Source organism: Aythya fuligula, chromosome 2 (genome assembly GCF_009819795.1).
Source record: "Aythya fuligula isolate bAytFul2 chromosome 2, bAytFul2.pri, whole genome shotgun sequence".
Taxonomy (NCBI): domain Eukaryota; kingdom Metazoa; phylum Chordata; class Aves; order Anseriformes; family Anatidae; genus Aythya; species Aythya fuligula.
The window spans coordinates 34,350,690-34,422,778 of record NC_045560.1 but is presented as its reverse complement, the minus strand read 5'-3'; the positions used below and the strand labels follow the sequence as shown (position 1 = coordinate 34,422,778).

General features: G+C 41.2%; 1 protein-coding gene across 1 annotated transcript; it reads right to left on the bottom strand.

The window, feature by feature from the left end:
- Positions 1-32,368: 32,368 nt before the first annotated feature.
- NPY (neuropeptide Y) lies at positions 32,369-40,603 on the bottom strand. Its single transcript, XM_032182379.1, has 3 exons — positions 40,416-40,603; positions 35,554-35,634; positions 32,369-32,525 (listed from the first exon to the last, which is right to left on the bottom strand). Exons 1-3 carry the CDS (start codon positions 40,601-40,603, stop codon positions 32,501-32,503), a joined length of 294 nt encoding a protein of 97 aa, XP_032038270.1. The 3' UTR covers positions 32,369-32,500.
- Between the last annotated feature and the right edge of the window lie 31,486 nt (positions 40,604-72,089).

Genomic DNA, 72,089 nt, shown 5'->3' with positions numbered 1-72,089 from the left:
TCTGTTATTGCCCCACTAGAGGGTGCTTTAGCAATATAAATCCTGAATACTTGATTTAATACTTAATAGTCATCATACTAGAAAACTGCTTTGCATATTGAAGACAGCTAATTTTTTTAACACTCTGAAACACTTTGCAATGATGGATCCAAGATGCTGCATTTGTGCATGTGTGTTAAGCATGTAAATAACATCCATAAATAGAAAATATTGTTAGGGGTTGCTTCCTGAAAACAGCCTAGAAGTTCCTGAAAGTTCCCCTAGCAAGGAGCTGAAGAAGGCTTCACACTATGTCTTTCAATATTAGACATCCTGCAAAGTAATCTCTTTATTTTATTTTATTTTATTTTATTTTATTTTATTTTATTTTATTTTATTTTATTTTATTTTATTTTATTTTATTTTATTTTATTTTTTCTTTTCTGTTTGATGGTATCTGGTATTTGGATCACCTCTCCATAACTACATGTAAGAGTCAGTCTGTGTTTGTTCAAACTGTTTGAGTTGCTGTTGATAGGATTTGCAGGGTTGTTAACTTTTGTGATTTCACTGTGAGTATCCAGATACAAAGAGGTTTGCTTTTGTTACCATTTTTAAAGTACAACTTTTATGGCAAAGTGTTTACTTAGAAGTGCTAATGCTCCCTGGTGCCAAAAATGATGAAAACCCAGTCGTTTTGAAACCACCAGCAAAATCCTTTTGAACACCTGTGGAGCTTCACTGAAAGCCTTAAACTACAACACTAAGTCTTCAGACTATGAAGGTAAATACAAGTAAGCCCCATCCTGGTAAGTGTCCCGAAGATCCTGGATGCACAAGATCAGAAGGAGAACGTTCTCCTTTAGCTTTTGTCACAGGGGTGGTTGCAGACATCACAGAAAATCTTTCATGCTATGAAAACAATGTGACGGGTAACAGAGATGGGTTTTTGCTGATGCTGTTTCACCCAAGCTCTTTTACTTACCATTATCTTCTCTGATGCTTGAACTCAGCAGTGACTTGATATTTATCATCGAGTAAATATGGCAAGTCGTGGCTGAGAGGGGTTGTTCAGGTTCGATCTACTGTAGCTTTTGAAATGCATGACAGCAAGGTAATAAACCTGTAGGCAGTTTTACTGTAAGCTACAAATCTGTCATTTAGCTCCATGAGCAAAGAATTCTTCTACTGCCACACTGTCATCCTGGGTTCAACGGAAAGAAGCCAACTAAATCCAGCCTGGCTTTGGGAGAAAGTTGTGAAAGGTTGTTCGGAATTAAATATATACACATATATATATATATATATATATATATGAGAGCAGTGGTGGATTGAGTTAAAGGAGTAGGATCCTTATCTTCACTTCTTATTCATCAGCTGTGGTTGAGTTTCAGCGCATCAAAATGATACCAGGGAAAAGTCCACCTGGTACATCTGCTTTCATCCAGCTGTCCTGGAAACTAAACTAGTTGTGATCCTGATTGTTATCTAAGATCATCCCTGAATCCATTTCAGACACACACACACATACACACACACACAAAATGTCTCTCCTGAGCTAAGCCTCAGATAGTCCCTATTTTTTCTTGAAAACTCTTCCTTGTGTGGTAACAACTTGTCGCTCTCCGTCAGTAGCCCACAGTTAAGCCCTGAGACACTGGTTCAAGGCAGGAGGAGCCTGGTGAAAAAGGGAAGGCAAAGGGCAATGTGAGGGGGTTCACAACTACTACAAATGGAAAGAGAGAAACTGGCACAGTAAAAGGATGAGTTTCACAGAAGTAAAAACCTATTGTAGGTAAGTAATATCCTGCTGGATGCCTTGGAGGGAAATAAGCTTGCAGGATTTGGCATTTCCTTGAGGAAGCTATGTGAAGGGCAGAAGCATAAAACTCCCTCCTCGCACAGGAAGGCTGTGAGGCATGGTCACAGACCAGCATCACCATCCACAAGCTCTCCTGCCATCTTGAGAAGTAATGAAGGAAGCTCCCCAAACCTCGTGTTATTATGGGCATATATAAAGGGTAATTGTGCAGGGATGCAGGTAGAAAAGCTCTGGAGCAAAACAAGGCACAGCTCCCCCCAGACACTGGTAAACAGGATGTACTAATGCTTTAGTAACATGGAAATGACTAAGGCAAGAGTCGTCCAGACCTGTAATGGAGCAGGAAAATTATCTACTGATTATACTGCGAGAAGTATCATCAGTTGTCACTAAAAGGGCCACCTGGGATCAGGTAGTCAATGCAGCTAACATCAGCAGCTGAAAACAAGCACTCAGGTGATAGCAGGGAACAGGCAGAGTTCGCACAAGTCAGAGGCTCTTGGAGCCAGTGGCTCAGAAACACCCAGCAGCATTCTGGGCTCTGGCCACGAGTTTCAGGTGAGGGGGCACTGCTTAAGCCTGTGTAGGCATTTACAGCACCCTGCAAGCTCCCTCCCCCTTCCAACCTTCAGCTCTGAGCTTGCTGTCATGTTCCCAGGAAAGAAAAGGCTGCTTTTCAGCCCAGACACAGTCCCCAGTCCAGCTCCCAGCTCGGCCGTGCCCAGTGGAGCAGAGATGATGGGGCAGGAGCTGACAGATGAGGCTGCAGGCTCTGCCTGGCAGTCACCTTCCAGACCCATGCTGGAGGCTCTGCAGAACCTGGATAGCAACTGAGATTTCACACAAGAGGAGGGTTAATGCTATGGCTTTCTCATAAAAGGGGAGAAAAAGAGGGGCAAGGTAACAAGCTGTGTGGATTGGAGAGAGGGTCCCCGTGACATGGCTTTAGTACCCTCACTGTCAATACCCTGTCTTCACTGGCCTATGTAACAGACTCTCAAGCAAGTGAGCGAAATGTGTACTAGTAGACAGGGAGCTATTGGTGGTATCTAAGTGGCTGGGGAACCCGTACTCAGACCGTAGCAATCAATAGCTCACAAACGGAAGGATGTATCAAGTGAGGTCTGTCCTCAATCTAGTATTATTCAATATTTTCATTAATGACTTGTATGATGAATTAACAAGCATACCTTATTAAATTTTCAAGCAACACCAGTGCTGGAAAGGCTACAAGCACGATGGAGGACAGAACTAGAATTTAAAACATTCTAGATAAATTAGGAAAATGGCCTGAAAGTAATAGGCCAAAATTCAATAAGGACATGCAAAGTTCTACATTTATTTCTCCAGATGTAGGATGGAAAATGCCTGGCTAGGCAGCAGTACTGCAGAAGAGCATTGAGCTTTTCAGTGAATCACAAACCCATCGTGAGTCAACAATATCACATGGCTGTGAAACAGGCAAACAGCATCCTGTTGTACCTGAGCAAGGGTTCTGCCTCTGAGCCAGATGAAGAAATTTCTGTCTGCAAGTGGCATTAGTAAGGGTCCAGTTTTGGACAGCATTAGCCATGGCTATGTCATAGTGGTCAGCTGGAGAGGGACTGACGAGAACTGTGAGGGTAAAAAGTCTAGAAAGTGTGACCTACGTTATGAGAAAAGAGTGAAGAAAATGAGGCTGGTTAGTCCAGGGAAGGCAAGGATGAAGAGAAATGACGCCAGTTCAAAGATTAGTATGACTACCATAAAAAGAATATAAGTAAATTAGTTTGCGTGTCCCCTCTGAAAAAGGCAAGTAATAATGAGTTGAAATAAAAGAAATTTAGAATGGATACAAGCAAAAACAGTGAGGCAGGCAAAGCCTTGAACAGGGTGCTTACTGACGATGTAGACTCTCTATCTTTAGACATTTTGAAGGACGATTTAGACACTCACCTACCAAGAATGAACCAAGTCTGCGTCATGTTGTCTGGGGTAAGAGAATGCTCTCTTGCTCTTAAGAAAACCTGGCAAGCTCAGGTATCAAAGAGTTTTGGCCAGTGGTATGGAAGTTTTCTATGAAGGATTTTTGACATAGCTGGAACTGGTCAGAAATCTTTCTGCAAAACAACATTCATCACAAGCATAAGGAAAAATACATCATTCTGCTCACATCATCACCTGAAGTATATTTAATAAAGGAAGCCTCCCACATCGCAGTAACTTAGACCTGGAAGATGACTGCAGCTGTTTCTTTCCTCCAGCCTGACAATGGTGGGATCCTCACACGCTTTCCCATGACCCTACTTCTCTGTATACTCTGAGCAAGCAGACAAGGACAATCCTGCTTGCTGATGTGCCAGACGTTTCTGTCAAATTATTTATTCCTGTGTTTATACCACCAATACTGGCATGACCTGGACTACCATTTCTGATGGACTCTGGTACAACCTGAGCTATCTTCATTTCTCTGTTACATTCAACTGCAGGCGGCAGCATCCAGAGCCCTTCCTTTGTTTAAGTACATGTAACTCTTGCCAGGGAACATATTTGGGTGATCACAGTGCCCATGCACTCTCCCTGGCAGCTGTGTAACCCCACTGCTTGCACAGGTATGCAACTCTGAAATCGGCATTTTTGTAAACACTTCATTTCAGACTGCTTAACCAAGGTAGAAAAGCCAGCCTGGTATTTCTGAGCTGTGCAAAGCTCCAGAGAGTTCATAGTAAGAAACAATAAATAAGGTCACCTCTTTGTACAGGGTTCGTCAACAGCCTTTTTGGATGTCCCTGCTGACCACTGCACAGGGGTAAGCTGCAGGCAGGTACAGATGTGCTGTGCACATGCAATCAATTACAGCATGGACTTGTAGCATTTCTTAAAATACCCTACTGACTTGGTGAGCTCTCACAGTCAAGGAGAAGGGGGGAGGTAAATGGAAGGGCAGCAACTTCTTAACGTGTTGGAGAAGCTCAGCCTGCCTCTCATCTTGGGAAGCTGCTTGTTGATAACTGAGCAAGGGTCACTTCCCAGGGTAGGTCCAGAGAAAAGAAAAGTCAAATAAATATTTTCATTAAAGGTGTAAGCCTCTCTTTCCCCTAGGCTGCTCATCCTGTTTGAGCAAAGGATGGTAGAGCAGCCACATTTTGCAACCAGGTTGTAATTTCCCACACATAATTACTTATCATGACACCGTATGTCTTGTCTTGTGAATGAAAACAGGAATAATTCTACCTGATGTTATTTCATCTGATCAAAAGATTAACTCCCTGCCATTATTGATCTTATTTCCCATCAGCTGATTTTCTTATTAAACTGATTCTATTTTAAAACATTCACTTAAGACATCTGCCTTATAGAAGTCAAGAAACTACACTGGGCAAACTCTGCCAACATCACAAAGTCCAATAACTTCCAAAATCAGGGACATGACCATGTTAGTTCATTTTTACATGCTCATGTTCATGCTCAACATGATACAGCATTTATTTACAATGTCACATCCTATCCTGTCCATGGTACTCCTTGATGATTTATTGCCCTGAATGGACAGTGATCAATTAATCAGAAATTTTATTTTGTCTCAGTCAATATGTGGCCTCAAGCACATGTGTCAGATCCCAAAGGGAATACAGATTTGTTAATTTTCTCAAGGGTTCTCTATGATTGCCATCCTCTTAGGGCTCAAGACACTGGAAGATTTAGGTGCCAAAAGTGTCCTGAAAGGTTGACTGTAAGTGATGAAATTACCACATCTTAAAGCCTTATTTCCTGTCAGCTGAGCCACAGTACTGCCTGTTTTCTCCTGGCCTAAATAATTTCTTACACAAATAGATTATCTTCTAATTCACTTTATTACACAGGGCAGCTGAAGTAGCCAGCTCATCCGTGGGAAGTTCTTGACATAAAGCAACTCAGTCATATGTGACAGGGTCAGCTTTGCCAGGGACCTGGTGATAGAAAGGGCTGCAAACAACTTGACATGGGCCTTTGTGTGATGGGATCAAGGGATTCGGGGTGCCTGGAGCAGACCTAAGGGTGCTGTGGTTTGTACAGCAGCCTCTCTGAGGGCAGCTAGAAGGGAGTAGATGAAATATCCCTGGAGTCTGAGATGCTGTGGGGCAAGTAGGAGAGAAGGAGAGCAGTTCCTTTTAGCCCCTTTTGTCAATTACAGCAGGAATTAATTTGAAAGAGACCCAGGCATTTTAGAATGGGGAATCCCCCTCTGTCAATGTCCTTTATTACTTCTGCAATCACTCCCAACCACAACAGACTGTGGCCTCATCTTTACTGGCAGGACTGGATGTGCTGTGATTAGGTTCAGTCACACCTGAATATGACAACCCCTTAATGAAAAAATAAATAAATCATTGCATTCATTAGAGAAACCTCACTACAATGCTGCTTTGCTCTGGATATGGTTTAAATCTATATATTGTAACCCCACACTGAGATGTTTGTGGATCATGGGAGCCTACTGGTGTATAGTTGGACCAGGGCAGCATTATGCATAGATTATAAATACATTGATTACATCAGGGACCTTGAATATGCACCCTACAAACAGAAAGGGATATAACAGTTTTTCACTGTTGCACACTATGAGTTTGCACACTGTGAGTGCAGCTTTTTAACATGCAAAGGGGTGGAATTAATACAACATTTTGTTTGATAAATTGTGGAATAGCATTGTAATATTTAAGCTATTGGTGGCAGTATTTTATAGGGGTATATAAGTCATGACCACTACTGAAGTGTGAAGAAAACAACATATGTCATTATTTTACCTTTCGTGTAAAGAAAAAAAAAAAAAAAGAGCCAATTGTTTAGCCTAATTGCTGTATTTGGTTGTGATTTCTATGCCTGTCAGATAGCAGTTAGTGGGACTATTAAAGTGCATTAGCTCTCTGCTGGTGTTTAATGACAAACAGACATGGTCCATATTCATCAAGCAATTATTTATATCACGACCTTTTATAGAGCTGTGAATTACCCTTAGGACTTTTGCAGTGACTGATATTTCTAATAAACTGTTAATTTTGCTCCATGAATTGTTCATATTTTTAAGCTGAGAAACTAAAAACTGTGAAATTAAACCTCCAGTGCAAGCTGTGAAAATGGGATCCAGGAGATTAGGACACAGTTTCAGGTCACTCTAATGTAATAAAAGTGCATCATTACAGCAGAAATTAAAGGTAGCTTGCAGATATTAATATCTATACAATAGACTTTTATGAGAATGAATGCGCGTGACCTGCCAAGGTAAAGAATGTGCACACATTTCTTCAGTGCTACCACCGGGACAGGCTCGGAGATTGCCTCTGCACCAGCCTTCTCCTCAGACCTCCAGCTGCAGTGGCTCTGTCACACACCTTTGCCCCTCACCGTTGCTCTGTCAGCTCCTTGCCCTCTGGATATTGCTGACACACACACTCCAAAGACTCCTTGTGTTATCCACACGTTCCTGCCATGAATCAAAAGTAAAAGGAAACCACGGGGGCCAGGCCATGTGCTTCTCGGTAAGGCTGAATGTCCTCCGATGGAGATGGTGTCCCACAGAGGAGCACACGTTCAGATACATCTGGCTCCTGTCACTGCATGCACATCCCAAATCAGAAATTTTGGCTTTGCTCAGTTCTGCCAAGGGGCTTGATTTTATAAGGTAGTTCACAAACTAATGTTGCAGATGGGCATCTGGCGAGCTTATCATGAGGGCCTTGGAGCTTAATTTCCCACAATAAGACAACTAAATGCTTTAAGAAAAAAACTTGTCCTTAAATGACCGTGAGTGGCTTTGCCTCTTTTTTCAGAGGTGACAGAGGCTCTGTAGACTCCACCACCAGCCTGCAGAGAGACATCTCCTTCCACCTGGGTTTCCCTGACTGCCAGCAAGAGCCTCAAAACTACTGGCTGCCATGAAGTGCCACTGATGTCTAAGCCCCAAATGCAGTGGGGACCAAGCCACAAAGGAGCCCAAGTGCTATGGAGACAAAAAAACTCTGTTTTTTAATGCTGGAGCCACAGAGGAGACGGATGCTGACTGTCACAGTCATGCTAGGTGGCACTCCCTAACATATTTCTATATTTCTTCCCAAACACAATTTTCTGCCTGCACAGGATTGGATAATATACTAATATAATTAGAAATTGAGTACTTATTATTTGGGCAAAAGCATTAGAATAGATCTTCTGGTAATAAATACTAACATTCCTCTAACAGGAAACAAAACCAGAAGAACAAGAAAATTCTTCTCCAGGACTAACATACCCATGGCTATATTCCAGTTCAAAACAACTTTTTTTCAGGAACAACTCCTGAAAATAGAGTTCTGCATAGAAACACTGATTTTACCGTTTTGAACAAGAACATTATCATTCATGTTTCTCATGAATGTTTTATGTCTTGACAATTTTCTGTTCCTCGGCAATGTATACCACCAGAAAGCTTACCTCATTATGTGCTTTCTAAATGGATTTTCCTCTTCTTCTCAGTGCAGTATTGCTTCATAGCATGTGACTGAGTTAGTAAAATACATTAAAATTTGATGCAGGGCATTAAAATGTAGTTTATATTCATTCAGCAGAAACTCCTTTCTTTGTTACCTGTTGCCTTGTCGCTATTGAAATTTCAAGCTAGGAATATGCAGCATTTGAACAGCTACAGGGCACCAGGGCTTCCTGTGTGCTGAGCTGAGATAAAAGCTATTTAATTAATTTTGAAGCCTATGACTCCTTTCGACAATACCCTCTGATTCCCAGAAGATACAATATGCAGAAGGGCTCCTATTTTATCTTGTTTGGTGGCACCCAGCATCCTGTGAAAGGATGGAAGATCATGCCTCACCATACCATGCAAAGGCTGAGTGCATTTTGTCTATATTCATTAATTAACCTTCAGGAAGAAAGGTAGCTGATGCAGTTCCCTTTCCTAATCCATCCACTCCAGCTCATCCAATGATTTCAAACTAGCATTTATTGGTGAGATACTGGCAGAGTTAGCTCTGACTACCTCGTTGCTAGTAACATGTAATCCTGAAAATAATGATTCAGAATTTGTTTTTTTTTTCTTTTTTTCTTCTAATTCATCCACCAAGAAAAAAATAGAGTAACAATAAATACTGTAAAACAAGGCTGTTATGTTTTCCATCTGCCCACAGAGAAAAGTAAAAATTGTGTCTTTTTTTTTTCCCCATAAAACTACTGGTGTACAATCCTGCAATATCTCACAATCTAATTGTGTTTCAAATCCTGTCTCCCAAGAAAGTACCAACAAGAGCTTACAAGAGAGTATAGAATAGAGCATATTTCTGTCAAAAAGAAAAATCCTAATATGCTGTGGTGATTCTAGTTTTGGGAAAGAAATTGAACAATTACAGTACATGCAGTTTTGGTGGTGAGTAGCTGAAAAAGATTAATACTTTTGCCTTACAGTTAATGGAGTGGTATACTCCACTTACTTAAGAATACATTAATACTATTGACAGCAATTGTTTTGCGATTGCTCCTTGAAACAAGGGATGAAGTGACAAAGAGGGAAAAGATTTCTCAATTTGAAACAACTCAAGTGGATGAGGAAGAAACATTTTGCAACTTCAGCTACTGAGGCTATTAATAAGTAGCAGAGGCTCCATAGTCTTCCTACCGGCATTTTTCAAACCACAAACAATATAGATGTTTGTGGCACAAATCCGAATGTATGTCTACCTAGAGCAATACGACTTTCTAAGAAATGTCATTTATTTATTTATTTAGGCAGTTGCCATTTATTTTTTGCAGCAATTAATGAGCTAGCAGATAAGATGTTCATTTAGCCGAACACTGCTGGCTGCTTCTCTGCAGAGGGGCAGAGACTTCACATGTTTATGCTTGCTGCTTGCTATCTAAGGGCCACACTGACAATCAGCTGCAATCACAGCAGGAAATAGCTTGCTTTCAAAGCAACAGCGGCTGTTATGTAACACAGTGTCTTCCAGATAATTCAGCAGTAGAATTATGTTTTCTCTGGCATGGATTGTCGTATACGTGCTTAGTTCTGTTTCACAGCCTCAGAAAATACTTTGTTTTAGTAGCTGTCTAAGGGTGCAACCACTCAACGAAGACCTGCGTACGTGGGTGAGGGTAGGGAGGCACCGACATTCTCCTTGTCAGTTCAAGGATGGATAAAGATAATGAGTCATTAAAAAATAGAATAACTTAGGCTGAAAAGGACTTCCAGAGGTCCTCTTGTCCAACCTTCCAGTCAAAGCAAGAACAGCTTAGATCAGACTGCTCGGATCCTTGCCCAGCCACGCTATGAATATCTCCAGGGATGGAGATTTCAGAGCCTCTCTGGATAGCTTGTTCCAGTGTTTGACAGTCCACGTGATAATCTTTTCTTCATGTCAGCTGATTGAACCACCTCTTGCTACAACCTGTGTCCTCTTGCTGTTGTCATATCACCATGCACATCTGAAAAGAGTCTGGGTCTGTCTTATCTACACAATTCCCATCCAGCTGTTGCATGTGGCAATGCGATCCCCCCCTCAGTCTTTTTTCTCCAGGCTGAAAAAATTCAACTCCCTCAGCCTCTCCTTGTACATCATATGCTGCAGCCCTGGATTACTGTGATGACCCATCACTCATATGTCCATGTCTTTCTTGTAGAGGGGACAAAAAAACTGGACACAGCACTCCAGATATGGATCTCAAGCACTGAATAGAGTGGAAGGATCATTTCCCTCGACCTTGGTGATGTAGCCCAGTTTGTGGTTCGCCTTCTTCACAGCCAGGACACACCATTTGCTCATGTTCAACTTGTTGTCCCTCTTTACCCAGCCAGTATAAGGCCACAACTGTTGCTTGAGGTTATTCCACCCCATATTCAGGCTTTGCATTTTGCTTTGTTGAACTTCAGGAGACATATTTAAGCTGAAATTTTTGAAAAGCTGCAGTCTCTCACAAAACAATAGACTCTATGGCTGAGATGAGCCAGTTGGCCAGCATCCTGCTTCACCCAGCAGCTGCCATTACTATTATCTTGGGGAGGGGGGGGGGGGGGGAAGATATCAGGGCACAGTCCAAGTGAGAGAAAATTGCTCGACCACTTTGAAATAAAGATATTTCTGAAAAGATGCCTAGATAGGTATACAGCAGTAGGCATTTTGGAGGCCAAGAGAAACATTTTTTTTCTGAATGGTCAGGGAAACTGAGTTTAAAATCAATCCTGAGTCTGAGCCAGTGAAAAGATTCGGATTTCTATGTCTGCTAGGCATTACTACCCTTCATTCTGTTCTGGCATTAAACATAATCATCCCCATAAAACTTTGCTCTTTATCTCTGCAGTGCAAGAGACTGAGTTTTATTGCAGTCAAGGCCTGCACAGAGTTCACTTTCGGCCAAACCAGGCTCATTTGAGAGAAATTTCTGAGAATAAATAGAGCAGATGATAGATTTCAGGGCATGGAAGACACAGACAAATTCAGCTAGCCACTGGCAATGGTGTTTAATATCCAGAACTCAGCAATGATTGAGCGTCTTTCTGAATGGAGGTGGATGAGCCTCTTGCAGGAGGGACAGATGTAGGAGAAAAGAAGGGTTAAAGAGAGAGTCCATAGCTTCTGTTTGTCTCTTTAGGATTGCAGCAAAGGTGGAAGACTAGATAGAAATCTTCCTTAGATGGTATCTGTGCTGGGTTCTGAGCTGTTCATCTTGCCAAAACTCACTGTAGATTGAAACTGAGGATCCAGATACAGCATTTGATCTACAGCATATACGTGATTCTGAGTTTCTCTGGGTATTTGAGAAGACACCAGGATATCCAGTAATGCTTCCGGATTCAGGTGTTTTGTGGATTTCCAACCTTTCCAATCCTGAGCAAGGGTGCCCCATTAATGGTAGCCATGAAACCAACAACAGTGGTATGCAGGGTTCTGGAAGCAGAAACGCAGCTTATAGGGAAACCTGGGAGAAGGTTTGGAAAGGGAAGCTCCTGCTGTAAGTCATGACCCTACATATGCAGTGTCCTTGCTAGTGTCAGTGGGAACCAGACTGACAGCTGATCAGACAATCTAGTACAGATCTGGTAATTCATTAAGTGGTACTGTACGAGGAAAAGGCATAAATCCATTTCCAAATGTCTGGTGTCATCATCATACTAGGATTTATGGTTACAGCCACCAGGACCAAAGACTACACGTGACTAAACATAAAAAATTATCTCTTTCATAGAGACTGCCTATCTCCCAGCATTTCTCACAGCAATGGGAAGTAAAAAAGCTGCACATCATGGCTAGCTCTGTGTTTTTGTCCTGGCATTAAAGCTAGTTCTGTCCCTCTTCACTAGATCAGCATTTATGTAGACTGTACAGGAAAACATCAACAGCCTCTGAGTTTTGTTGTTCTCATCCTGGAGAACAAGTCCTACGAGGAGCGGCTGAGGGAGCTGGGCTTGTTCAGCCTGGAGAAGAGGAGGCTCAGGGGTGACCTTATCGCTCTTTTTAGGTACCTCAAGGGAGGCTGTAGCGAGGTGGGGGTTGGCCTGTTCTCCCACGTGCCTGGTGACAGGACGAGGGGGAATGGGTTTAAGTTGAGCCAGGGGAGTTTTAGGTTAGATGTTAGGAAGAACTTCTTCACTGAAAGGGTTGTGAGGCACTGGAACAGGCTGCCCAGGGAAGTGGTGGAGTCACCATCCCTGGAAGTCTTCAAAAGACGTTTAGATGTAGAGCTTAGGGATATGGTTTAGTGGAGGGCTGTTAGCGTTAGGTTGGAGGTTGGACTCAATGACCTTGAGGTCTCTTCCAACCTAGGAAATTCTGTGATCATTGTAAAACTCAAATGTGTCCTTGAAGTATGGAGAAAAAACAAAAGCTAAAGAATCATGAGAACATCCTACCAACAACAGAATTGGAAGCAAACCAGGAGAAAAAAAAATATATATATTATATGGAAACCTTCAGCAACAGAGAAGTCCACATCTCCTCAAATCAGACTGTGCCACTTGTACTCTACTTTGTGTATGGAGCATGAGAAGAAGTTATGAATCCGGTTTTATGCAAATGGTGAGAAATAAAAAATAATAATTAAAAAATCTGGTATTTATTTCTAGCTATTGGAGGCACATACGCCTCCACAATGAGAATATAGCTTGGGGTTATCTAAAATGTAGCTGTATAGGCTGATACCAAAAATACCTTTCTCCTGCAATATTTTTCTATATGGATATCACTAGTGAACAGATTGGATGTCTCCATATTTCTTCTTTGCTTAAAATATTTGAATTGTAGTTTACATAGATACACTTCAGGTATTGGATTAGTTACAAACTGTTTGCTGGCAGGATTGATTCCTGTAACCACAATTCAGCCTTCAGACCGGACTGTGATCTCCCCCTTTCACAGTCAGCACCTGCACAGGCAGGTCTCAGCAGACTGCTCCTCTGCTTTGGAATGATTTGAACCACTTGAATTTTAAAGAGGAGTAAAAAAGGCCACTGTTTGAACACTAGGCACCTGCCAGGTGGCAGAAAGGTCCCTGACAGATTGACACCCAAAGTTTCATTCATCCTGAAGGCTAGTCTACCCAAGAGGAGGTGAGTCATTTATAACATATTCAGTTAGCTACTCAAAGACATATAAGAAGCAACAAGTCCTCCCTGTTAATCAAACGTTAGCAGTAGCACAGCTTGAAAAATGACAGGCTTTACATAATACTAGAAGTTGGAAAATGACATTGTCAGTCCTGTTGAGAAAATTATTGAGTTGACTGGACATTTTTACAGAAGCATGACCTTCCTGCAACCTAGCAGCAGGCAAACATCTTGCTGGAAAGTCACAAAAGTACTGAAAAGAACAAAATAAATAAATTAAAAGAAAAAAAAAAAAAAAAAAAAAAAAAAAGAGTAAAAAAAAAACAAAGTTAAAGCAGAATTATAGGATTTATAAATGTACTGATTTTGTGTGAAGGACTGCTATTTCAAATGTACTAAATATCTGCCCTGAGAGAAAAGCAGCAGCACTACATCTATAAATTAATGTATAAATGTCTTGGCCTAAGTAGAGAATCATATGATCAATACAAAGAGACCTGAGGCACTCAGATATGCTTCACAAATGTCAACCCTCACAGTAGCTCTGTGATACAGAGAAATACTCTCTCCTCCATCTCATAGCAGGGGCAGTTGATGTCTCCAGAAGTGGTGGCCTGGAATCACCTTCCTGACCATCAGGTGCTTAACCATCTTGTCACTAGTGCAGAGAGAGAAGTCGGAATTTTTAGTAAAAGCATTTTCAGTGATGATTTTCTTCATCTAAGCATCTCATTTAGGTTCTTAATTACGCTTAATAAATCTTAGCCTAAAATGCTTTCCAAAGCAATAGAAGCATGGTGAGACAAACAAGAGAACTCAGTAGGCCCTATCTCTAATATTTTGTTTGTGATTATTTCGTTCTATGAAAAGCAGCTTGCTTTAGTTTTTTTCTTTTTTCCCCCTTAATCACGTTTCACAGCAGAGTACAAAACTGACAGATATATTTGACATTTAGTTCTCGTCTACCACTACTGTACAGACTGCCTGTTGCAATTACTCAAGTGAGAGTAGAATGATTTACACATTTGCTGTTACTGTTCTCTGACTTTTTTCACAAAGTATTGGCTATGAAGGATTGCCAGTGGCTTGTCAGAGAAAGTGTAAGGGTCAAGAAATGTTTAGGTTTTTTAGTTACCAGCTTTAGTTTAATACAAAGACAGGCTGAGGGAGCTGGGCTTGTTCAGCCTGGAGAAGAGAAGGCTCTGGGGAGACCATACAGCAGCCTTCCAGTACCTAAAGAGGGCTACAGGAAAGCTGGGGAGGGACTCTTTGTCAGGGAGTGTAAGGATAGGACAAGGGGTAGTGGCTTTAAACTAAAAGAGGGTGGGTTTAGATTAGATGTTTGGAAGAAAATCTTTACCCAGAGGTTGGTGAGGCATTGGAACAGCCTGCCTAGAAAAGCTGTGGATGCCCCACATCTCTGGAAGTGTTCAAAACCAGGCTGGATGGGGCTTTGAGCAACCTGGTCTAGTGGGAGGTGTCCCTGCCCATAACAGGGGGGTGGAATTAGATGATCTTTAATGCCCCTTCCAACCAAACCATTTTCTGATTCTATGATTCTTCAGGGTGTCAGCTTGGAAACAGCAATGAAATGGAACCAGTCTCCAGTGCACTTCAGATCTACTTATCTCAGACCTGCAGAGCAAATCAATGCATCTCAGTGTCTTCTAACAAGGAGGCCACTTAAGCTAAGACTACGTACCATTACTGCTGTAATGGAGAGGGGAGCATCACTTCAAGTACAGCACAGTATCCTCCTTCAGTGGTGAACAAGCCTCTCTTGAAACATCCCTGAAACATGCAGATGCCATAATTACTATAGAAAAATTGGGTTTGGAAGGGACGAGGAGAAGCATTGCTTATCAAAGGCTTTTTCTTGAAGAGGAATCCTATATTCCTTTGAAAAGGAATCCTATAAATGGCAGAGGGAGGGCCTACTCCAACATCTCTTTAGTTATGATACGGACCCCCAACTAGTGCACATTACTGTGTGGCAGAGGATCTCTGAGGATCTCAGAGGATCTTCTGCTGTTGACAAGGAATTGCCCTGGAACAACTTAGTCTCCTTTCTTTTATTAGGAGTCATTGTAGTGGGAGTATGGAAGCAGGAACCTCCAGTTCCTCCTAGAAATGCATTCAAGGCATGTTTTTTAAGCCTAACAAAAATTTTGATGGAAGAAACATTAAAGTCAATTTGCAGTACAAAAGAGCCTTCCAGGAAATTGCAGTAAAACACAAACTGCCTTAGTCACACAGGTGCTTACAAAGCTAGGAGTGCAATGGGAAGGTAAAATGGGGATTGAGAGTGGCTTATCCTCTTCAATAATGAAGGGGTTAAGTCTGGATATACGATTGTGCTGCATTGCCAGTTTTCACCTTTATAGAACTCAGTTTTATGGTTTTGATACTACTTGCATGAGAGTGGTTTCTTCCGCTTCTCATTCTATTTAAAATACATTTTCCTTGTGAAGTGCTGAGGTCTCTGCATTATAAACTGAAGCTCCCAGAAGATGGGAAGGTCACAAACAGTGTAATACTTTCTCAAATATATCTAACTAATGTAAAAGGTAAGGGATTTGGTGAATTTTGTAGGCTAAGAAATACACAAGCATTCAGAATTGAAATAAGCTGTGTAAATCATATTGCTTTTTAAAGGCTTGATCCAAAAAATCACAGAAGTCAGTTAATTCTTTCCACCAGATTAGTCCAACTTGGAAATCCAGACTAAGTGCTATTTTTTCTAAAATAATTAGGAATAATTTGGAATAATTACAATGGATAATTTTAAATAATATTTAATAATTTGGAGATAATGAGAAAAGATAGGAATAATAGAATTATTCCAAATATAACACATTCCTAAAATATATAAAAATGTAATAATCCCTCAATAGGATGGTGCCTAGAATTATTAATTACAGTCAAATAAAACCAGTTATAAAGCTCTTTAATCCTCGCCAGCCTTGTCTGAGATTTTTCCTTACCGGTGCAAATTATGTCCTGTTTGGGGGTAATTTTGTGGTTCACCAATTCATTTTATTTCCACAATTCAAGAGACATCAGAAGCAACAACATCTGAATGAACTGCATCATCCACAAGCAAAAAGCAACACATTCCATTTTCAGCCTTCTTAGCCATCTGGTCTCTCATCACCAGATTATTTTTAATATTCACAGACCAAAGCCATAAAAACTGCTTTGGGGATAGAGAAAAATATAATTAATTGCCATGACCTGAACTACTTCGTTTCTACATGGAGGACACTGATTGTTTAATTAACATTTTGTTTGATTGTTCTGAAGGGCTGGAGAGATTATTATCTGGACTTAATTACCAGCATTTCATAAAGAACTACATACCCCATCCAGAAATGTTTACAAATTGCTGAACTGATGCAATACCTTTGTCTGGCATACAAGTTTGTCACTCCTAATTAATGTTCCTTGGAAAAGGACAGCAAAACAAAGCTTATGGTGGTAATGACACAGTAGACACTAACAGGGAGTCACATAATTGCCTCTATAAAGCCAGAATGCCAGAGCATTGTGCCACTTTCTGCTCCTTTGTGACCAGCATGCACAAGGTAATTGTTCCATCAGAGAGCCAGATGGGAGAGAAGAGACTGCATGTGCATACGTGCTGCAGAACATCATCTCTATCCCAAAAAACCTTCACTGGGCAAACGTACTGCATAGAATAACCATCCTGGCACGCTCAGGAATTGCTTGGCATTGCCAATACCAAGGGGCCAAAATTCCCCTGCCTATGAGGAGGTGTTGAGAAGTTTCAGACTGTTCAGCCTGGAAAACAGGTGGGCCAGGGAGAATCTTATCAATGCGTGTAAATACCTGAAGAGAGCGTGCAAAGAGGGTGAAGCCATGCTATTATCAGTGGTGCCCAGTGTCAGGACAAGAGGCAATGGGCACAAACTGGAACACCTGAGTTTCTGAATATCTGGAAAAACTTAATTACTGTGCAGGTGACTGAGCACTAGAACTGAGCTGCCCAGAGAGGCTGTGAAGTCTCTGTCCTTGGAGATATTCAGAAGCCACCTGGACATGGTCTTGGGCAACCTGCTCTAGATGTCCTTGATTGAGCAGCAGCTTGGACCAGATGACCTCCACAAGTCCCTTCCAATCTCAACCTTTCTGTGATTCTGTGAGAAGAAGGTCAAACACCAGCAGAGAGAAAGCAGAGTCCTTTCTTTTGCTCCAGTAGTCTCTTTTCTTCCACATGCCATTACAACATGCCACATCAATGTAATATAGGCCACAGCCTGCACATCACAGGGTTTGGCCACTCTCCAGCCTTCTGCACTCAATTCCAGGAGCTCAGACTTACCATTCATGGATGCAACGTCCTCCTAGGAGCCCCCCCAGGGAGAAAACACTACGCTGTACTTGACCAGAAGCTGTTGTCACAGCCAGTTGCTAGTCACTAAGCTGGCACAAACACCTGGGGCCAGCCAGGCTACCGTGCCACCTGTAAATACTATCCACTAGGCAAGCAGCTCATAGCTATCCCTTGGCACAAACCATGTGAAAGGCTCCAGGCTGTGAAGGTCATGAACCACCTCCAGCAACACTCCTCACTATCCTTTGTGCTTATAGCCCACCATTGGGTGAAGAAAGGTCACTTCAGTGCTGAGTCACTGTCCTCACTGTTGTCTCTGACTGACAGAATGTGTGTGCACATGCACGTGCAAGAGGACAAGAGAAGGAAAAAGCCATGGCTGGAGGCTGAAGAAGGCTGTCCCGATGCCTGCCTGGTGCCCCAGCTAGCATATTGACCTGAACCAGGATCTTGCCCCAGTGCCTGAGCTGGTTTTGGGGCAGGACCACTGTGATCATCTCCCTTTGCCAGGCCTCTGCACAAAGCAGCAGGCAACTACATAATCCAGCTCCTGGCAAGCCCTGCAAACCAGGGCCAGGGGAGCTTCACTCTGCTTCCAGACGTCTCTCCATCTCTTCAGAGGGACAGAAGGGAGCAGGGGGCACAACCACCACAGCGGCCAGGGGCAGCTGAGACCAGAGCAGGCACCCGGGCCATGGGATGTGCTCCTGTGGCCTACGCTGAGGTGCTGGGAGGGTGTATGGGTTAAGCCGCATTGCAAGGAGCACAGCTACCATGGACACAATTCCTGACCTTCCCAGCCAAGACCAGATTCTACATGATTGCACCCAAGGAAAATCCCAAGAATTCAGTGCCAACGTCCATGAGGTGAAGCTGATAGCCCCAGACAACCATATAACACTGATGGCATAGGTTGTGCAGGAGAAGACATAAGCCACTCACCAGACCTACACAACAGGATGAGCCTCCCAGAAGCCCAGTGAAACCAGGGCAGCAGCAAGATCCCCAGCCAGTCCCATCCCAGGCCCCCTGGCCTGCAGGAAGGTGGGCTGAAGCAATTTTGGGGTCTGTGGTGCTGTCAGGAGACAAAGCTAAAGTCAGGTGAGTTTCTTAATAAACTCTTTGCATGGCTGTAGTACAGCACTTCTGGGAAGAACTGATTAGACATAGTAACTTGATTTCAAATACTAAGATTAGACAATGATCTAAAGATAGCTATAGTTATAGGGCTCTGTGGCATATCAAAGTTAAGTAAGGCAGAAAGGATATTTTTGTTAAAAATCAATATTATGACAAAGAGGTTAACCAGAAAGAGACTGAAAAAAAGCTGTGCAGCCGCCCCATGGAGCAGCGACGTGGTTAGTAATCTGATTCCCTTCAGGGGGAAGTGAACAAAATGATGAAGTGATCTTTGAAAGTATTAAGACCTATGGTTTGGCTTCCTAGAGTAATGTGATTATTATTTTTCCTACTTTATATAAATATCCTCTCTGCCCATAACCTCAAAAAATAGATACTCGAATTTTAAACATACAGAATAAGAAATAGAAGTTGTTGAGAGAGTCCACATCAGGGTAAGGGAAGGAAGGAAGGAGAATCTGGGGGATTACAGAGCTGCTGGAAGCAGGCTGCCTTTTGTAGCTTTTCTGCAAAACTGCTTAGCATTCCTCCCCTTTCTTTCCACGGCCAAACAAAACCTCCTCTCTTGCACCTGCAGAGGTGCTGGTGGAGAGGCAGGTGGGATCAGACCAAACTGGGGCACCAAAAGCAAGCAAGAAAAGAAGCAAGAGATCACAAGACTAAACAGAGCCAGAAGTATGTGTCCCTTTGATGCCAAAAAATAATATTTACATGCAAATATGCATGTAAGTATGTGTGTTTATGTGTATATACACACATATATATACCCCAAAAAAATATGCTTGCATGCCTGCAAATATACCTACACATGGAGCAAAATGATTGGTACTTAATACAAAATTCTGATTACATGGGTTGCTACATAGTTCTGTACATAGCTGAGTTATATGATCACAAAAAGAGGGTTCCTGGTTTTCTTTAACACCATTTTAAGACATACAGTTTTCTCAGAAAGGAGGTTTCTGTTTTCACTAACGCTCTTTCTAAAACATTTTGCTGATATTGTGACTGATGGCTCCATTAGCACAAATAAGCTGTGTTTATTGTAATTATGCTCTAAAACCAGTTCCTCTCCAGGTCGCATTTCAACTGATCAATAGGTGGTTGTTCGTGTTTGTAGCCCTCTGGCCTAGTTTCATCTTGTGTTTGTTCACTCTAGCAGAACAATATATGCATGCATGCACATAATCCTTTCTCCACCACTGGTTTTTAATACCTGTTTGCAGCATTGTTAAAGGTAGTCATCAAGCTTATTTACTTAGATTCATTCAATTCTCTTCTAACTACTACAGCTCTGGCAAGATCAGCTGCTGCATACCCCTCTCTGCTTTTCCATTGTAGAAAATGTGCACAGCTTGGCCAGGGCAAATCCTTTTCCGTCAGAAAGAGTGGCTTTGGTTACATGCAGATAAACAATTATTATGCCATAAGGGCATCAGCCAGTCCCTGGTCACCACCTCTGGCCATTTCTGTACCCACACAAGGCAGCTGAGAGCTCGTTGCGCCTTTTCCACACTCTGTGGACAAAAAACATGCACCCAGGCCATTGCTACAGGAGGGCTGGCAGGCTGCTTTGCCTCACAGAAGCACATTTGTTTCCCCCCCTCCCTTCTAGATTAGCTTAAATAGCATAAGCTGTGGGAAGCAGCTTGCCCCAGTTCTATCAAGGGAAGTGAAGAATCCATTTTATACAGGGGCAGTGTTGCTTTCCGGCACTGCCAGCACACACCTGGATTTTGGTAGATATAAGTGGTGCTTTGTGGATGGATTTGATTGAAATTAGGTTTAGTCCAGACATTTATGATCAGAAATAAGAGTGCTTTAATTAAAAAGAACCATGTATGTAGAGGGACCACAGGAAGGCAACTCAATCAGTTCCAAACCACACCTGGAGGCTTTTTTTATTTTCCTAACCTGGAGCATAGCTTTAACTAAGTGAAACTGAGACATAAAGTTGATGTTGCACTGTGATTCACACTCATTTTAATTAAAAAATAATAATAATAATCAAAAAACCTATTTGCCTTTCAGATTGTGACTTCTTTTCTTTTCATTTTATTTCTTCCATCTTCTTATTTTCCTTTCCTTTGCTGCATTTCTCTTTAGTGTCTCACTGCTGGGAGAAGTGCTGTGCCAGTTATCTAATAAAATTCTGGCAGAAATTCAATCACACTCAATATGTATGACATCTAAAAAAAATATCTAAATTATGACTGAAAAGTCAGAAATCTGGTTATCCCAACAGCAAATATCAGACTTCCTTTTGTTAATATTCTTGTCTTCAGATGGGAGTGGGAAAGGACACAAAGGCGATTTGGGAAAATGCAATTATCCAAATATATTTATAAAAGACAGATCTTTTCTCCCCACCACCCACCTCCTGTGAGACAATGCATCTTGAGCTCAGCTTGTCAGTACCCACAAAGTCACTGCTGACAATGCAGATTACCACCGTGAAACCTGAAGCTGTTTTAGGGAGTTCTGCTCAAAAAAAAAAAAAAAAAAAAAGCAGGCAGCTGGCGTAATTAGCTGCTGGATGCCTGAAATGCAGAGGTGAATGGGAGAGAGCTCAAAGCTCCCAGGTAGGTCTGTGCTGCAGCGGGGTTGCTCTAGAGAAAATGGTGTACTCAAATACTTGATTGCAAGGAGGTTGTGATTTGTATTTTCAGGATATTTCAAGTACAAACACGACTTTAATAGACCCAAAAGGGAATTCAGATGGTGCAACTACCAGCTGTCACAGCTGCGTGACACCAGTCTTCTCCTAGCCCTGCCTAGCTCTGGGTGGCCCTGGGTGCAGGACTACCCTGCACTGGGACCCTCCTCCAGCCCCTAGGGACCCAGATGCTGGCACATCCAGCAAAACACATGGTCCCAGGAAAACAGCAGGGGTTTTGCAGCCGGTGGAGACGTGTGGTGCCCACAAAGGGTGGTGGTCCACTCGGTGGGGTGGAGAGACTCCTTTCTTTGCTTACAGCACAGCTTCAGCATGGGGAGTGAAGGCAACTTCTCTGCAAAATGTGAAGCTGTTAAGAAAATGTCAGAAAAAGACAGCTCAGTGACCACATTTTTCAGTCTTAACTGGCAAGTGAAAAGAAACATTAATTGTCTGTTTATGTCATCTCCTCCCACAGCTGACTGTTGCAGAATACAGTTTAAGGTGGCATTAAAATGTAAGGTGGGTGTTATAATTTGCCTGAAGTACTTTAGCAGTTTTTAGGTTTTGTTCCAGAAAAGATCTAAAGATTGCCATTCTCCCAATGTCCATATAAGTCACCCACACCTTCTACCACTGAGCAGAGGTGCGTACAGCCCCGTGATCCACATGGCATTCCCAGCAGTGATAATGCCTTCGTGCACGATGCTTGTCAGGCTGCATAAGAAGCACATCAAAACATGGGAAGTTGCCTGATTCTCCTTAAAGAGTCATGCTTATTGTCTCCTGGCTTAAAGTGTTAGAAAAGCAGCACCTTGCTGCTTTTTGCTGCCTTGAAGCAGCTCTCCCAAGGCCTGAGCGTGGCTGTGCCCCCACCAGGGTGCTCTGGCTGCATGCCCCCAAACCACCAGAGCCACCAGGAGTGCAGGAGGGTACCGAGGAGCAGCTCACAGCAAACCAAGCATGGTGGAGCTCCTTTCCCCTATATGAATCACTGCTCCTGCCTGTGCTCAGACAAAGGAAACAGCTGCGGCCACAAATCAGGCAACTTAATAGGTCGATGCGCTCTCCAAGTATTTCCCTCCGAGCTCTTCTCTGAAGAGTATAGAAGAAATGTCTAATCAAATTCCTTTCACGAGAGGCAGAAATGAAGTGAGTAAATCTGCCAAAATATGCTATCCACTCCCTGACCAGTGAGGTGTAACATCCAGATCCTGCTAACATCACTTACAGTAATGTCACCACCAAAAAGATTTAGGTTAAGCTCCGGGCTATGTGAACAGACAGGTTTATGTTTGTTTGTTTTGTTATGTTTTGTTTTGTGTTTTTTTTTTTTTCCGAAGCTGATAATGGAGGGATTTGCAAAAATCCTACTTCATGCAAGAATAAAGACAATTAAATCTAATTATCTCAGTGGCAATAGATACTCCACACTGTACAGAAGGGAGGGAGCTTTCCCCTGAGGATCCTCGGGTGCTGCCTGGTGGTGCTGGAGTGCTGGGCCAGCTGAACCAGCACTGATGGGCTGCATCTATTATATCCACCCTGAAGTTGTGTAAAATTTACTTTCAGCTCCCTGCTAGGCTGCACTTCACCATTTCACTGTTCAGGTGGGAGCTGTATCGGCTTTGACAGTTCCCCAGCAAGTGAGCCGTAGATCTGTGGTCTCTCTCCAAGCAAATCCCACCCCAGGCAGTATAACATCACCACCACATTTCACCTTGCTCCTCTGAAATCCCCTTCCTTCTGCAGTCCCCAAGGGCTCAGGCCGACGAGGTGTGAAAAGGGAGAAAGCACCAAAGCCAAATTCAAGGCTGTCACTTTTGAGACTGGGAGCCCTAAGAGGTTCTCCCTGACAAAACCTAAATCCATTCCATCAGGGGAGGTTTTCCAAGATGGGTCTCTCAGGCTGTTGAAGACTTTAGGCTTGTAAAGGAGATCTCCACAGCATGCAGCGCAGTTCCATACCCATTAGAGTCCAGCATAATGATGAATATTTGAAGGCATGTAAAATGATTGTGAAGTGGCTTTTGTATGTCATTACAGACCTTTTTTTGGAAGCATCTCTTCATCATGAAAATGTTCCAAATGCCATTTACTTTACAGCATGGTGAGAGGTCAGTTTTTACTACTTTACATTCTTATCCTGAGCTATACTTTTCAAACCAGCATTTAATAGAGCAGAGATGGGAAGAAAGCAGGGTCTTTTACATACAGCATGTACAGGATTGAAGAAACTGCTGAGACAGGGAAGAATTGTCACAGCAAGGCTTACAAATGGTCAGCTGAGTTTAATACCGTGTCTCTAACAGTGGGCTACACTACATAGACTAAAGAAGAGGCATAAACCCCCTGAGGTGTGCCAATATGTTTTCACATCCTCTAGTTGCTTCACTGAATGATCCCACTAGAGTTGTATTCTTTGTTTTATTGTACACAATTATTTTAGTAAACAAAATGGTAACATTAAAAAAAGCAAAAATCCCATTACTTTATATATCATCTTAGCATGAAAACCCCATGAGACCCAGAGAAGAAAGAAATGCTCTTTTCAGAGCACCAAGAACTGATTGTCTGGGGTGCTGTAGCTTTGGCTTTTGTGCTTTTCACTACAGCTTTTCTGGTGACTTTTACATCCATGGTGTAGGCTAGGACAGTCCAAAAATTCCAAGGACCCAAGAAGTGAGAACAGGAAATGCTATTAGCTTTGCTGACAAACTGTAGGGATTCAGCAGCAGTGCCAGTTTCGATAACAGAGGCCCCAGCTTGGCCGGTTGCTCAGCTGGAGAGGTTCTGGTGAGGTCTGGGCTGCGTGCAGCCTCCTCTCTTGTGCTAGCATGGATTTGTCAAAGAAAAAAATCTGGGACCCTTTCTTTGCAACTGACCAAAAGCATTCATGGGGAGAGGGTAGAGGGGAGGATGGAAATATCTTTTTTCTCTGAGCAGTCAAAAATACTGAATCATCTCCCTTTCCCTTCTTTCCCCATTCACCAAGTACAATTAAAAATCAAGATATTTTAGCAAGTAGCAGGTAGAGTCTTTTCATAAGCCTCTCCTGCCTCAGCTTCTAGGGGCACATTTCACTGTTTCCTTCACATCCAGATAGAAATACCCTTGCTGTTCTCAGGAAGGTGAAAGGTATTGTTGACTGATCATCTTCTGCTTCTGATTTGCACAAGTCCATATGAATGTAGACACTGGAGCTGGTAGGAAAACACCCTAACTACCATTTAGAGAAGGGCAATAACATCATGAAGGGGCTGATTGCTGTTTCTGTCCCTCTGACCTGCCAGTGGCTCAGCACATACTCAAGGATGCCATCCCAGATTATATCTAGTCTCATTTTCATCTTTGGTATTTGAAGATTCTCTTTTTCAATAAAATGCCCCCCACTTTAAGTTGATAAAGGAAAAATGATGTGTGTTTCCTGAAAATCAGAGAATATTATGGTTTCTTAGAATCATTATTTTTTACAGAGAATATCATTTCATGCTCCTTCTCATAGTCTTTCTGTGGGTTTTGCTCACAAGGTCCCCATGACCTGCACTGCTGCTGGTCAAAGGTGGGTTGTATTTGCTCAGAGGACTTCTGACAGCTCCCACTATACTCTTCACACTGATGAAGAGTTGCTAGCAACATGGATTTATCAAAGTTATCCTTGTGCCTTTCCAGTGCCAGCTGCCTGAAATTTGTAGTTTCCCCCCCAAGGAGACTAAGCCAAACTCTTGCTGAGACAGTAAGGCAGACACCTTCTGTTAAACCATTAGAACAAAGAGTTGGTTCTCTGCCACTTCTGGCAACCATCACAACTCAATGTTCACACTGTAAGTCACTTCCCACTGTAGTGAAAAGGGGCCAACACAGGTCCCTAATTACTGCTATTACTACTTGATATAGCACAGAGACCTGCACTCACCTAACATCTATGGTAAAAGCCTCCACAACCCACTTTAAAAAAAAAAATCTTGTAAATTTATTCATTTCTGACACTTCCAAATGACAAAGTTTTTATATGATTTAGAGTTGACTCATGTTATCTAATTAGATCGATTAATGCAAATTATTGTTACACTGCAAGCTTGACAGGGAGATGTTGTAGTCAAATCTCTGAGCAGAGCTATCAAAGGAGAAGCACAGCTGGGGGGCACAGCATGAGGGAAAAGCCCACCTTATGGTATCATATGCAGAGTATGGTACTTAAAATTTAAAAAATATGTCTCTAGTATATAACCTTTGTGGCTGGCAAAACCACATGATCCACCCTCCTTAGGTTACATTGAAAGAGGTAAAAAAGTACAACAGAAATACATATTTTGCCTGCAAAAACTGCTTTCTTTTTTAGAAACCATGTGAGGATGAACAGGAGAGGCAGTGGGCTGGGTAAATGCAATGCCTGTAAGCCAGCCTGTTTTGGAAATAGTCATCCAGCTGGTGAAGAAAAGAGAAATGTCCGTAACAGAGAGATTCAGCGTTAACCAGCTGCCTGGAGTTTACCTCTGAACACCAGAGGAAAATGTGGTATGCCTGGTCAGGAAGAAACACACTTAAGAAAATTTAAATATAGCATCTCATTGTCTCAGCCTATTTCCTTGACAGAACGTAAAGCTGAAACACCTTTTTTGTTGCTGGTGAATTTCTTTTTTTTTTTTTTCTTTTTTAAAAGAAGCTGGTAAATCAGGACGTTTAAATGGAATGAAAACTGACTTCTTCCCACTTAAATGTAGTTCATTATTAATAACCAGGTATGACTCACGGTACAGGAAATATATTTCAGTCCGCACACGCTATTGTGACAGTCACCACGCGTGCTGAAGCACAAACACTCTGATGTGCACCACGCTGCAGTAGAGCTGGGTACCACCACTCGTGTGTGAAGAAATGTAAAACGCACTTCTGGCTAAGACAGATAAGGCAGCCAATTTAAGATGTGTTTTTAAGCGTTTCTAAATGCAATTCATCTTTTAAAAGCAGATTCACACCAAGGCCATGGTACAGCATTGCAAAGCTTCATGTCAAAAGTCAGTAATTTTCTGACTTTCCTGATTGCTGATGTGAAGGCAGCAAATGACCAAGGTGAAGTTAAAACGTTTCAAATACAGACATATTAAAAGCAAGTTAACGTTTCTAATTGAGCTCATTATTTAATTTTGACTCTTCTTGCTCAGAAGAAAACTGATCATATCAAAAGGTTCCCAAGCCTTTGGACTACAACATTCAATTAACAAAGTTTATTTCCTAATTTAGATGACTTCATTAGAATCCATCCTCAAGTTTTACAAAGAAGTGAAAAAAGTACCAGTGCAATTGTTTTGAGCAAAACCCTCTGTACCATTGCTCATGGAACAGGATTTGTACAAGGCTGTATTTCCAGCTGACTTCACTGCAAAAAATATTTGAACAACAGTAATTGTCATCTACATGGTAGAGTGAATGCATGGATAAATACAAGAAAATCATTCCTGAATATAAAGAAGAGTTTGCATCATAAATGCAGAAAAACTTTAAATGGCAATCCTTATTTTCTTCCATATAAAAGAAACTAATCCAAGCACAGAAAATAAATAGGTGTATTTTGAAGGGAAAGAAGCTTAAAAACGGGATGCAGGACCTTGTGGAAAGACAAACGTGAAAGATCTCCTAAGCAGCCAATCACCTACTTACAACTGAGCTTCCTGAACCCTCATTCTTAGTTGAAAAGAACATATTCCTTTGAAAAAGAGCACTTTGCACCCTCGTAGCTGTGGGAGAGGTTGCTGATTTGCAGCACCAGCAGCTGTTCCTACGAGTCCCTCTCAGGGGTCTCCTGCTCCCATCAACCCCATTTTTTCAAAGGCAGGACGCGTCCAGAGCTCATCCTGTACTGTCAGGACCAGGTTTCCCTGGGGTGTGTTTAAAGCCAGGAATTTGGTCAGAGGGTATGGCGAGTTCACAGCCTGCAGCAAGTGCAGGGCTGGAGCTGCTGTCCATTGCAGGCAGAGGCTGGACCATCGTGCAGGTCCAGGAGAAACAGAGCATGGGAGGGCTCTGGCCTTGCAAAGAGCTGGTCATTAGGGAAAAGCAAATTACTTGGATTACGAAGAGCTCAGCAAACATACATATGAACTGGAAGCAAGATAATGTTGGGGCTACATGTTTTATAGCACATTGTTAATTGTTGCAATCAGTGACTCTAAAAGTAGGGCCACCATATCCTTCCCATCATATTTAATTCTTAGCCCGAGTTTCCTCCCACTTTCTTTCTTTGCATTTGGATGAATTATCTCTCCAGTGTAGGATGATTTTTTTTCTTACTATAATTCTACAAACCACAGCACAATGAGCCCCGTATCTGGAGTCCCCAGGTGCTTCTGTAATACAGATAAATAAATGACTGATAACAATATTGCCAGATAATAAAATACGCTGGCCTGATGTGAACTGCTGCATTAGTTAGGCAATTTCCACGCAGGTGCAATTTCTCACACAGGGTACTAAACCACCAACATGAAGCAGGAGGGTTTTTTAATTTACATTAGTGGTGTGTGTTAAATTACTCTGATAATTTGTTATTAGGAAACTATTATTAAATGTTAAATTAAACAACCAGATCTGACAGGAGTTCAAACTCAGTGATAACTCAGGATTTGTGAAGTATGGGCTGGAGGGCTGACACATGTTTGTAACCCTGGGGCTTCGTGAGAAGCTGGCCCCAAGGGATAGATTTTGAATTGTTTTCTTATTTCACTGAAATACATATGGACCGCTTTCTTTGGTCACAGTCCATCTATTTGGTTCACACACACAATACCCCAGCTATCTTACTGCTGGTATAATTTTGGTTTGCTTTTGAGAACCATCTGTTTTAGATGGCAGCACAGAAGTTGACATAAACCACTTGCTTTTTGCCAAATCATGTCTCCTGTAAGGGGAATACTTTCACACCCATGAAAGCTGTTTTTCAGGGCTGTGTATATACAAATGAGCATAGTCCCATGTAGTTTTACCTTCTCCTATTCCTGGACACACAATGTGCAGATCTCAAGGCAGATTTGGGTTCTTTGACCAAAAAAGTGTACTGCAAAACCAGTATTGGTTTAAATTTAGAAAATATTCATTTAAGTACCTTGCTGAGTATTACTGGAACAGTATTAATGTCCAGTTTTTCTAAGTTTGTGAAATAGTTCAGTTGTGCGCAGTGGGAAGAAGCATGTTGGCATCTTTTCCTCTTGGTTACAATTTAGAAAATAATATTATGAACCTTGAAAGTAATCAAAATGCTTTTTAATTCAAGAGAAAACACAAATCATGAAAGAAAAGATGTTCTGGGAAATACTTCCTAAGACTTTTTTTTTTTTTTTTCCTTAACACTTAAAAACCAAAAGCCTTTCCAAAAGGAAATAATTTTTGCTAGGGTTATTTTTTGGTCATGTATTTTTAACCTAGTGCTGTTTACTTCTTTTAAAGGGAAGGGGCTGTAAAGCACCTGTTCGGAGTAAAGCAAAGAGTACCAATTCCTGTAACAGTTTGCTTTGGAAATGTACACAAGGCACGTTCTCTTGACTTTGCCATTACAAAGCCTCAGCTGCTCATTTCTGGTATGCTGTTGTTTCTTCTTTCTCTGACCTCAGCTTTTCACAAGCTGTAAATGAAAATCTCAAAAGACAAACACAGACTCTGTCACAATAAATTCTGGCATATCTTCTGACTTTTGTTTTAAAATGTTTGTCTAGGGTCTGGTCTGAGGCCAGGACACCTATCAAGATCACTCCTACCTCAGCTGCCTCACCTGCTTGCATTTCCCTCCAGCTTCACACTACCAGGACCTCTCTGCTTCCTCACGGTGGAAGCTGTGGTGGGGCTGTCTTCTCCTCCCCAGTCACAGCCACCCTGATCAGGATGCTCTGGCAGAGCAAAGCTGCCCTGCCTGTAGAAGGCTGTCCATGCTCTCTGCCTGCCACCAGAATGGGGTTTCCAACTCCTGAATGACACGTGAGGAAAAGTTTGGCTTGATGGGTGACCCTTTCCCATCAAGAATGGGGACAGTAGCTGAGTAATGGGCACCAACACCATTCCAGTTGGGTCTGACACCAGCCACAGGAACAATGTTTCACTCCACAGCCAGGAAGAAGGGGAATAGCCATCAGAGGACTAAACATTTGTGTATTTTGGCACAGATTTCCAGAGCTGAAAGCATTGTGATAGACTGGTTTTCTGGGGATGGAGAGAGAAAAGAACAGAGAGAATTTCCTGTCTTAGAAGAGACGATATATAGTTTTATGGGAGTATCTGGATTCCCTCATTTGTTAAATCAAAATTGAGTGTAACTCAGGGACATCTATTACAGAAATTGCCAAAGGCAAAGGTGGACTGCCTTTTAAATGTTTTACACCTATCTATGTACATTACTTACAATTTCAAACCCTCAATAAGTAAACAAGAGAATACTTTTATGGTTCTCACTTTTTGTTGTTTTTCCTGGCACTTCCTCAGAGTCTGACATAAATTTCAGCCTTTGTTTTAGAAACAAGGCTCTATTTCTCATGGTTAGAGAGAAAAAGATGAAAAGGTTAAGCTTAAAGTCAAAATATGGAAGCCAAACCAAACAAATCCAGCATTTATCTTCATTTCACAGCTCATTTTTCTAAGCCTATCCTGCAGTTTGGGGAGCTGATCCAATATTTTCAATGTCGTGGTTGTCAAGAGTGGTATATGAAGTACACGAGGCAAGTAAGCCCTAAGCACGTTGGCCTTCTCTGGTGAGGTTGTGTCTGCCAGGACAGGAAGGTTTTAGAAAGAAAATCACAGCATGGTGTGGATAGATGTATGCTGTATGACTGCTTTGCCTTGCCTCATCTCTGTCTTTTACAGCTCATTAATAATAAACCTGGCATTTTTTAGAGTTTTCTAGTTTTTCTACACACATGGGAGTTCTTTAACTTCAAGAAAATTCAGGTAATGGAGTGGAACTGCTCAGCACGAACAATTAGCATCCACTAATTCTCCTTTAACTCTTTCCTTCTCCACTAGGGCACATTTGCAATGACAGTGCGAAGCAACATGAGTTTGGTGTATCACCTACAGATTTTAACATTTACTCAGTCATTAATATATGTGTGTAGTTACTTACTACACTTATTACTGGTTACTGGAATAACCAGGAATTAGAGATAACATATAGCAGGTACCTCACCAATCTCGTTTTCTTTTGAATAATTATTCCAAGAAGCACCATATGGTGGCCTCTCACCCAGCAGGTCCTGGCCTGCAGCTGATAGACTCCTGCAGCATCAGCAAGTTGTGGCTGAAGTCCCTCTGAACAGCATGACTTTACTGCCTTTGGTGGCAATGGTTTATACAGGGGGCCCCAAACATTTTTATCATAGAATCATAGAATTGTCTAGGTTGGAAAAGACCTTCAACATCATAAAGTCCAACCATAAACCTGACCTACCAAGTTCCACCACTAAACCATGTCCATTAGTGCCACTAGTAGACTGCTCTTAATCCTCTCGATTTAACTGTGAAACCCATCATCAAGCCTGTAAGTGAAAATACTGCTGCTGAAGGCAAAATCTGCCGATTCAAGTGGCATCTAGATGTTTTACAAATATATATATATATTATGCTTTACTGAAGAAAGTGTGATCAAAAAAGATGGTAAATCCTGGGAACGTGGTAATGCTTTGTGAATACACCTGGCCTGCATTTGTAAGGGTCTGGAACTGACTTGCACTGATGCATCTTTCCTGGGGGCAACAGCCTTGTGAAAACAGTTAAACATCAGGAATGAGATGGAAATGTATTAACCTTCACTCTGATTCTTTTCCAACCTGGAACATTTAATGTGCCTCATTACACAATATCCAGTTCTGGTGTTTAAAGAAAAGAAAGTGTGCTTCTATATCAGGAACCAAGAATCGGCATTTGTGTCATGTTGCATATGACCATACCACAAGATGAGCCTCTCTGAATAAAAACCACTTAAGAACAAGGGTAACACATGCTGCCATTATCTTATGTTACTTTGAACAAAAGCATTGGGGCATTCCTCCAAAGTCCTCACGTATAAGTAGCTTCCTTACTAGGCTAGTGATGAAATTCATTAAAAATATAGAAAAACAAAATGAAGGCAGTTCCCCTTGTCCCACTCCAGGTACATTCTTGTGGTGAAAACAAACTATGAATATTTCCAAATTAGAGAAGTGCTCAGAGTGCAGGTACCCAAAGGCTTGTAATTTACCAGCACGCTCCTGTGATTAAGCAGCATGCCCATTAATTTAAGCAATATTAGATGTCTCCTTTTTGGCACAAGTGGCTGTACAATTGTCCTGTTTTGTGAGTTACTTTAGATACTGTTTTCTGCTGCTTTGCATATTGCTAAAACAAACATGTTATACCTGTTTCATTTAAAATTCCTAGCTCAGGCTTACACCCAGGCTTCAAACCAGTTTGGAGGAGTTCGGAGAATTAAGCCGTCACTTCATTCCTTTGTATTTTGAAATTTAATTTTAATGCATTTGTCAGTGTACATACTAAGTAAGTTTTTAGTATGGTGATTCTGAGCAATCTCCTCTCGGAACAGTATTTTCCTAAATTATGTAGTACATGATAAATTGTACATGATAAATTTTAAACAGTTTTGTATAAATCCAACAGCTGAGTGGAGTTTGAGGCCACTTTAAATGGTGCCTTTATATTACTTTGCATACTAATTACTGTATTAACGGTGACAGTGTTGTTGCCCATACTACTTTAGACTGCAGGGAGTTTATAATTCAGTTGTAATTGTTTAAAACCATTTTTTGCTATACCAATGACAGGAGTGCTTGTTTTCATTTAGTATGTTGTATTTTGGAATGCACAAATAATTTATTTAAATAAAGGTATATACAAATATGACGAGGGAAAAACTCTACAGAATTCAGTACAATGGCTGCATGCACTGGGAATGACACTATGATTCGCTTCAGAGGAGTGGAGTATGAATTGAAAACTAGGAAAAGTTTTGACGGTGTGCTGAAAATCCCATCACCACATCGAAGGGTCTTCAAACCTGTAACATATTATGAATAGACACTATTAAACACATTTTACAGTCCCTTCTGGAAAATCCAAAGTTACAACTACTTGAAATTTTCATTTTAATAACAGCACCAATAAGGAATACACATTCACATTTGCAGCTGGAGACTCCCATCAAAACAGAGGAATCTAGGATGGCCAAAATCTAGAAAACTATGATATGTCAAAAAACAAACATATTCGTAAGAGAGATTTCTAGATTTTTCAGGAGTAAATGGTTTTCAGAGAGAGACAAATAAAACCATGTCATGCTGTTAGCACCCTCGGACAAAACCAAAGTAACTATCCTAAAACCATCCTAAAATATTATCATCATATTCTGTTGCTTAACATCAAACTGTTGAAATACACGCTGAAAGGGGTCCTGAGTGCAGGATTTGATCCAGAGGGCCTCTGCTTGCAAATAGCTGTTCTGGATATGTAGAAAGATATTCAGCAAGTGGTAGAACATGGAGAGAGACACGGAGAAGTGGATTTGCCATAATTTCTGCTATCTAGAAGTTGGGTGCCTAGTCTTGACTTAAGGTCCAGTTTGCCACTACAGTCGCTGGAGAGACACTGACAATTTGAGAGGGCTACTAATCCTGCTTGTTTTGGGGTGGAATGGCTCATTTTGGAGATAGTCATCTCTCCAGTTGACTACAAAGGGAGTCTAGACAGCTACTTCACACTAGACACTTAACTTTCAAAGATGCAGTATTAGAAGGGATATGTAGTGTTACTGGGAAATGAAAATTTTGTCATAACTCCATAGGATACACAGGATCAGAAAGACATCCCCTCACATTTTTCTTATGAAAACTTACTTGTACTCAGATCAAGGCACCTCCTTTTTTAATTCCTTAACTTCCTAATTTCCACCTGGTTTCCATAAGAATCTCTCTATCCTTTCTTTGGATGCTCAGACACACACCTAGACTGCAAAATGCTATGGGGCATATGTGTATTTTAGTCAGAGAAGGTGATGGGTTGAACTCAGCCAGCCAGGCTGAATACAGTTAAGCTGTTTCTTAACACCTCAGTGTTCAGTTTCAGGGATTGCACGAAATGTGTCTTTCTGCTGCTGACTCACTGACTGGAAATTACATCTGCACCATAACTGGCTGTGTATAAATATTTCTAAAACATGTACTTTGTTAATTTAAGTTCAGAATAATAACAGCCTGCCTTTAATTCATTTAGGCTAGATGCCTCCAGGAGGATGTTTATGCAACCACACTGTATTTGGGCAAATTTGATGCGTGTCCACCCCTGCGGGGCTCCTCTAACTTCCCCACAAGCTGTCCAACCCTCTGGACAATTTTCACCAAGTCAGAGAGAGGTACGGGTATCTTGGAGATAGTAAGTTCCTGATGTGCCATCAAACACAGGACCGTACAGAAATAAGATACATCCTCACATGGGGGGGGAAAGCTGGAGCAGAGTTCAGAATCCATGTTGGCTTTTATCCTAGAAAACATATCCATAAGAAACTACACATCATTGTTCCCAGTGCTCACATAATTGTCATCGACGAATGACAAACACCATGTTTTTTTCTCAGTTTAAAGTGCTGTTACAGGGGGGTATGAGATAAAAATCTGTTTCTCATCAATTCTTGATCTTAAATGCGTACTAGTTTGTTAGTTTGCTCATGAGTCTTAGCTCCCTGGCGTGTTATAAATAGCATTATTGAAACAATAACAACCATAAAGTTCTGTTGTGAAGGAGGGAAAATTGCAGAGAGTATTAGACTTTGTACTACCCTCTGTGTTGCCTCAAATTCATGGCAGCGGAAATTTCCCATTATATGAGGATTCTGCCTTATCATTACAAAATACAAAATAGTCTCAAACATTTCACTGCACTCCGTGCAGTTTTTTTTTTATAAGCATCTGCAGAGAAAACCATTTCCCAACAGCTGTGGTTAGTCATCAAACCCAAGTCAACGTTCTCCCTATGCATAGAGCTGCAGGTTTCATGGACAACCCACTGATGGCAGTCAAAGTTTTGGTCACCTCTCAGTGACAAGATCACGCCCAAAAGTTCACTGCTACAAACTATTCCGGTCAAGTATTCAACTAGTTTAATCTAGCCTTGCACAACTTATGAAAATACAGAGATTGTAGACTCCTGAGATGACTACTGCATAAAACATTTATTTCTGCAGCAGAAGTATTATCAGCAAGCATCAGACTTTCAGGAAAGGCTTAATCTGAGCTTATTCATGCTTTTCTGTGACTAAAACTAAGGTTTTCTTTCACAAGCAAAAAAAAAAAAAAAGTATTTTATTTTTTCATAGGCAAAAGGAAATAAAATTTTCACAGCTGCGTAAATTGTAGTCACCAATGTAGTATCTTACATTACAGCTAATGTGTCATTCCCTGCCTAGAAAAATATAGTACATACCCTTGAAATCCCACTGTTGCTTGAAACACCACTGTTCTTTTAAATCAAGTGCAATTAGGAATATGAAGGCTTTTATTTTTTCACTTTATAAAACATTAGGTACAGAAGTAGTGTGAAATACTATATTTTAAATATCAATCACAGCCTTGCACTTGTGTATAAGTTAATATATCTGGATATTCACCACTCACATATCTTTAAAGCAAAAAGGTAAAACTTTTTAAGTAGCAAATGAATAAAAAGATGCCATCTTTGGGGATCCAGTATGTAAATGAATCACCATCAGGCATCAATGTACAATTCTGTAATTTCTATTGCAATAAAGCCCAGTAAGGGGTAACTTTTATGGGAATGCTTCCCTCCCTTCAGACAGCCAGTATTGCCTGTTCACAAAAGAGGAAAACAAGGAGCTTGGACTTCATCATATCTGGTATGACATTACTTGCATTCATAGGATGGTTCTAGCTCTTAAAAACAAAGGATTTTTGTTGTGCTTATCCAGCTGTTGGTGACAAGCGTTATCTCCCTGTGACATATGTTTATTGATAATGAACAAAACTATTATATGCAAACAAAAAATGAAAGCCACCACAAAATATCTTCATACATACCTGGATCTAGGAATATTTTCTGTGCTTTCCCTCAACAAGAGGTCTGAGATCAGTGTCTCTGGGCTTGATCTCTTTCCATACCTAAGAAAAGAGGAAAAAAAGGTATATGTTTGCGTATTTCAGTATTTAAAAATGAAAACTAAGTAGAAAACCATCAGGCAAATCTCAGAAAAACTCAATAGTGACGTTATAAAGGAAACTTTACAGCAAGTATTTTAACTTGACTTAGTCATGTCAGAAAATGTTCATTCTTTAGTATTTCTTTCAATATACTTTTTCCATTATCGTGTTATAGGACAGTATTGAGAAACTCTGAATATTTACTGATTCAATCCCTGTTCCTGGATATTCTAGGAACTCACACCTTACTGATGTGAGTGTGAAGAAAGGGGAAGGAAACTGTATGACATGACCTCCACGCGCATCATTTTTGCCTACAAACCCGGTTCCGTCATTTCATAAACTTTATGATTGTTTTAGATGCTATTCATTCATCAGAAATTACATAAATGGGAGTCAAATTTATCTATTCTGTGAATAGTAAACAAAACTCAGATAAGCCATAGTATCTAAAGAATTGGCCAAGATTTTTTAAAGGCAGCTAATATATTTGGGGATGCCTACCACACACCACATTAAGTCATAAAAACTGAGCTAACCCAAGGCAATAACCACTCTTGAACTATGTGGCTATGGGAAAGAAAACTCTCTGAACCACAATTTGCTTAAATGAGATATCACCTACAACCTATGTCCTATACCTACACAATGGCTGTCCTTCTATTTGTTTTTGTTTGTTTGTTTTAATCACGGATATTTTATCATACATTGCTCAACAGATAAAATACTGCAATTCCAGGTTCTAGGAAGGAATTTGCTCTCTTTTTCTCAGAAAACAGAAGCAACACTTAGCAGCCAGCTTGACAGACACTTCATCACTATAAGGATTCATTAGCTTAACAGTGATAACTGTAAGCAAATGCTCCCTTGGTTGGGAAGAATTAAGATCACGGTTTGTAACTTGTGTATGTAATTAGTCTGAATCACAAAGTACATTAACAGATAATAGCTTTGTGAATGCCACTTGAGTGAAATTCTGGCTCCAGAGAAGTCAAAGGTGTAATCAAGGACTTAGATTTTATCCATTGCTATCAAGATGTTTCTCCAATGGCTTGATCTAAATTTTGGGGGAAAAAAACTTCACAATACAAACTTTATTTTAAAAGTTAGGAGTTATATCTATTGATGACATATCTTTTTGAAAAGTGGAAACGTACCTCATTTTATTACTCTTTGTATTCTTGCCTCACCGTAATCATTTTAGTGCCTCCCATGTCCCCTCAAAAGACAAAGTAAAAGTTTCAGATTTTTAAATTTCTTAATTTAAACTGACTGAAAGAAGGTAAAATGCTGTTACAATATTGCAATTCAGAATAATGCTGAATAAAACGCCTTCCACTCCATCACCACAAAGGGATTTCTTTCTTTCTCGTACCCTACTCCAATCAATATGGATGCAACCTGCACATCAACTGAGGGGAACCTAATTTGCCATTGCTTTTAAAACATTGATTTAACAAATCCAACAACTTGCTCCAGCAGCTTATGCTTGGACAAAATTTCTATTAATCTCTCAGAAAGTTTTGTCTGAGTAAGAAATGGGTAGCAACCCTCAGAAGAGCAGAGATTTGCTCAAATAATAAAGAAGACTGATGTGGAGAACTACTACTGCTTTTTAAATGAGTCCCTCTAGTATGACAAGACTAGTGCTGCTACCTGTGCAGGACAGACCCACCTTGTCCTCACACAAAGCTGTACACCAGGTGACACTTGGCTGCGACCAAGTGGAGTGCTCAAGGAGCAGCCATTCTTCCTGTGGCAGGTGCCCAACCCTCTAGTCTGCCCTGTAATTTTGCCACTAGGAAACAACCGTGCTACAGCCATAATAAAGAGGTCATGAACAGCCTTGAAAGCAATGCCTTGATGTAGAAGTTGATCTCTTCTTATAGAAGCAGATGCCTCCAGAGATCTTCGCTCCAGCTGCTTTGTGCTTGCTCCTTGCCTACCCTGCACAGCTCCGAGACAATACAAACACAGAAAGCCAGGCCTTCACCTGGCATCTGGGGAACACTTTTACCAAGTAACTTCTGTTTTAGAACAGTTAGGCTCCAAGTTTTGAAAACACCTGGTCAGGCTTTATGCTCAGCTCAGGGTCTGCTCCCTTCCACTTTAAAGTTGTTGACATGAAGTGGAAGTATCGGTACTGCCAGAATCAGACACACTTTCAGATAATATCCTCTGCCTTGCCTATGGTTCAAGCCATTTCCAGCAGGAGTGGCCTTACTGTTTAGCTACAACACAGAGGAGCTATAGATGCAAGAACAAGCTATGGGGGACATGAAGGGAAGAAGGCCTGTTGGTGACAGGGTGTAGAGGTAAGGTAGTACCAAGCAGCCGGAGCAATTATTCAAGTAAAGATATGCTCTGAAGAAAGCCCCCTGAACAGTGCAGCAGAGGGGTATGTGGTAAGGACATTTTTTTAGGACAGAGGTGGGATTAATCCAAAGACACATGGACATCTGCAAGGCAGGAGTCTGCATCTGTGCTGGTCACCTCAGGCTCTCCTTACCACCAGCGAAGATCTTGCACCTAGGGAACAACAGATCTCATCAAGGACTGAAAGAGGCCCGGTGACTTGCAGGCTACAAGTACCTACATGTATTTCCCTCAACTGTCCTCAAAGGGGCATCAAGCTGATGTGCCCAGATGTCTAAAGGCAAGTGAGATGGCTGTGAAGGAGAAGGACCCTAAAGGAGAGAGAGAACAAAGCAGCCACACAGGCAAGGGCTAAAGACAAGAAGAGAAAGATGATTTGGAAGGAGCTTCATGGAAGCTGGAGTGAAGACCCTGTAGGCCATGGCTACTCACAGGGAACAACATTCAGATGCTGCTGTTAGGCCAGAAGCAGAAGTCAGGAGGATGTGCCAGAAGGTTATCCATAATCACATACACATCAAAGAAGACTAGATAGATGAAGCTGAAGAGAGCCCCTCCATTTCCCCTTGTTACAGGGCTCCTGAGCGGCACCAAGCACAAAAGGCAGAGCCAAAGAAGCTTTAACAAAAGAGTAAGCTTTGAGCGCATCTGAAACAGACCGAATGAATCAAATTTTTAGATCCATTCAAAATGCTTATTAAGCTATTGATTCCTTTTGCAAGTGACTGTCACTGCCAAAACAGCAAACCCCCAGGAGCTGTCACTTTATTTCTGTGCTGTTAATTCACCACAGAACAGAAAGAACACGCTCTTGTTTGTTTGTTTGTTTGTTTAAGCTAAGCTATCTAGCAACTTTAAAACATGTACCATGAAGTTGGTGATTTTAGCTGTCAGTGTCCTTCTAATTCCAATTCTGTTCCCCTCAAATATGAAACGGGGCCGCGGGGTGGAAACATTGGTTGAACGTGAATAATAGAATTGAAATTCTGAATTGTTTTATCCATCAGCAACAATTCTTTGGTTCACTTCAGAACCCAAACACACCCATGAGACTGAAAGCAGACTCAGTCCCTGAGCTGCGGACTTGCACCCCAGGCAGGAGAAAAGAAAGCTGCACAGTCAAAATTAAAGCAAGTGCGCAGTGAGGGATGAATATCAAAGGGGGGTTGGTTTCCTTGTTTTTGTTTGCTTTTTAATACAAACTGGTTTTAGACAGAAGCCACCTTTTAAATCAGAAATTAAAGAAATAAAAGGAAGATATATGAACCCAGCCTGGAGATCCCACCACACACAAGGGAAAAGGGCAGCAGGGGCAGAAGTTAAGGAGCAGATTATTTTAGCAGCTATCTAGACAAAAAGTTATGAGAGCAGAGACTGAGGCACAGAAGCATGCCGCACACATGAGCTGGTTGTGAATATTGCTTTAAAAGTCCAGGACCGAAGAGCTGCTGTTCTATCAGCCTCTTCATCTGTGTTATGGCATTAGCACACTGGCAGACAATGTCATGGGTTTGCTGGGAAAGCTCTCAGCTACACGATAGCCTCTCTTCTAATTTAATTCCTCAGACTGCTACGGGGACAAATGAAAGCCTAATTATAGATCTCTCATCTGTTTTTGATATTAAGCAAATAGATAAATACACCAAAGCTCTCCTGGGTCACACACTGTCCAGGGACCTTAGGGGATGTTTCTATTAATCAGTCAAAACTGGACAGACACTCCCAAATAAAATAATTTTATAGCATAAGTTTCACTTTTTCCAGACTGAACCTTCACTGCCACTGTAAGCAGCGCAGCCATCGCAGCCATCCTCAGAAAACCAGCTCAGAGCAAGGCAGCTTTGGGTCACACTCACTCCTCTTTCAGCTTGGGCACGGGTTCTTGTTTGTGCTCTTGAGAGTTTTTGTTAGGACAAACGGGCTTTTTGGCACTCGCTGCTGTATTAAGTAGCTGACAAACTATAAAGTGTCCAAACTACTACAACTCCTCAGCAAGCACAGAGGGGAACTTTCTTCCCAACAAAATCCTCACTAGAGACAGCGGCAGCAACAGAAGCGTGAAACTGTTCTTCCTGCCCTACTTTACACTCCCTGGGGTGAGTTTCATTTTCCCTCAGCTTCGGGGGGCTCTCCCCACGCACACTACCCTGCGGACATGTACACCCTGCCCTTTTTGCCAACTTGGATGGTGGAAATCCACCTCCAGTCCCAGGGCTCACACTCTCCAGAGGTTACATGACCCCTGCATCTTTCCTGCCGGTGGTTCCCCCTCACCCCGAAGGAAGCAGGGCAAGACCCCCGGCTCCGAGGGGACAGCCCACATCCCTCCCTCCCACCTCGCCGAGGAGAAGGGCCCCGGCACCTACCTCTGCCTGGTGATGAGGTTGATGTAGTGCCTCAGCGCCGAGTAGTATCTGGCCATGTCCTCTGCGGGGGCATCCTCGCCGGGGCTGTCCGGTTTGGAGGGGTACGCTTCTGCCAGCGTCCCCAGGCAGACGAGCAGCGACAGGGCGAAAGTCAGCACCGACACCCACAGCCTCATAGTGCCCTGCATCTGCACGCCGGGGGGAGAGCCGCCGTCAGCGCCCGCCCCGACGGCGGGGCAGCGCGGACGCCCCCTCGGCGCCGAGCCCCGCGACCCCATCCCCATCCCCATGTCCCATGTCCCACATCCCATGTCCCATCGCCATGCCCACGTCCCCCCCGTCGCGGTACTCACGGCGGCGGCTGCAGCGGAGGGAGCGGCTCCGGGCGAGGCGAGGCGCTTGTGCCCGTGGGTCGGGGCTCCCGAGTGCGGGGCTCCGCGCCTCGCCGGGCTGTTTAAGTCTTCCCCGGCAGGCAGGAGGGGCCTCGGGCGATCACGCCTCGGTAGCCCCGGCCCCCTTCTATCCCCCCCCTTTCCCCCCCAAACCTCCGCCCGCGCCCTGCCCCGGGAGGGCCCCGCCCGGCGGCACCGAGGGGGCGGCCGCCCCCGCCGCCCAGGCAGGGAGGGAGGGGGAAAAAAAAAAGCAAGGAAGCATCTGAAAGCATCTGAGGAGGTTTATAAGAAGGGTGGGGGCGTCCAGAAATGCCACATCGGTGCTACAGTCTTATGCCTACTAAATAGCTCAGTCTTGCGGGTCACCTGCTGCAGCAGTTAAGTTGTACCTCGGTGCTCACTCTGCCCAGGTGGCCCCATACACCCTTGTCCAGAGCCCTTTCTCAAGTGAATTTATTCTGTTTTATTTCTTTCCCTGAGCAACGCGCCGCAGGAAAGCCCACCAGAGCCACAGAATCGTGTCATGACCGCTGCTGAATCCCTTACGCAGCAGCTTCTCACAGGTGTTGGACTACAGGGGCTGATCTGGCCATGGTGCTTGGTCTGGATGTCTGCCTGATCTCATCCAGATGCTGAATCCTTACAGAGAGATGGGCACCCTCACGGTGAGCTGAGGCCTCATACAGCGGAGGCATCTCCCAGTGATGTGCACTTCTCCACCGGTTGCAGCCTGGGTGATGGGGCTGGGTGATACACCCAGCTAACTGGGTGCCTGAAGTCAGATAAAACCAATCCAAGCCAAACAAAGTTTCCGAATTTGCTAAAGAGTTCAGTGGAGTTGGAAACTATTCATACATATTAGTAAAATTAAATCAATTCTTTAGAAACGGGTAATTTGATTAGCATCTTGGTGACCAATGACTAATTCCAGTTGGAATGACAAATCATGACTCTGAACAGATCTTATTTTTACTGTAATGTGATGGTAAAATAACCGCATAAGTAAGAACATTAGACATACTGACAGGATACTAAGACATATTCTAACATTGTATCATACATACTACTACAAATGTAGATATTAATTGCTATACTTATTAACATATGCAGTTATTGCTTTAATAACAATAATACAGCATATTCTGAAAAATTATATTCAGGCAAGAGCAAAGCCAGAAATCATTTTCATCACTCCCAAAACTTAATTTCAACATTGCCCCAAGAAGGCCTATCAAATAAATGGCTCTTGCAGCGTGCAGGAAAGCTCACTGGACTACGTCCATCTCAAGGCATGGAAGTGAAGAAAATCCCAGAGCCCTTAATGTTGAGGTATTTTAAACTCTTCATGACTCAACCGTGCACTAGCCACAAACCTTACAGCAAGATTGCAGGCTGTCCTTTATCACATGCTGACTGAAGAATTTTAATGTGTGTGAAGGACACATTTCCATGGCACAGCCAGTGAGTCTAGCTCCTAATTTCAGCGCGTCTGGGGACATCTGACATTAGTAGTAATGCAGTTGCCCTCCCTCACTTTCCTTTTGCTGCCCTGAATCCAACAAGCTGCCCAATCTAAATCTGGCATTGATCTGCCTTTATGGGGTGTAGAGAACATGTAGGGGCAGCACTGGGCACCAAAACAGTGGGGAGGTGTGCCACCACTGCAGCACTCAAAATCTCCAGCCTGATTCTGCCTCACCCACCTCCCACCCATGGAGAGGTTTTCTTCCCAGGGGCAACAGGACCCCAGCCAGCTCACCATTTTTGTCTGGCCTCTGGATGAAGTACTGCCTCCCGGCTTGTGCTGAGTCTGGCCTTGTACCCTGGTGTTGGGTGGCATAAAGGTTTATGAGGTTCCAAACCTCACCACTCTTGTCAAAACAACTTCAGAGTAACACTTCTTATGTAGTTCCAGCATTCAGTTTAGGAAACCCAAAACACTGAATCCAAAATTGCAATCCAAATGGTTTAGAAGGAAATTATTTCTGTGTTAACTTCTGCTGCTGCTTTAAACAGCTCTCAGCATCCCCTCAAAGGCTATGGTCTGGAAAGAAACACTGCCTTCTACTGTGCCAATTTCTGCAACAGTATCAAGGCACTGCTCAGCTTCAGGTGTGAACTTATGTCCTGTTTCATCTTTTAAGATTAAGCAGACACTTTGGAGCTTACTTGGGTATGGAAATTTTCATTTGGCTCCATTAGGAAAAAAATCTCTCTTTTCTTCTGCATTGAAAACCACAAGTCCATACTGGCTCATTTGGTTAGTACCATAAAACATTATTAAGCATGAAAAAGGTGGATAAAGCATACTTTGGATCCTTAGTATATTAGTTGCCATAATCCCAATGCAGCAAACACAGGCATTTTTTAATTGATGAAACAGCCCCTACAGCTAAAGTTACAGGCATACATAGGCTCCTGCACAGTTTGATTGTTCAATGAAACTGAGCATACCTGGGTCGCACAGATATTCATGGGTGTCCTATAAATAGTTTCCAAAATCAAGGTTTCCTGCACCTTTGCTGGCACCCATTGATGATTACTCCACATGGATGCTTGCCCAGGGTTGTTGCCCTCACACGAAGCAGGCAGGCATTTGTATTCTGACAAACGGCAGAGCTGCTTTTACCACAAGCAGCTTTTGGACGGGCCACAAAGGTGAATAAGAAAGCGGTGAGAGTAGTTGGAAAGGGGTGAGACTCAGAAGAGCTGATAAAGAAAGTCGGGAAGAACTGAACAGGGTTGAAAAACACAGCCCAGGAGGTAAAGCTGAAAGACACAGGCATAGCTCAGGAATGGCAGCTCTTAGATACTCATATCTTATCTTTGCCAGATATTCCCACCACCACACTCAGCAATGCAGCCACGTTTCTCTGTGCAGCATTCTCACCCTTTCTGAATGAACCTGGCATGATACCATTTCCCCTTATCAGGAAGTAAATTTAGTATGGGCACAGGGCTACAAGGCTAAAGTGGCCACCAACACTATGTCTGGGCTTGCAGATGTGCTACCCCTAGCACCACAGCCAAATTTTATCTATGTTTTAGTGCCATGGTATTTAAAGATTCAACCCACAGCCATTTAGACTCCAAACATCAGGCTATACTATAAACATGAAAACTTCATGAGAACATATCAACATTTTAAAAGCTTGTTCTAGAAACAGCATAAATGTGAAAGAAAAATCAAGTCATTTGTTACTGGAAATACATGTATATATGATTGCATTGAAGCCATGATATTTGCTTTAATTAAAACTAAAATTAGTGTGATTAAGTTTGGACAGAATATTATTTATAGTGTGTCTTTTGTGGTAGGCAACAAATTAGAGCTTTACTTTTTTAAAAATATTATAAATATACAAAATGTCATTTTCGCACTGAAACAAAGTACAGTTGTGGCATCAGTGATCCTAAAGTACCATTCCCTAATAGCCCACTAATAGTCCTTGTTTTAAATAGAAGATCAAGACTAATCTGCTAGTACAAGGAAAGTGTTAAAAATTGGAGCCCCAGGAGGAAAAGATTTGTGAGATACTAGGGACCTGGAAATGGCAGATGTTATCAGCTGATGTTGGCTGTGCTCTTGCAGTTGAAATGTCTCACTAAAGGTTTCCATAGCCGAGCAAACCTTCCAGACATGCTGAATCTTTAGGACTGGAAGTTCAGTCAGATAAGCACTGTATAATTACTCGGTAGTCACATGAATTTATCTGAACCTATTTGGACAGAAAATTGGCCTGTTAATCTCACAGAATCAGGCTCTCACACACTTTACAGTATTGCTGATTTCAGTGTGCTTAGGAACACTGTAAGAAAAGCTTCTCATTGTACTTTGATGCACCACACCAATCCCCACATTTCCAAATGTTATGGGCTCCTTTCAGTGCTTTTATTCACCTCCCCTGTACATACCACTAAGAGTTGAACAGAACATGCTGTAATCCTGGAGCAATAAGCCCTCCTAGCTGCTTGGTAGTAGTACCATTTTCAAGAGGCACCCTTGTGAATCCAGCAAATGTTAAGCAGATTCATAATGCTCCACCAAAATTTGGGCTGTGGCTAAAGACAAACTATAAGAAAGCATAAGAGAAAGGAAAATCCATCGATCAAGCCAAAAGCCTGTCTGTCTTGCCTTCAGTGGCTCCTAAAAAGCATGCTTCTAAGACTGTCAGGACAGGAAAAGCACGTGACACTATTTTGGTAGTAATCCTTCCTATCCTCCAGAAAAAAAACTAACATTTAGGGACGTCCTAACTAGCAGCCAAGGTTTTGCACATCACTGTAAACTCCAAGCATCACCAGGCTCCCGTGCCAGTCCCACAGCCTTCCTGCAGGTGGTGTGAGGAACCATCCAGCTGGTTTCTCTCGGACTGAACTCTACTTTCTCTTCTCGTCTTTCACCAGCATCCTTAGGCAGCACAAGGAAGCAGATCTGGGAAGTAACCAAGCTTAAAGCCTAGGAGGACTCACTTGGGGGTGTCCCTGGAGAGTCAGTCCAAAAAAAGGATAGGAATAGAAGTCATCAGCCGGCACCATCTTTCTCTTACTGCCTTGACATGAATACCTGCCCCCGTGTGTCCCTTCTCCCAAGCCCCAGGGCAGTCCAGCTGCTGGGTGCTGGGGAGATGGTGGCACTAAGGCACCAAGGTGAGGTGCCACTAAGCCATGACCCCGAGCCACAGACACATCTGCCTGGCACCTCCTGCTCTCCTTCAGGGAAACAGAAAGGGAAAGGTGGCTCCCCTTGACACGAGCGGCTTCTGGTGATGTGTGAACAGCTTCCATACAGCTCCTTGACTGTGAGCTGCAGACCCCAGATGGAACATGAATAAAATCCTTGCTATTTAAATCCTTGTTGTTCACATCAAGAGCCCTGCAAACATCTGACTCTCAATCATTGCAACATATGACTGGAAACCAGAAAAACAAAACCTGGTTTTAGTGGAATCTTAAAATGAAAGTTGATGTTTGGTTGGTTTTTACTTCTGAAAACAGAACCAGAGAGACCACTGTAACGCCACCATGAGGTCAGAGGGCCATCAGAAATTGTCCTGAGGACACATGGTACAATGCTCAGTTTTGACAGGAACACAATACTCATATAAGCTGCAAAGCCAGAAACAGTTTTTGCAACTGTAGTGACATTTGTTTTTCTGTACCTTCTTCCCTTCCCCACTCCCCCAGGACAACAGAAAAACAAGGAGAGATTAGTGGGATGGAGATCAGAACATGACCTCTGGCAACACGCCTGCTGCTGAGACCAAAGTCAGTAAGGAACAGCTTATGAGAAGATAGTGGTTTAAAAAATAGTGTGTACATCGGAAAGAAAAAATTATCCTCACTGAGAGAAAGTGATTTTTCATGCATGTAAGATGAGAAAGTTGGCAAAGCTGTCATGACTTAGGGACAACCAGCGTTACTAGAAATAACCATTCTCTGCTGCGGTGTACATCTTGACTTCAATCCTGTTAAGGAGGGAAACAGGACAAAAAGTGAGAGAAGTCCAAACAGGCTGCACTATGATTGTGCTGAGGTGACTCTGCCTGAAAAGGGAACAGCAAAGACTTGCCTGAAACATGAGAGATAGCAGAGGTTGGTGGGATTGTGCCAAGGACTGAAGAAATCCAATCACAGTCATGTAGAGAACTGTCACACATCTTACCTGCAGGGAGTAAATCAGAGAAGCAGATATAAGAAAGACATCTGCAAAGGCTTCTGAAAAACCCTCCTATGTGTGTTCATTTGTAGAATATTACCACTTACTGATATGTGCACAGAAATGAATTCATCTCCATCCAAGGCACTGGAGCTGAAAAACATCCTTATGCTTAAAATGTGGATATTATACAGACAAAAAAATAAATCTCTCCCAGCAGATTCACAGTCCAAGAACAGTTAGAATCACTTCTGCTTCCTGTCCTGCAACACTGACACAGCTGAGAGTAAACTGTCCCGTATGGTTTCATAATTTTGTATGTGTTGAATGCTTTATAACTTGTCATGGAGTATAGCACAGGAAACCACCAGTGCCAAAGTTGAAGAACTTTAGAAAGCAGATCTAAACTTGGAGGCAAGAGTGATAGATTGATTAATTCAATGGGAATACAGGATGGGATTTGCTAGCTTTGGCTATCTAAAAAGAAGGCTCCTGCTTTAAGTGGTCCAGGCCCTAAACTCAAAACAAGAAAAAGGCAGGCAGCTGCAAGGCATTTCACCCAAGATAAGCATTTACCACAACTGGGACCCCTCTGGAAGGTGCTCCTCTCTCCTTGTCCAAAAGCACAGAGACAGTAGACTATCCAATTGAACACAGTCATAGAAACCAAGAACAAAACACACTTTGGTGACAGGGAATCCTCAGCCATCACATGGGCTTAGATAGCACAGAGGACCGCCACAGTTGTCCACATTAGAAATCATTCTTCATTTATACCCTGATATGCAGTTTTGAAATGACACATAGGATTTAGGAAAGGGTCATGCACTTAGAATAGCATCATGCAGTCTGTGCTGGTCTCACAGAGCATGGACAAATCAAAATATCTTGATTCTCTCCTAAAAAGATGTCCAAATGTTCTTAAGGGTTCACTGGCCTTAGACAATTTGTTTGTAGCTTAGCTAGCAGCTTTCCATTCATCCTAAATGGATGAGCTCCATCAGATAAATTCCAAGTTCAGCCATTAATTCGATAATTCTGGCATCAGTAAAAGAGACTTGTTTATCCATTGTTCCGTGTCGTGTGTTTTTTCTCACTAACTGGTGCAATTTGGACCATAAGATCATGGCGGCTGTAATGGTAAGGGCAGGCTTATTTTTATATGACAAGCATAAGGATTACAAACTCTACCCTTGAGACACACTGCTTCTAAAAAATTCTCATAGTGTTACAACTAATTATATATTTCATATTTTAGTTCTTTATATCTCCTCTTAATCCACTCACACAACTTCCTGTCAGGCACTAAAGCCCCGATAAAGTACATCAAAACACATCTTCCATGAGCATGACTGAGAACAGATTCTGCCTGATGTATGTACATGCACTCTTTTTTCCTTTGCTTGTAGTTTGACAATATGTGGCTATTTACTAACATCGTACATTAATTTATTAAATTTAACAGTGATTTTCTTTATGCAAATAGAAGCAATCATGCAAGAATTGATACGTTGCCCCTCAGCCTACCACTGTGCTGTCTGTAACCTCACCTGTAAATTGTTGCCTGCTGAGAGACGGCATAAGTAAATGCAGAAAGTCTCCCACTTCGTAATCATGTTGACTATAATTGAGGTTAAGATCTTGTGGAAATGCCTTTCTTTGTACACTCTCCCTGGAGAGAAGGAACAGCCTTAAATACTTTTGGCTCCCTATTTGCATAACTCTAACCTCCGCCCAAAGCAGGAAAAGACAAAAGGCTTTACTGGAGCTGGGGAGCTTGAATGAGAGCCAAATTCTGGTGAGCATCAGTGTGGGCAGGTTGCAGGGATCAGCTGCAGGCTGGAAGCCAAATGTGGCATGCTGCCAGTCATGCTACATGTGCAAAGAGTGGAGGGATGGCCCACAAAGAAGACACCAGACCAGGGAATAGCCCTGCACAGATCTTTGAAAGCTTCAAGCAATAGCTCCACAGGAGAATATTTGGTACAGCTTTTGGCCTTTGCTTTGCAAACTACACCTGGCAAAGCACAGATTTCTTGCATAGGGTGTCCGTCCTTTGAATCTTGAAAGGTCTTGACATGAGATAGCACTGTTACTGTTTACACAGCCTTCATCCTTCCTTTCCCATTTGTTGCCCGTGTGTGTCTGAAGCAACTGATGTGATTAAGCTGCCAGTTACCAGCACTTTGCACAACCTCCCCAGCAATTTCCCAGCCCCTGGCAACCTGAGACTGTCACCTCACTGCTGAAGAGCCAGTGCTCATTCACAACAAGTCCGTTAGCACAAAATTTACATTTTTACACAGGGATCAAAGAATCTCTAGTCAAATAAATATCACTGGAAATCAGTGCAGATCTGTATACTTTAGTGATTCTTACTGAATTCTGCTGGTTTCCAGCATAACAAGAGAGGCTGGAAGAAAGATGTCCAGGATATTCACAGATCTGATTTTTTTCTAAAGCACCCATCCCCACAGTATTTGTCTACAACCATATAAAGTATGCATGTATCTGAAATAATCTGTACATCTGTTTCTGGGCTTATATATACAAAGCCTTGCAAAGAACTTGCCAAACCTGTGATCATTTGCACACTACAGTATGTTCAAATGGAACCAATAAAACGTTGTTCCCAAGAAGCAAAATCTCAACTGCACAATGTAATTCTCCAAACATTATTTGGTTCATAGCAGACCGGATAAATCTTTGGAAAACCAGTCAAAATTTCTCCAGTCATAAGAACTGACATGATCCCTAAATACATCTGGGATTTGCTTGGATAACTTCTGTAGTTTTCTTCTGCTCTTAATTTTTCAGAGAATAGTAGTGGTTCCCCGTTCTTCAGAAGTTTCCAGATTCCAGATGACTTTTTTTTTTTCTTGCAAAGTAGAAGAAAATCACGATCAAAAGAAGAACTATTATTTAAAGGTGTTAGATCAAACCAGTCCCTACTGTAACTTCCTCAAACTCAGTGGTGCTATTGAATTGTGGCAGATTCACCACCATGATGGATTAGCACATCTGCTTTTAATGTATTGACTTTGCATTGCAAAATTAATATGGCATTACTTTTTTACTGCCATGATGATATTATTATTGAATTTGTATTCTCATGTTTTAGCTTTTTTTTTTTTTTTTTTTTTTTTTTTAAGGTAGCAGCAATACATGGACAAAAGTCAAAGAAAATCCCCTTAAAGCCAACCAGACAGATAGAAACACACAGAAAAACCTTTAGCTTATCTTGCTGTTATAGCTGCTTTCACTACTGGAAAAGACCGTACTAATTCATCTGCCACCCGGGCTATGTAACTGCTAATGGAAATAGCTTTAAATACGGTGTAACAGGACAAGTTAGCCTGTTTAATTACAGTCTGGCTACCAGCTCAGCTCGTATTGGGGGAGGACTATTATCAGCTATGTTTAAAAAATAGTTTCAGATATATTTTCAGGTGCAGCTTTAATCTTAGCGTTTACTGTGTTTGAAACCAGTGCTTTCAGCAGGTTTCCACCTTCAGACTATCTAGACCCGATAAGGATGTTAAGAAGGATGTTGAAAGTATGGTACAGGAAACAAACAAAAAGGGGGTTCTCAGTGCCTGATTCTCCAGTTCTACATATCTTCTAAAACTCATAAATGTATAGAATTTCTCCCTACCCTTCTAGAGAGCTCAAATAAGAGTAAGGAACCCAAGCCAAGTAAAGTACTGAAGAGGATCTGTGCAAAAAGGCATCCCCATTACTGTGTGGCATCACCATCTGACTGGGGAGGCTTTCTAGTTCTGTGCAGCTTTTAGGAACAAATTATTCCCATGATGGACTCCCAAAGTCTCATTAATCAACAGCTTTGAATGCTGATATGATAAAACAGTGCTGGTACACATCAGACTCTGGGTATATTTCACTGAAACCATATTTTTCTGCTGGCTTGTCTGCACTGCTCATTAATGAAGTAGCCAAGCATCCCATAAACAGCCATGAATTTAGTTCCACCATACCCTGTGAAGGGGGAAAGAGCTAGCCCTGTATTTGGCAGATAAGTAACTAAAACCGAGGGAGATGGCAAACCTTTGCAAACAGAGTCCTGGCAGGAGTGGAAATAGAAATGCCAACTCCAAGTGTTTTAATTAGCCAGGGGAAAGTATGCTCCCACTCCCCATTAAAAGCAAATACTCTAAAAAAGTCAAATAGCAATGCCTGTTGAAGGAAAAAAAAAAAAAAAAAAAAAAAAAAAAAAAGTGATGTCTTCCATAGGAGTACAGAGACATCCCCAGCTATACCATGTTCTCTGTGGACTAGAAACTCAGTGCACAACCCCTGAAACTGTCACTGCCAGAGTGAGTGAATGGTCCCACAGGAACCACTCAGCCTGGAGGTGATGGTGCACCAGGAAACACCAGCGCCAGGAAGAAGCTACTTGCTCCCAAAACAAACTGCCCTAGGCTGGAATGCAGTAAAAATGCAATTCCCTTGGCTGGGATTGATTTACTGCAAGATAGCGGGTGATATCAAAGGACCAGAATTTTTCATTTCTTGCTGAGGAAAGCAGGATGAACGGCATTCCTGAGGAGGAGGAAATTCTGACACATGTGAAGAGTCCTCAGTCTTGACCCTTGCTCCGGGGAAGGTTTGTGGTCTGCATGCCAAAAATATAAATGCCTCTTGCATTTTAAAGATCCACCGTGAGCAAAATCCAGAACAGACTGTTGCCCCCCTCCCTACAGAGAATGCTTTTCTTACTGAGCTGAAGAGTCAAATTCTTTAATTTTCTCCTTCACTCTGCTTTGAGCAGTGGCCAAACCAAAAATTTCGTTGTCACAGTGAACCTACACGTGAACATGTTCAGCGTACTCCCACTGTGCCAACTTTCTAGGACTCAGGAGGAGTTTAACCACCTCCCCAACCAAATTGCAATTGCTCCAAATTGCCAGGCAACTTGAGGGTGCTAACATGTCTGCTGTTACTGAAATGGTGCCACCAACTGGCTTAGCATTTTCAGCCCCACTGCTAAAGAATCACACTGTAAATCTCACCCTATGTCTTAGCCACTCGTATTCCACCTCAGTTCCAGTTTAGGCAGTACTGAAGCACCAAGACTTTTGCTTTTTTTCAGCCCACTAAATTAAAGCTACATCTGATATCAGCTTGTCCCCATTGGTGATTCCAGAATTCCTCCCAGCTTAACACATGCGGTTTTCTTTGGTCTAAAATATTATCATTAACAGTTGAAAAAATATTTATGTGATAGTATGGATGAATTTTCTTCTCATTCCACTGGTATTGAGCTGCAACAATAGCATCCCAAAGCACCTCTCTCCAAGTCACGTGTCTGTGTAAACACCCACTAGCACCCATCTAACTTTCCTCAATTTCTGTATGGGTTCTTTGTAATTAATCCCAAGCTCCTCTCAACATTCCAACATGGTTTATTGGGTTTTTGTTCCGTTCTTAACACTAAAACAGTTACTGCATCATTTATACCAGCCTCGATGACCTTGAGGTCTCTTCCAACCTAGAAAATTCTGTGATTCTGTGATTCTGTGAAAAGTTTGTGCCTGGGCCTGATTAGCAATCCTTAGGAAGGTGTTGTCTCCAGGGTTTTGGCCTGAATCCATTTAACTTTTATTAAAGTATATAATGTCACCTCCATATACACTCCCATGAAGCACTGATGAACCTGCTCCTGGAAAGTGGGGGGAGCAGAGGAATGCAAACCTCCATGTTGCTTGTTGTCTCTCTTTTTATAGTGGTAGCATAAATCTTGCTAGGACGTTACCAAGAAGGACCCTTCTGACAGAGAAAAAAGCCAAGCCAAGCTAAGCCTCAACATCAACACCCTTTCTCTTCCTCTTTTTACAAACCAGTAGAGAGAAAACACAGTAAGCTCAAACAAACCCTGCTATTTAAATTTGTCTACTAATTTGTGAGGGTAAATTCTGGCTGCCAGACTGGAACAGCAAGGATGTGGTCACCGCAGAGCTTCTCCTCAGACATTACCTAGATAGCAGACACTGGGGGTGTCCCTATGAAGAGGTCATGCTATTTGAGATCCAGCAAGCTTATCTTTGAGAGCTGCCTGCCCACAATTAGTGGCAATGGACACATGCAGGGAAATAGCTTACAGTCACATAGCAGAAGTGGCCGCATCTGTATTAGTAACTACAGTGATCAGGGGGCAATTCTCTGGCTATGAAACCAAGGCGACAGCACAACTTTTGTCCACACAACTGGACTGTTTTCTCTTCCTCAAAACAGGGCAGTCTTGTACAGTCTTCCCTTGTGCTGGTAGTCTCTGACAGGTGCCACCTCTTGGAAGCCTCTTACAGATGTCTTAGCTTTTATTTCATTTCATTTATTTCATTTATTGTTTCATTTATTCATTGGGATTAGTTTTTAAGGAAGTTGTTAGGCCTCCTGAGTCCAAATCACTAAGGATAAAAGGATCAATGGGAAAAACGTGAATGATCACTTGGAGATGCTCAAGCTTACACCAGCTAAAACTCAAATAAAAACTCTCCTTATTTCAAAAAGTAAAGTTCACAATGGAAAAAAAAAAAAAAAAAAAAAAAAGGTCAATATGTAGATTTGATTGTAGATTATAAAATGGAAATTTTAACACAAGAAAACTAGTGATGAAAAATTATGCAAATCTGTGATAAATAGGGCTGACAACAGTCAGGAGGACACTTTGAACTTTAAGGGAATAAGGAATCCTAACAGTAGAACTGAAAATTATAAAGTTGCCAAAAATAATCCAAAAAAAGGCAGAGGTATTCAATAAATTACTTATGTATTTGGCCAAGGATCAGGTGATGCAACCATTTCATAAGAAAATCATGGAACAATTTTCACTTCAGCAGTATATCAGAAGGAAGTCAAATAAGAGCTACTGATTTTAGATATATTTATAGCAGGTAGTCTCAAAACCAGCATATGATAGTTTAAAAGGAGCTACATGAAAAACCCTCTAAACCATTAGTGTTGATTTCTGAATAACACTTGTGATACCAGGGAAGTTCCACAAGATGAGAAAAAGTAATGTGATGACAGTATTTAAAAAATAAAAAATAAATCAGAGAATAAAGGGTACAATTCAGGTAATTACAAGATTTGTCAGACTGACTAACATCAATCCTAGGCAAAATAAAGGAATGGCTGATACAGGACCCAATTAATGAAGAATAAATGGGAGGTAGTATAATTATCGTCACTCAGCAGGGCTTTTTGGCAAATAGATCCTGTCAAACTAGCTTGATATCCTTCTCTGATGAGATTACAAATTGGCTGATAGAGATAGTGGTATCACTATATTTGGGCTTCTACAGGCCATTTATTGCAGTCAGTACCATATATTGCAAAAAAAAAAAAAAAAATGGATTGAAGAATGCTATGAATCAACACCGTAAACATATGGATTAGAACTGGCAAACAGTTACATACCAGAACATCACTGTAAAGATGTGTGGTTTTAGTGAGGTTCAGTGGGGATCCAGTCTTTGTCCTACATCAGTTAACTTTTCTGCCTGAGATGTGGAAGGAAACTTAAAGTCATCACTGATGAGAACTGTAGATAACACTTGTGTGTCTTTGGACTGGGTGAGAAGTATGCAATTAAGATGATAGACGACTGTTGCAGAAGGATTTATGGTGCTTTATGATGCATCAGAGGTGATGTATGTTATTGCACATAAAAAATGCATACACACTTTCTTGCTTATACACATAGGCCAACATGAAGGCATGTAAAACAGGGAACATAAAATCAAACACTCAGGGCTTAACCAAATTTACTACATGGCAAGGTGAACAGAAGAGAAAATACAGTATTAAGTCCATCTGGTGGTCCTATGTCTAGAAACAAAGGAAGGAGTGCATCTCTGGGGAGTCAGTTTGGAGAAACAGAGTCCCTTAAGAATATGAGATCTCGTCCAAGTGTGAGCATTAGTCAGGAAGAAGCATGAGTTCTTAGCTCAGTTCTACAGCCAAAAAAGGAACCTCACATCTAGCAAAAGGATGAGGAGCTGGTCCTGGTTTTGCTCTGAATATCAGTGTAGCCATGACTACATTGTATCATGAGTATCATGACCTGGAAAGGACATTGATAGGGCTGAGATGGATCAAGACAACACTGAACAAGATTAAAGAACTAGAAGAAGCATCTATTAATAACAGTTCAAGAACTCAATGTATTTAATTAATGAAAGAAAAGGTTAAAAGGTATTTTCATGAGTCTGTAAGCACCTGCAAAGGAACATAACTTTGATAAAGTGTTATCTGGTTCAGCAGACAAAGAATAGCAAGTCAGAGAAAGCTAAGGCTGGCAATATTTACAATAGAAACAATATGCAAAACACGTTTTTGGTAGAAAACAGTCCTTGAAGCACAATCTCTGGCAACAGCAATCTAAACAAAGACTGAACATTGTTGTAAAAGCAGTACTGTAGAACAAATGTAAATCACCTTAGTAGAGTACTGAAGCCTGTGATACATAAGAGGTCAGACCCTAGGACCTATTTCTTTCCTTACTACCTATTTATGGGATAAGACCGAGTAAAACTGGCATAGGGATGTCTCTGTGAGTCTGCATAGAGTCTGAAATAAGAAATCAAAGCAGCAAGCACTGCCACCAGGTTCACTAACATTAATGCCAAGGCTCCTTGAACTGGAGAGTCCAGTTCAACACCAGCAGAAGGTTTTAAATCTGATAAAAGAGAAGAGTGAAACAGAAGACCACACTCCTGTCAGTGTGCTGCAGATGGCTGTGCAATCAGTGAGCTGCTGGAGAGCAGTGCCCTTCCTCCTCAACAAGGTGCCAGAGCACACTGAGGAAACAAGGCTGTAGAAACGGATTCAATTACTTCTGTTTTTAAGGCATCCAAAGACCCCAAGATGTCTTTACACCATCCTGATAAGTGATGCTACAATGGGGCACTCACCCTTGCACATTCCCCTACAGGCACAGTGAATTCTGGGTGCAACTCCTTCCTTACCATGTCCTTATTACCACTACCCTCATAACAGAGTTACATGAGGAAGGGAAAATACGGTTAGCCCTGTGAGAATAATATGCAGCAGATAAGCAAGGAGGAATAAACAAAAAAATTACTAAAACATTTCTTGTATCTATTGTCAAAATGCATGTGCACTGAAAAATACAGGGTGATTTTTGTAGAAAGGGTGTGGACAAAAGAATCATGGAAAAAAGAAACAAAAAGAAGCAGTAGGAGGAGTAATTCTTGATAGAAACAGTTGGTAATAAAAGGAAAAGTCATATCTAAGACTGTGTTGTGTGGTATATAATTCAAGATCTAATCTAAATGTACCAATTTCTTTCACAAAACAATAGGTGATATTCCAAACTGTCATATTAAATGGAGGGAAAATATTATCTGCCACCCACTGTTTCCTGCATTACTATAGTAGAAAACCTTCACTTTACTTACATAGGGCTTTAATTTGAGCCTTATGTTTTCAGCCTCTCAGATCAAGTTCTTCATCTTTCTGAATTCTCCGTAGATTCAAGACTGGCGTGAGAATAACAGAGGCAATCACTTGCTATTAACAATAGCAAATACAAAATAAGCAGAAAAAAGACACATTCCTTGCCAGACCTTATAATTACATATCTGGCTTGGTTAATGCAAGTTCAACTCAATCCAGATTTTTCTGTAAAAGCTGAGAGTCCAAATCCAACAGAGAAATGTTGCTGGAATTGCACAGAAGATGAATTCAACCCAGACGGCTTGTTGCCTGTGTATTCCTCACGTGCATGTCTCCTTTTGGGTTTGTCATGCAGGAAGTGAACACACAGATTAAAAAAACAACAAAAGCATTTTATGAGAAACATATGGATTTTTTTGCTAATTCCAGGTACGTTGTAGGTACAGGTCTTTTCAGTCAATATGCAGATGGTTTTTGCTTTCATGCTAAAGGCTTCAGTGCATGGACACAATCCAGTTACAACTGCAATTTTTTTCTTTTGGTTCTGCGTGATGATTTTTATTTAATTATTTAATTAACTTTTGTGGCCCCACCAAAGGGAAAGCCTCCCCTACCCTTGCCACACCTGTGCTTGGTCAGATGGCTGATGAGAATACAATAATCACTGAACTGTTGGTGTTCAGCAGGAATAATGCGATTCACAAGTAGGTGGTGGATAGCCCCCCAGAAGGGCATTTCCATAACAGCACCAGACTCCAGAAACATACAGAGAATTAGGTTAGCTACAGGTGTCCTCCAGCCTAGAAGCATGTAGCACCATGGCACATGACTTTTTCCAGCTTCAGTCTGGGATGAAAGGGGTTGCAAATGCTTAGATGCAAGCAAAAATACAGTCAGGATGCAAAGACATCAAGAGAATTTAGGGAAAAATGAATTAGTCTTTATCAATCATATAAGGTCAAAGTCAATTTTAGTCATGTTAAATCTATCCAGACTTCTGGACTTACACATTGCATGAGTGTGCACTCTTTAACACAGTGTAAAATTTCTGCTGGGTGCATGAAAGTACCATGATTCCCTCTGGTGCACAAGTTCATTCTTTAGACTTTTTAGGATCATTCTTGACAACTTTACTCTTTATCCTTGATGAAAAAGAAATTAAACTTTTTTTTTTCTTTAGTATTTATGCATTTGGTATAAAGAAACTGCTTTTTTTCTTCCTTATTTTTTTTTTCCTAGTCCAATCAAGTATATAAATTACCTTCTGGCTGAGAATTTTACAAAATCAATTAACGAATAATTATCTTTTGACTAATAGTACTGTCTCTTAAATGCTTGAGGCAGGGATGAGAAAGGCTATGATATTTAAGGGAGTGATCAATTTCCACAGCGTTATCTGGTAATTCAAAGTTACCAGAGTTCATAGTTACCAGAGGTTCAGCTCCTTTGTAATCTGGACAGGTTTGTTAATGCTCTGAGATCCTGAGGATTGATGTGGCTCTGTGTACTAGGTTCTTTTCTTAGATCATACACAGTCTTTAGTCACAAGTCTTTTCTATTCAAATTTTGCATAGTTTCTTTATTACTCCTTTTCTACACTAAAAGTACAAACAAACTTCTCTGTGGTCTGTTAAGTCTTTGAAAATATGAATGTGAAACAAGTAGGGGACTTTCTTTTCTTTCTTTTTGCAGCACACAAATTTCCTCTGATCAATATGGGTTAGTCAAACCTTCTCCCTCCCATTTGTGGAAGGGAGTCACTGAATAATTTGTATAATTTAAGGCCTCTTGCTAAATGAAAGACTGAGGAGCTGTAGGTAAAGCTGGAGTCTCCCCATGGAAGAATATCACTGCTCCTATAGCCCTACTGAGCTCTCCTATGCTGCTGCCATCCTGGGGCTTCATTATCTACCCGTGGCTGAAGGCTGCCTGACACTGAGACAGATGATAAGCTAACGTTACAGATTTCAGAGGCCACATTCTCAAAAAACAGGGTGGTGAGTGTATGGACAACCCCATCAGTAGTCATTACAATGAGGTACCTAACTGATTCTGGGAAATTATATTCAAATATTTAAACAAGACTCTTACCATCCATAATGACTGTAAAAACCATCTACAATGAAGCACTACCCATTTGCAATTGCTGATTATATCCTGGGGTTTTCAACTGAGGCTTTTTCCTTATTTGCCTTATTATCACAAAATTGGGCAGACATGGTTAATATAATGCACACACACACAAAAAATAGACCTTGCACAGAGCAATCTGTACTTTCTTTCTTCATTTCTAGGTTTATTAGAGATAACACTAAGCAATTTCATGTTAAGGTAGAGTGAGGAGTACTTGAATACATTTTCTCTCATGTTGTACATTGTTTTATATAGCAAAAATACGAAGAATGGGTTTTCATTGAACCAAAAACAAGGATCACTTCATTAATGTCTTAAAGCCATTGCCAAGCATAGAGGCATATGTACACCTGCTCAAATTCTCTGATATTTTTTTTCTTCCTCAGAGCTCAGACACCCACATGGTTAAGCAATAGCTTGAAAAACAGCTATGCTTGCAAAACAGAGGCAGAAAGGCTTCCAGGGCAGAGAGCTGTTTACATTATAGCACTGTTTATCCAAACAAAGTTCTGTGACACTTCATGAAGATGTAGGACACATGAGTGACTGTATCCTGACATCTACCTGTAAGATGGATGAAAACAAGGCTATGGGTGGTCTTGGTGCTGCAGGAACCGATTTACACTCATACCTTTAGATGCTAGCTCCCACCCCCCAAAGTATCCTTAATATTTCCTGACAGACTTGGGAGGCATCCGGCAAGAGCAGAGTGGAGGTGGGTTTAGGATTTTTATATCTGCTCACTCCCAGTCCTGGCCTAAAGGTTCTTCATGTTCTCTCTGAGAGGCTATGGCAGACACCACAGGCTCCCCACATTCTCTCTTCCCTGGACTGAACATTACTCTTTTAATCAAGTCCTTAATGACAACATTTGGGGTCCAGGGTTGAAACTGGCAGCCTGCTAACAGCAAACCCTTTCTGTTACTCAACAGTATCTGCAGGACAGATGTGTTTGGCTATAATGATACCAGAACATATTTCAGTGAGTGTTCATGAGCTGTTTGCTGGGTGGTTGCCCAGTGTGCCTCCAGGTCCAGCCCTAATAAAGGAAAGAAACAGGGCAGCAGCATCCACAGGAATATGCATGAATGGCCAAATCCTAAACACAAGACTAGGGAATAAACCACAGGAGTTTGGTCTTAATCAACGTGTTTCCATTGGGAGCTTTCTGCACCAGTCTTACCTGTTCCCTATCTGCTTATTTGGACTGCAACCGAGTGGCTGGGGAGCCAAACCCTACAGCCCAGACCAGGTTTCTGGTCCAAGGCTGACAGCAAGCACATATACGCATCTTCCTGAGCTATCACTTTTTAAAGGTTTTCAGCCTCTTGTCTACATATCCTTCTTAATCTCTCTCACCTTTAGCTGCATAATCATGCTTTCCCAAACACAGAGCATAATTTCACTGTAGATTTTAAGGAAATATTTCCCTTGCACTTTCTATTGATTCTGTGAAGAAAAATAAAATATTCTACATTCTTCACTATCCATTCACTGAAAGAGTAATTGAATTCTTACAAGTATGATTTTAGCAGAACAAGTATTCTGGATAAAACTCTATTGTTGAAATTATTTAAACAGTAGTGCATTAGCATACTAGTATGTCTGCAAAATAGTACATTCAGTAGTAAAATGTTCTAGTAGTCTGATAATAAATAATAAATTAGCATAATGTAGCCATTCTGATTTAATAATCTTTGTGGGTTTTTTTTACAATATACACCAGAGTAAACAATACACATTTATTGCTTATGCACACACATTTTATATGTACAAATATATTTGACATGAGTTCATATGCACAGCTATGTTCTTGTCTAAGGATTTATATATCAAATGATATTCAAATTATATCTGACAAAAAAAAAAAAAAAAAAAAAAAAAAAAAAAAAAAAAAAAAAGGAAAAAAAGCCCTGCTGGGATATTCAGCAGCTAAATGAGTTCATTCAGAACTATTAGTGATCATTTTCAAACAGGCGTTAGAGAACGAAGGGAATACGCATATTTTGTGTGATTAATTGGGACATTTTATCTGCCAGTGCTTCTTAGAATAGCTAATTGGTTTTCCAGCCTCTGTGCATGGTAGATCTTGGTTAGCTGTGCATTAACAAAGGGCAACTCACTGACCCTGCACAGTCAGACATCATTATTTTCAATCAGACCAGTCAGTTTCTAGGGTAAATTACAAATCCATTGAATATTTCTGTTTGTTGTGCCAGTCAGGGAGCTCATACAGTTGACCCAAATGGAACCTCGCCTGCTTTCTGGCATTAAGAGATAAAAACTGAACTGAATTTCTTGATTGTTTGATGGTGTCTTTTAGAAAAATTATCACCTGCCTTTTTGTTTAGAAAAAGTCATTTATTTATTTTTTGGCTTAAAGTAAGACCATAACACACCCCTAATAAAACCTGTGAGTATCACCCTACATCTCAAAAAGATAGCACTAGAAAAGGGGGAAAAAAGTTGAAAAATTGAAATATATTAAAGCAAGCATTGCTCTCATAATCTCTTTAAAACTTGGTGTTGAGCAAGGTAGGTCAGGCATGGATTCTGGTGTGGAGCAGGCATGTCTGCCCACAAAAGTGTGTGAAGTCAACCCCTCCCCTTTCAGGTACAACTACCCCAGTATTTTGGCATAAGTCATTAAATGTAAGTGAGATTGTCTGTGTTTGATGTCTTTCCAAGAGAGGACAAGCAGGGGAAAACATCCTTTAAAACAGTTCAAGTCAACTGCAAACCTCCTCTTTCCATCTTTCTACCCAGCTTTCTCTGCTTTCCTCTCTTAAGAGCAAAGAATAAGCAGAATAGAAGTGATGATGAGGAAGGCAATTTGTGACCAAGAAGTGACTGAAACATTCTGTTTATAACGTTAATTTTGGAATAAAAATAATAGTTTTAGTGTTAAGTCAATCACTTTTCTCCAGTGTTTGCTATGCTTTCTCAACACTTGGTTTAAAATATTTACACATTTTCTAGAAAAAGGTACCAAGTATCCCTTGGAAAGAAAATGTTACTGTACCAGGACAATGAGGTTGCTCAGCAATCAGAAGTCAGGGAACACCTGGGTGAAGGCTTCCCCTCTTGCATCTGTGGCAAGGTGCTAGGCTGACAATCAATGTCTGTGTTCCAAGTCAGGACACCGGCACGCTTACTAATTATGGACCCCTGAAGACAGGAGAATCAGAAATCTGAACTGGCTTCTCAGTTGAAGAAGAGACACCAAAGTATTTTGACTGTGGATACCTACACAATAAGGTTACGCACAGCCACAGGCTGATGCCATCTCTCCCATTCACATCCCAGAGGGAGCTATGTAACACAAGAGGGAAAGGAAAGATGTATCACATCTATCTTAGTGTTTTTAGACACCTAACTCAGCCACATAGACTCAACTCAGTGGATTCTGCACTGCAGGAGCCTTGTCACAGCCATACAGTGGTCTACATAGGTCACAGCTTCCCTACGTGCTCCATGGCAAAAAGCAGACACATTTGCGAGTAGTCACAGCTATGTAAATGAAAAGTTCACCTCTCTCCACTGACCTTACAGAGAAAAATTGCAGAAATTAAATACCTGCTTCCACTTAGCATCCAAACTGAGTCTTCTGCAGAAAGACACTAGTGCAGATGGTCAGCTCTTTTTATGTAGCAGTAACAACAGTGTCCCAGTAGAACATCTGTCAAGGAATGGAAGATTCTATTCGGCTACATTTCCCACATTCTCAGTGCATGACCTAATTAGGCTCCCAGGCACTCTAGAAGGAATGGAGAGGGGCATTTATAACCCCTCCATTGAGGTTGTACCACTGTGCATCCAGAATTTAAACATCACAGAGCCAGGCAATAAGATGACCAGACTCCCACATTCATGGGTACAGAATTGGAGGTCCAAATTCAGCCCCCAGAAAAGAATACTTTTCACATTAGTCCATTACTGGATAAAATAGAAAAGGACCAGACTTACCCATCCACCTCTGTGCTCTACTACCTGCTAGGGCAAAGTCAGGCTCCCATGTGTGCCAACCAGAAGTCTTCTGCCTAGCTGCCCAGTATCAGTAGGAGAGAGAAACATGGTGATCCTGTGAGCTTCTTACCTGAACTGCTGGTGGGTCAAGGCGTTGCCACCAGCCCAAGCAGCTGCAAGGCCAGAATAGCTCTGCCTTTTGCAGATGAGCACTCTTTAATGCCAAAGGCAGGTGGTGACAGCAGCTGCAGCTGCACCTTTTGAGGTGACCATGCCATGGCACATGCATATGACCCTAAGGGGGTTAGGATTTAAGCAGGTCCCTGCCTCAGCCAGCGCAACAAAGGAGCTTGGGTATCCAGGAGAACAGGGTAGAACCTAGAGCCCCAGATCACAGGACCTTGCTGGACAAACAAAGAGTCTGTGAGTTTGGCTTCCCACTGGGTTAGGAAGTACTGGGAAGTCTGGATTTCAGCCTTCTGTGGAGGAAGATCATCAGCACCTGGGCTCTCTAACCCCTGACCAGAGCAAGTAAAAGGAGAGATGCCCTTTAAAAGGGCAGTCACTGCTCTGAATTTCCCAGAAGCTTTCTCTGACCAACAGAAAATAAGGTTAATTTTGGCTAAAGTCAGACTTGAGGTTGCCGTCTTCCCACTTCAGGAAGAATTGAATACAACATGACTACCTGGATTTTTGTTCTAATAATTTAAATCTTCTCTCCCCTTCACCTTTTTTGAGGTATGTTGAGGATTAGCCATCTATAAAGCAGGGCATCTTATACCAGGGCAACATCTGCCAGGGCTTTTAAAATGTTCTCAGTGTAGATCAGGAGAAGTCATTGTGTTAGTGGTAGAAATTATGGGCTGTTAATAAGAATGTACATGTATTAGAGCCCAAGGCTAGAATCAACAGTTTCCCAGAGACAGGATGGGCCCGTTACCTGAGCGTTAGCCCAGGGTTTAGGATAGCTGGTCTTCCCTGCCCATTTCACCAGAAACTTCCTCTGTGTCCATAAGTGAGGTGCTTGATCCAAACCAGAAGAGTTTAGCTTCCCTGTTTTCAGATTCCCATTGGTAAAATGAGAGCTGTGACTCTTTTCCACTTCAGAAGGATGCTGCATGAAAAACTGTGAAGCACTACAAACATGAGTATTTAGGAGAACATCAGAAGGTATGCAGCTCTCCCTGCTCCCAGTCTAGCCTGCCCTTTCATCTTTTCATTACTGATGAGTTGAAGCAGAAATTGTAGCTGATACATATTTCCCTTAACAAGGTGCCAAAGCTGTTTCTTTTTAAATGGTGATTCCTACACACAACACATTCCCGAGCTGCAGTTCCAGGTGCAAGTTCTGCTCTGGTGGCTGAATCGGGTTTGGGCTTGCAAAGGCACTTGGGGCTTTACAATGGCTATGGGGTTCATAGCCATGATGGCTATGGCTTTGCAAGCCCACTCTTACTTAAAACTTTTCCTTTTCTTACCAGGGAAGGAAGCTTTGTTTAAACGCAAATATTCACTTCCAGTGGTACTACTGGCTGTTAAAACATTGTTCTGTTAACACAGTACCTCAAAATTAACAATGTGGTGCTGTTATTCAAGGAAAAAGTAATGACAAACCATAAATTTGGGTTTTAAAATTATCTCCTTTAGAATCTGCCATTGGTAATAAAAGATTAATCTTTTTCATTAAAATGTAATTTTTAACTTTTTCCTCCCCTTTTATCAAGTTGTCTTTACATCTCAGTCTTTCATTTTCAGTCCAAACATGTTCTCCCTCAACACCTGGAGAACCTGACTCTTGTGTAAGGTCTTAGTCATATTTGTCAGGGCTGTGCTTCCCTCCAGTGATGGAGATGGCAGCGCACACTGCAATACAGCTGTATATATATGCATTAAGTGAAATCAGCCTGCTTTTATGACCTATTTTTAAAACACTCAGAGTTATTTACTGTTGTGTTTATAAAATTGTGAATAACAGGTAATAGCCAGATTTTGAAAGATGATGAAGAGTAAACAGGCTTGTTAGTGTGTAATTATTGTGTATGAGTTTCTGGTTAGTTGTTTCTATTGCACAGGCAAATAGGATGCGCTTGAAAGCCTCAGCACCAGTTCAGCTCCAATACTGGTGCAGCAGACAAATAGTTTCAAGGAGAGGTAGAAATGTCAATTCCACTAACGAATTTATAGTGCAATATAGTGAAAGTGGAAAGCACAGTTTATGGGTTGTTTTCTCCAGCATGGTACTTTTTATCCTGCAGAATAACACTTTAAAAGTATACTGACAAAATGTTTCTCTTCCTACTGAACAGCCTTTGTTTTTAGATTGGATACTTATTCTATACATCTATTTAGATTGATCCAGCAAAACTAGGTAGAAAAATATGCTGAGAAAGTGACAAAAGTGATGCAACACTTAAAAAAAAAAAAAAAAAAAAAAAAAAAAAAAAAAAAAGTCTTGTCCTCTAAAAACAGTTTGTCCAAGCTAACCAGCTGGCCAGTACAAAACACAGAAGATAGATGTACTCAGAAGAGACTTGAGCTTAAGCCCAAAGTCAGGAGGAACAGAAGGCATCATCCAGTTCTCTTTCTGCTCTGCATCTACCTGCTCAGTCAGAGAGTGATGCCTCAGTCACCACCAGCGGGGAGATGAGGTTCAGGCTGCACACAGACACTCAAAATCCAGAATGAGTTTGTCCTTGCAGGGAACTGATGCAAGAAGTTGTTGTTCTTTCAACACACAGCCCACATCATCCTGAATAAAGTCAAGATTTGGGTGCACGCTTGGTAAACCAGCCATCTAAACATGAAAGTGAGCTGGAGAAGCAGAGCAAAGAAATTTAATGTTTTGAAGTCCTCATTGCATCGGATTAATTTAGCAGGCCATGCTCCTGTTCTGTTTGCATTACCACAAGTGTTTGATTGGCTTTGACATTAGAGTGAAATAGATGGATATGAACGAAAGGATACAGATAAGGAGCTAGAGAGAGAGAGACCGGGATCAGATTTTTAATGTTTTTTTCATTCACACTTTATACACGTCTATATATAAAAAACTGCTTTTGCAAACACCAGAATGCTCATTACACTATTCAGAAAAGGAGGTTTGCTGTGACAATCTGCTGAAAACTGCCTCTGCGATGATAACAGGAAATCAGTCACTTATTTTGCTGGATTGTTCAGAAAACTGACAGACAGGCTCCGACTGAATCTGAGAAGCCTGCACCTGGTCAGAAAACTGTGAAATGTGACAACAGTCTCTCTGTTGCTAATAATTATGCACCAGTTTAATCACCAACCTCATGCTTAGCAAAATGAAAGCATGAAACTGGGTAAATGATGAAGCTATAGGTATTTAAATCATACGGCATTTTTTTGTTCAATTGGCATGGTGATGAGTTGCTCTTTTTTTTTTTTTAATTCCAGATGATGCTGACAGTATTTAAAACTGGGGTTAGAAATTACAGCCAAAGAATCTGACTTGTGACATGTGTCATAAAATCTGGCATTTTGCTCTGAATCAAATATAGACTGTTGATCAGTTACATCAATAGCTCAAAAAACATGCAGTGCAAGTAAGATTAAAACTACTCATCCTTTCTTATGCATAATGGTCACTTCTTTGATTCCTATTTAGCATTCAAATTAGTTCAGCTGAGAAATGCAGAGTACAGATGCAAGTTTGATTATATCATTAGCAAAGTTCTCCTGGATCAATTTAAATCTATTACTCTTCAGAAAGAATTGAGAGAGAGCTCCATGAGAAGATAAAAGCTATTTCCAGGCACAGATCTTGTCTATTGTCGTGTTTGTGTGTGGCTTGTTCTTGTTTTCCCCTACAAGGAAGATGCACTATTATTTCTTTAAAACTCTTAACCATGCTACTCCACCACAGCAAAATGTCTTCACTAGCATCATGCCTCACACCTGACAGGCTTTTGGCTCTGGCAAGTATTCATAAGTGAAAACTTCAGTTAAGGACGCAGAAGAAGAAAGTTGAAGGGAAATAAAAAGGGGGGGGGGAGGGGGGAGGAGGGGAGGGGAGAGAACATTAGACTCTTCTAGGAGCAATAGCACATATCTAACTTCAGTCTCAGTGTTGAACTAACAGTAGCTAGTGTCCAAGAACCACTTGTCAGTGGCTGATGGAGATACCAGATTGCTTTGGTGCATGTTGTGGGGTACGTAATGTACGATGAACTGCTTGTGCAATTCCTTTTACTGTAAAATTCAGAGGTCTGCTAACACAGGCTGCCATAGACCTGAATTACACAAGTCCTTTGACTGTCATACACATCCTATTTCCTGAATTCTCTGGGGTGCTCCATATTTTCCTCTCTTAGGATGCCTGAAGGACCAGCTGAACCTCAGCCCAGCATCCGCTGGGAAAAAAAAAAAAAGGGGGGGGGGGGGGGGGATGGTGAGGGAAGGTGTGAAACCTCCCAGGACATCCACTGCTTCTGGGAAGGGGAAGGGGATTGCTGACCCAGGCTCTTCCTGCACCAGCCAGGGGAGAAATAAGGAACAGCAGGGAAAGTCTGCTGCTGGGGCAGGCTGCCTCCAGTAGTAGCACCACATCTCCCACCACACCACACATACACACAACATCAAACAGCAGCAGTAAGCCAGGCTCTGCCCTGGGCTGCGACAAGATATCCAGCTGTCCTAGCAGCATTTTAATATAATCCACCAAATTATCAGCTTTATTCCCTCTCCTACTATAACACAGAACTGGGGCTTTTTGACATTAAACGTCTAGATGGTCTGAAGTTTTGATCAGCTAAAATAAGCATGCCAAAATAAGACTTGATTTATTTACTCCTTTGCCTTCAGAATACACAAAATAAAAACTTAAATGACACTAAAATACATCTGTTTTATTTGATAAATGCATAAGCTCACCTATAGGCAGCCTACCACAGTGCCTTCCAGGTGACTATCGAGCTCAAAAAAAGCTAGTGGAAACAGAAATACTTTTTTTAAGAGCAGCTGAGATCCATCAGCTACTTCAAATTACTCTCATTCCTCTGGAATAATTTCCCCCCCCCGGAAAAGGGGCAGAAAATGGAGCTTTCCAGAGGAGCATGTAAGAAGCATAAGAGACCTGCTTATATGTACATCTCTACCCTGAGCTAGAAGGGCTCACATTTGCCACGTGTTGGACGGATGTGGAGGTGAGGCACCACCTAGGCACTCAGGAAATAAGAGATAATATTAGAAAGATTAGTGTCCAATCTCTTGCTATTTTCAAAGCTATATAACCCTCAATGCTTTAAGCATAATGCTTTTGTAGCACAGAGCATCTTTTCTGTTCTGTTATGTAGTTACCAGCACAGAAATTCCCTAGCCAAGTTAGGTGCCTGCGGTGACAGATGTGTACTCGGCGGGGTTCAGGGGTGGGACTCACTGGGAAGTCTCTATTGAGGTACAAGTCCATGGTGGCTGGTTCTCCTCTGGTCTCAGCATGACCAACAAATCATCTGAGGTTTAGAGCAGATCCTGCAGCTTTGGTGTGAGAAATAGAAATTACTCTATGGAGGCATCTCTGTCCTGGAAACTTGTGAAACTTAGAAACCAGTCACATCAAGCAGATGACCATTCAGAAGGTGAATGGACCATTTTCTACCCCACATCTGCAGTGAAGAGAAAGTTTATCATGTTTCCTTCAACTGCTGATGACTAATTTCTGTCTGGTTCATCATCATTAACCACATCATCTGCCACAACACTAAATGTATCACAACCAAACAGTAAACACATGTTTTAAGAACATAAGCAAGACTCGCTGATTTTTGTAGTATTTGATGTTCCTAATTTTTTTTATTGTTTTGGGGAACATATTTGCAGGTTTGGGAAAATCACAACAGTTCACAGAGTATATAGTACATTTTTAACAAACGTTATCACTGTAGGTTAAGAACGAGACTTCCATAGCTTTGTAATTGCTTATTAAAGACAAAATTTATTATTCCTATCCATAATTACAACTGTGTAGAATCTGTTTTAAAAGAGATGTTTTTGTTTTAAAAGCAGACTGTTCTCAGCAATCTGCAGTTCTAAGTGAAAGATATCATTAAATGGCCAAATGAAGTACAACAGTAACTGTTTTATTTAACTGTATTTTATTTAACTGCATTGTAGTATATAACATTTCTGCACAGGGACCTTCTTCTAACATCTCCTAACCCATGAATTCACCACTTCATGAATTTTAATTATGTGTGGCAAAGAAAAGCCCACATCATTAAGACCATAAAAGATGTATTATATTTTTGCTTCTTGCAATTGACACGACAAACCAGGACCTTAGAAAAGCAACAAAAAGAACTCCAATCAGTACCTCCAGAGTTATTTTGTTATCATCTGGTAACAGATGATAACAAGCAAAAACAACAGAACAGTTGTGTATGCATGTGAGAGATGTCACAGGCAACACTGCCTTTCATTATGTTGTTTTCAAATAGTTTATGGACACTTCCTTTGAAAAAAATGACAAGAGATTTACTGGAAATTTAAATAATAGAAAATCTGGGATATATACTCTGAAACAAAGAGGGGATAACAATACGTTGAAGTGATTCCTTCAGCTTTGTTAAACCTTCTCAAAAAGGCCATAATGGCATCATCAAAATAAAAGAAGGCATTTTCTCCTTTAGGATCTTTATAAAGACTGTAGTGAATTACAGAAAATCCTAACAATAATGAAGAGTCATTTCACTTTTCATTTACAACAATATTCTTTTATGTGTTTTAATGTAAATGGTTTTTATAATTTTAATACCTTTGCCTTCTTATACATTGGTATTTATGGCTGTCTATATTATACATCTATCTAACAATTTCTGTGAATTAACTAACACGCAAATACTCAAGGCAAGCCAAGCATTGTTTTTTTGTTTGTTTGTTTGTTTTTGTTTTGTTTTGTTTTTATTTATTTTAAAGCAACAATATTGCTTACAAGTTTTGTTCTAACTCTTCCAAAGGCGAAGCATCTACAACTATTTCATCTAAAATAGTTCACTAAACATCTACAACTATTTCACATACTACCTACAAAGTGTTACTGTCCTCCTGAGATACTGCAGAGTAACAGCTTTGTGTGATGGTGAAGATATGCCCATACTTCCTGGGTCTATTTTTCAGCATTTTTATTCAGCTTTTTTTTTTTTTTTTTTTATTTTTATTTAGTTACTCCTCTGATGACCATGGAATCGAACAAGCACAGACTCACATAACATGGAAGGGACAAGGGTAAGCACAGCCAGCAGTACCACAAGCAATTGCAAAATGATGTCTTTGGGGCTCTTACCACTGACTTCTGCTGGTGGTGAGGAAGCGCCTGCAGAAACATCAGCCAGCAGAGAGTTAATTCAGTTCCACCCTGCAGCATTTACCCATCTATCATCGGTTTAGCAGTGTGCTGCTTCATGTGATGCTTATCAGGCTTTTGCCTCTTGGCTTGGAAAAGGAAGTAGAGTTTGTGAAGAGCTTTGAGGCTAACTCATAGGTAGATACACTGATAGACAGATAGGTAACATGGTAAATCATTGCTACCAGGACAGTTGGTAATAGCTTGCCTTTACAAGCAGAAAAGTTTCATAAAAGGTGCCATGTAGACAAGGTACATCAGATATTGCTAAAAGGATTTTGAAGCTTTAAAAAGCAGTTGCTTTTCTTCTCTTAATGGAGATGTAATAGTTCTATTTTGCACTTTGCAGAAATTAAGTGTATTCAAGCTCCAAATAATTAATTGTATGGCATATTATAACCTCTTCAAAAGAGATAGGTAGTAGATTTACTGTCCAGATGTTTAATGGATTACTATTTTGCCACATTACTAACCTTGGCATTCTTAAAGTTCATTGATTTAATGTTTAATGAAACGAATGACACAGGGGCAGTTTGGAGCTCAACTGGGAGAATTGTACAGAGATAATATACAAAATTACAAAAAATGAGACATTACCCTACAATTACAACAATTACTAACAAAGGTGGAGACAGAAAGTGAGATATACTTTCACTCACGCAGATGCTGGAAACTGGCACTTTAAAATGTAGACATAATGAACACTCATTATTTGAATTCATCTTTGAAAAGGTCTAAAACATTGCCTTTCTGAAAACGTAAAGACAATCTGAAATTTACTCTTCTTTTACATATCTGAAAGTAGAAGTCTTTGAAGTGCACAGTGCTGCACAGAGCCAGGGAAGAGAAGCCCTCCCAAGACATTCCTGCTACAAAGCTGGGTAACAGGAATCCTCACCAGAGCCAGTCCAGGGCTTAAATGTCTGCCCCATAGGTGATAGCAGTCATTTACAGCACTGTATAAAATCTGCGAATAAGGTCTTAATGTTCTCATAAGGCTAAGAAATACATACCGTACCAAGAGTTTAGAATCAAAAGGACAAAATATTTATCATCTCTATTCTGTAAAATAAGACACCAATAAAGAAGTCTGTAGCAGATTAAGCTGGACTTAGCATCCCCCCAGCCCAAGCTCATTGTCTTAACTGCATAGCCATACTTTCACAGGAATGAAAAAGGCACCCAGCTGGAGAAATGCAGGGGTTGTGCAGAGATTTAGCTCTAATCTCACAGCATTTTTCAGAGCATGATTAACATTGAGAGGTTTGCTTGATGTGGAATACAGCACTCAGCACTTTGCAGGTTCCAGTCTGTAACCACTACTTTGAAGAAACAAAAATCTAAGGAAGGGAAAAGATTAGCAAACTGTAGAGCTTAACAGTTTACAAGCTGAGCTAATGGATGAAACTTTGCATGAAAAGACCAGAGTGTATTTCAAGGAAAATTTTGGTAATGCCCTCAGAGTCATCTTCTTGTCTGTACTTAGAGCTCCAAATCAAGCAACTTACAATGGCACCTTCATCAAAGTTCACTCTGCTACAGAGTTGCTCGCAATGAAGGGCTAAAACATGCTTAAACAACACAGTTATGCTACTAAATCCCTGTTTTGTGACCTCTTTAAGCATCTTTAAGTCCACCTTGATCTTCTTTTGAATACAGCAGGTTTTCTAAAGAAGAGGTCATTAAATGCCATTTTAAAAAGCACATAGCTGTAAGATGTAGAGGCAAACTTACCAGTGATTACCTTCAGGAGCTCACATGGGAACACCCACGGCATAAGCAGGGGGTGTGCAATGAAAAGCATTAGCCTTGGCTTGTGTGTCAGGATGGGTTCCTGTCATTGAGCTTGCTGTGAGGGCACTGCAGGAGAATCAAGAAAGAATAAGGGCTTGAGTTAAGCAAAACTGGGCAAATATCTGAACTGTAAATTTTAAATAAAAGTCTACATTAGTAAGATAAATATGACACTGAAGAATTGTGTGAATTTTTCTGACTGAAAATTTTATTAATGTTATTAATTTGTATTAATTTCATTTCGTTGCTTTGATTAAAACACCACAAAGAACTTGAAAAAAAATAAATATTTCAGAATAATTATTTATAAAACAATAATATAACAATGATAATAAAACAAGAATAATTATTTATAAAACAATTATTTCAGGACTGGTATCCTGGCTCTCTCTTTAAATACAGTCATATGTGAGAATGGTCAACAAAGAAAGAACCAGTTCTCAGATAAAGCATTCAGATTAGGTATTTTCTCATTTTGTCTGGCTTGGTACACATGAAATTTCCAATAGGCTACAAACTCCATAAGGCACTTCTGGACCCACATGTTACATGACTGGAACAACAGCTTGATTAATTTTGCAGGGTATGTATTCCTCAAGCAGATCCGTGCCAGCTGAAATATAGGAAATGCTTTACATATTTCCCTTCCTACAAACTACACTTTGGTACAATTTAACAGTCCTTCCTCTTGACAAATTCCCTGAGAATTCACCATTTTACTTGCAGACTGCACAATTGAAGTTACTAATGGCAGCAATAAAAATAAAAATGCTATAAACCCCGCACTTCTCATTTTCGGTTGTCTTCACAAACAGTAATTAATCTCCACAAAAAGAACCTATGTTTTCTCCAACATTGTTAGGCTCCAGGAAGACTTACCACAGCTGAACTTAATGTAGGCATGGTAAGACTGCTTTTCTTACAGATTT

Coding starts and splice junctions, on each gene's coding strand:
- NPY (XM_032182379.1), bottom strand. CDS start 40,603: ATGCAGGGCACTATGAGGCTGTGGGTGTCGGTGCTGACTTTCGCCCTG. Junction 35,635..40,415: donor AACCTCATCACCAGGCAGAG/GTAGGTGCCGGG, acceptor CTCTTTTCTTAG/GTATGGAAAGAGATCAAGCC. Junction 32,526..35,553: donor GAAAATATTCCTAGATCCAG/GTATGTATGAAG, acceptor AATATGTTACAG/GTTTGAAGACCCTTCGATGT.